The 65,663-nt window shown below is 38.1% G+C and overlaps 2 protein-coding genes and 3 pseudogenes across 2 annotated transcripts; 3 read left to right on the forward strand and 2 right to left on the reverse strand.

Annotated features, from left to right (window-relative positions):
* Positions 1-32,929: 32,929 nt before the first annotated feature.
* On the forward strand, positions 32,930-34,263 carry LOC108942789 (uncharacterized; annotated as a pseudogene).
* A 752-nt stretch (positions 34,264-35,015) lies between these two features.
* On the forward strand, positions 35,016-36,778 carry LOC104094413 (acyltransferase Pun1-like; annotated as a pseudogene).
* A 2,955-nt stretch (positions 36,779-39,733) lies between these two features.
* LOC138906356 (zeatin O-xylosyltransferase-like) lies at positions 39,734-42,361 on the forward strand. The gene is made up of 2 exons (XM_070194916.1): positions 39,734-40,269; positions 40,387-42,361. The coding sequence occupies exons 1-2, from the start codon at positions 39,771-39,773 to the stop codon at positions 41,388-41,390; spliced, it is 1,503 nt and encodes a 500-aa protein (XP_070051017.1). The 5' UTR covers positions 39,734-39,770; the 3' UTR covers positions 41,391-42,361.
* Positions 42,362-42,535: 174 nt separating this feature from the next.
* On the reverse strand, positions 42,536-43,197 carry LOC117273676 (zeatin O-glucosyltransferase-like; annotated as a pseudogene).
* Positions 43,198-44,148: 951 nt separating this feature from the next.
* Positions 44,149-44,778, reverse strand: LOC138904247 (zeatin O-glucosyltransferase-like). The gene has a single exon (XM_070192752.1). The coding sequence runs from the start codon at positions 44,776-44,778 to the stop codon at positions 44,149-44,151; it is 630 nt and encodes a 209-aa protein (XP_070048853.1).
* Between the last annotated feature and the right edge of the window lie 20,885 nt (positions 44,779-65,663).

A 65,663-nucleotide genomic window follows, 5' to 3' on the forward strand; every position in this document is an offset into this window, starting at 1 on the left:
GGAATAGTTCCGTATAGTGATTTAAGACTTGCACGCAAAATTTGGTGTCATTCCGAGTAGTTTAAGTACGATTCGGCGCATTTGGAGTAAATTGGAAGAACTTAAAGTTCATAAGTTGATTCGATTTGGTTTAGGGGTGTGATTCTTAGTTTTGATGTTGTTTTATGCATTCTGAGGGTTTGAGCGAGTTCGTTTTATGATTTCAAACTTGTTGGTATGTTTGGACGGGGACACGGGGGCCTCTTGTGTTAATCCGACGAGGCGCTGAACTCATTTGGACTTGGAAGAGCAGCTGAAGCACCAGGTTTCTGGTGTAATCGCACCTGCGGAGGGCTAGCCGCAGGTGCGACCTCGCAGAAGCGAGCCATGGACCGCAGAAGCGCCGCAACATAGATTTCCCAGAGATCGCAGAACCGGCAAAGGGACCACACCTGCAGAAGCACAGGTGCAAAGAAATCCATCGCAGAAGCGGGACGAGCATGCAGGTGCGACGCACGCACCGCAGAAGCGGTCTCGCAGAAGCGAGCCACTGGTCGCAGAAGTGAAGAAGTCCTCTAAGGTGGAGGACCACATTTGCGATGCCCTTTCCGCATAAATGGAGCTGCAGATGCGGCTAAGGAGCTGCAGGTGCAAAAATCACTGAAGGCAGAACCTTCATTTAAGTTGGGGTTAGAACATTTTGGGGTCATTTATTTCACTCTTTGGGGCGCTTTTGGAGCAGGTTATAGATGGGTATTCACTAGCTATTCGAGGAGAGTAATTTCTATCTAATGTAAGTTAAATACATAGTATATGGGTAGATTTTAATATATAAATTGAGAAACATTGTGGGTTTAGTTGAAAAACCTAAGTTTTGATAAAAATGGGATTTAACCACGAAAATGGTTATGGAATTGAGTGAAAACTACATATTTGAGTTCGTGAGGTTATGGGTAACAACTTTCTTTGAAAATTTCTGGAATCCGGGTACATAGGTGTGAGGGTGAATTTTAGGAATCTTTCAAATTGGAGTTGGGTAATCACTCTAATAGTTTGAATATGAACTTTTGAACATGTATTGATTAGTTTATATAACGTTTGGATAGCTCTAGATTGTTCGACACCGAGTTGGGACTTTAGAGCATAATTTTGACCGGAAAGTGAGCCTTGAGACGAGGTAAGTCTCTTGTCTAGCCTTGTAATAGGGAATTTACCCTATAGGTGGTTTAAATTATTGTTTGCCTCTAATTGTGGGGGCTACATACGTACAAGGTGATGAGAGTCTATGCATGGCTACTATTTATGCCGTGTCCGAGTAGTTTAGGATCCAAATCATGAATTATTTGAATGTCGCACCTAGTTTATTAATTAAAGTGCCTACAATTTATTAAACTTATTAGAGGAAATTGTGAAAGATGGTTAAAGGAATTTGTACTACATTGTGTGCTAGCCTTTAATAACGTTAATTCAAATGCTTACAACGTATACTCTCTTCTTGTAGAGCGGGCCGAATGCCTCAGCAGTAGATAGATGCATCTATAGTTTGTGTCGCTCGACCCTCGGCAGTGTACACATTATTCTAGATTGGGTCGTACGACCTCGGCATAATCGTGCGTGTAAATACTTAGAGTTTAAGTATATATTTGATATCATTTCATGGCTTGAAAGGTTAAAAATATACATGATAGAATTAATCTGGGACTTACCATGTGTGAAAGAAATTCGTTGCTTCTTGCTTGTTATTGAGTTATTATTATTATTTAAATAACCCTTGTTATTTCGAACTTCTGTACTTTTATTGGTAGCCCATAGTAAGTGTCGATGTCGACCCCTCGTCACTACTTCTTCGAGGTTAGACTTGATACTTACTTGGTAAATGTTGTTTATGTACTCACACTATACTTCTGCACTGACCATACAGGATCTGAGGCAGGTGCATCTGGCGATCCTACCGGCACGCATCCCAGATATCTCGAGGCCTAGTGGTGAGCTTCTCCCCGAGCCGTTCTACAGCCCCTAGAGTCTCTCTTTTGTATTTGTATTTTGTCTACTCTATTTCGGACAGTAGTTAGAGTTTTGTATATTCTACTAGTTGCTCAGACACTTGTGACACCAGATCTTGGCACACACACTCTAGTAGACCTTATGGTTTTGGGGTATTTACATATTTGAATTTGCATTCAGATATTTTTATTTTAATCATTTGACTCTCTATTTCTCAAATTTCTAAACCAATGGGATTTAATTACTTGGGAATTGTGTAAAAGGAGTAATCACGTAGTAAATTCATTGTAGGTTTGCCTATCAACGACGTTAAGCGCCATCACGGCCTATAGGAGAAATTGGGTCACTCCAGGAGGCTTTTAGCGTGCGTTCTTCACTTAAGGAATAGGTTAAATCTTTGCTTTTCTATATAATAGAAAAATTCCAATCATATCCTGATCTATGTCGGCCGTCCTGCAAGTCGACACGTGGGGGTGTTTCAGGTACTTTGTGTTTTTTTTGTTTTTGGATGTTGTACTTCGATGATGTTATGCGTAGATTCATATCACCAAATCATAGTTAACTGATAAATAACTTATATGTTGGACAAATATTATGTATTAATATGGTGTAAATACCATGTGTGTAAAAGTTTTTACCTCGAACTAACCATTCATATTTGTCACTCACAGTGTACAGCGTCACATTTGCACTAATATGTACTATTAGAAATTCCAACAAGCGAGGGTGAGCTAGTAGGTTAGCTCAGTAACTTTAGTTCAAGCTTGTGTTTATATTAAAAAATTTATACAAAAATTAACTCCAAAACTCAATTAGTAGCACCTAATATTGCTATTCTAGAATTGAGAACTCAAAAATTCAAATTCTAGCTCCGCTTCTGCATATATTCCACCGTTATTACAAACGTGTTGGCTTACATTAATTCGAGTTCTCTAATGATGGCGGACAAATTAAAAATTAAATATATTAATCATGCATATACTTATAGAAAATAAAGTCAAAATACTAATTAACATAACTTAATTTATGTCAATTTCTCCACTTCAACTGGGACCCACTTTCACCTAGTATTACTCCCTCCGTTTCAATTTATGTGAACCTATTTTCTTTTTAGTCCGTGCCAAAAAGAATGACCCCTTTCCTTATTTGAAAATAATTTACTTTTATGCAATGATTTATAGCCACACAAAATATATGTGCCTCATTTTTCACCGCAAGTTCAAAAGTCTTATCTCTTTTCTCACATAAATCAAAACGGAGGGAGTACCGTACAGAAGATGCTCTAAATGATAGCACTACTTAGCCAAACGAGAAAAAAAGTGTGTGGTACAGTTGCTTAAGGCCTGAAAGCATAATGGTGGCATTATCAGTTGTTTCTTTGATTTCTAAGAAGATAATCAAACCATCCATTCCAACTCCTCTTTCTCTTAAATCTCACAAACTTTCCCTCGTTGATCAGGTGATTCATATATCTATTCCAGCAATTTCTTGTACAATTGGGGGGTTTTGAGCCGTGATATAAGTGCAACACCGTCTCCTCGCTTTGTTGGAGAATCCATCTATCCCCAATGTAATGATCCTTCTGATGTATCAAGTATCAAGTACGAAGAACCAACAGGATATCTACGGAAAAGGCTTATAGTACTATAATACCTAATTGCAGTTTCACTTTCATCAATCTCTTCCACAAATAGGTATGTCCTATATGTTGGTCAAGGACTATAGAAATCAAAGAATTGAAAAGGCATCCCTCTATTGAATTGATTGTCTTCCTCCATAGAATGATAGTACCAACTAATTAGTATTATTAATTTAGGTTGAAAGTTAAATAAATCAAGCATCTTTAAAGCAGATGCCATTAACTAGCAAGCTTCAGAGGAGCTCATAAATACATAATATTTATGAAAACAAAAAATTAGAAAAAAAACTCGGAATTTTCCCGACGATGGATCTTTTGGACAATTTTCTTGAGGGAGTAAAGTTCGATTAAAAACACCAAACGTGCCTAATTAATACAAAAATATTAATTATTTTTCAAATATGTACACGCTCAAAGAGAGTGAAAAACACTTACTTGTCATGTTAACAAAATGTGCCTAATCGATAATTTTAATAAAGTTTAGGTGTTCAATAAATACTAATTTGAATTTAAATATTTAAATAAAATAACAGGATAAGTTTAGGGGGCTATCTAATATATTTGGCAATATACATTTATACAATAGAGACAGTTTGATCATTATTACTAAATGAATCATTTCTAGCCAAGTATTGGCACATGTTGTTTTTGATAGTACCCCACATATGCCTCTAGTAATATTCTGCTAGATATACTATAAGCCCAAAGTTGAGGGCTTGTTTGCCGACAACTGAGGGTATAGATTCAATAATTTATACGCTGTAAATTTATTATACTCAAATGCTCTAGGAGTGAATTAGAAAATTCAAATTTCAATCGTATCTTGATCCATGTTGGTCGTCCTGCAAGTCGACACGTGGGGGTGTTTCGTGTAATTTGTGTTTTGTTTGTTTTTGGATGTTGTACTTCAATGATGTTGTGTGTATATTCATATCACCAAATCATAATTAACTGATAAATAACTTATATGTTAGACAAATATTATGCATTCAGTTGCTTGGTGCATGTAAACTCCGGGTGTGTATAAGTTTTTACCTCTAACTAACCATTCCTATTTGTCACTCACACTCTACAGCATCACGTTTGCACTAATATGTACTATTAGAAATTCTAATAAGCGAGGGTGAGCTAGAAGGTTAGCTAAGAGTTTGGCTTAAACTCAGTAACTTTAGACCATCTCCAATCCAACACCAATTTTGACACCGAATACCATTTTAGTGTAAGTTTTGGTATTTTTCTGCTCCAACTCAACACCATTTTGGTGTGTGAATAGTATTACACCAAATTTGGTGTAACACTATTCATCAACACCATTATTATTTGCCGTTATTTTAATATTATCTTTTATTATATAACATTTTTAATTTAACATATTATAATTTTGTAATTAATTATAGTTTTTATGTAATATATTTATAATATTAATTTTATATTTTAATTTTGGTGTATAATTTTTATAAATTAATTTTCATATGTTTTATTTTTATATAAATTATAAGTTAATTTTATTATAAGTTATAATTGTATAACAATATATAACCATCAAAAAAATGAAAAGTGCAAAACTAAAATATAATATATTGTTAATAAATAACACAATGTTCATTGATTATCATAAAAAGAAATATTTGATACAATAGCGACTGACATAGATTAAATTGAAAATATATTAAATAACATAATGGGATGAGAGAATTACAACAATAATCTAGTATTCTAGAAGGCCGCTTCCAGATCCACCAATATCATTAAAATATTGAGTGTATGGGGCAGAGGATTGTTGTGGTTTTGGCTGTTGAAATTGTTGACTTCTTTTATCCATCATTCGTTTTTGTTCTTGTCGAATAAATTCACGAATATTTGGATCACCAATTGAATCTAAATTCGACAATAAAATTTTATTTTCTTTTTTAAATTCTTTTAGTTTCAAAGCTCTATCTTTTATCTCCATATCACCCTGCCTGCCTGCACTTGACTTTGCCAACAATTCAACAAGTCGATTGTTATTTGATTGGACCATTTTCATAGCTGATGAAACATCTTCATCGATTTGTCTCTTCAATTTTGCTTTCTTCACCCCAATAGGCCGTTGTGATGATGTGGAATCAGCTGCAAAATCCTCATTCACATTTAGTGAAAATAATGATAAGTTAGGAGATGATATTAGAGGTGAATCAGGAGTAGGAGTCTCAGACTCCGATGAAATATTTAACTAACTCTAATACACCCACCCACCCCACCCCACCCCAAGGAATGGTAGTACAAATCATGACCTTTTAAGATTAGAATTTACAAAGTTGGTATGAAATAAAAACATCATCTGTTCGAAATGTACATAAAGAAATTTTTTATAAATCTAAGGCTACCATGAACAAGAGAAAGCTACGACCGGAACACAGGTACATCTTCAAATCAAGCTCCTGTCGATCACAGCAACATCATGATCCAATATCTGTATGCAAGGTGTAGAAGTAGAGTATGAGTAAAACTGACCCCATGTACTCAATAAGTAGCAAACCTAACCTTAGGTTGAAAGTAATGACGAGCTGGAACAAAGGTCGAGTCCAACACTAATAGCCAACAACAGTCCATAACAACGTAAAGGAAGTAATAGAAGAAGTAACTCAGAGATAAAATGCTTATCTTAATCATGATTTCTAAAAAATAGTTCTTCCTTTCAAGTATATCAATGAAAACCCAAGTCGTTTACTGAAATTGTCAAAAACCTGAAAAAGTTTGAAAACAATAATTTTTTCAAAAATCCTTTCAATAATAAATAAGATGTTTCATTTTCTTTCCAGATAGCCAGTGTAAAATGCATCACTACGCCCATATGCCAATATGTGTGAGAAGTCATGAATAATGTGATACCGTACAACATGAGAAAAATACATATCTATGCCTGTATGTCATGGGTGCATGTCAATGCAATGTATCTCAGAGATGAACTCAGGTACTCACACGCTCAGAGTACTCAATCTCACTGTCTCACACTTTCCACTCATCATGCTTAATCACTTAGTACTGTATATGTCAAATCCGGCCCAGAGAAGATCCATCCCGGAATATATACATCAACTGACCATCAGTCACTCAGTACTGAGTATGGCCAATCCAGCTCATGGGGAAGATCCATCCCCAGGTATAAATGCTTCGGACAAGATCCATGTCTAAGGAAGATCTATCCCTTAATATAAATCAATTGCGCTCACTGGGAGTGTGTGCAGACTCCGGAGGGGCTCCTTCAGCCTAAGTGCTATAAATAGCACGGACAGCTCACATGCTGCATGGACAAATCACGTATTGCACGAACAACTCACGTGCTGCACGGATAACTCACATGCTATAGTATCAATATTTGGATTCGCACGGATAACTCATGTGATGGACGGACAATGCACATGCCATAGTATCAATATCCTCACAATCAAGCCCTTGGCCTTATTCAGCCATCAATCTCTCCAGTCTCTTAGGCTCACAATGCCATGAAACTAGCCCAAAAATGATGACATGATGTGTCAATATATAGCAACAGAAACTGAGATATGATATGAAATGAATGAACATGACTGAGTATGAAATTTCAATGTAAGCAAATAACTCAACAGCAGTAACGACCTCAATGGGTCCCAATAAGATAAGCATGCAGCCTAGACATGGTTTCTAACATGGATCACAGCTCAATAACTCTAGTACATAGCGATTTTATGATTACAGATAAGTTCAGGTGACTACACAGTACCACAGAAATAACGGAGTCACAGTTCACATGGTGCACGTCCATACGCCCGTCACCTAGCATGTGCGTCACCTCAGCACCAAGCACATAACACGTATAGTCAGGGTTCATACCCTAAACTCCACGATTAGAAGAGTTACTTACCTCGAACAAGACGAATCCAATGACGGGCAAGCTAAACAATACTCCAAAAATTCCATTCCGCGCGTATCAACCTCTGAACGCCTTCATATCTCCCCAATTCCACGCCAAATGATACGAAATTAGTCAAACAACGTGCAAAGTAAATCAAAATATACTCCAATGCTTGCAATTTAACAATTTATAAAAATTCATAACTCCGCTCTAAAATCGATAGTGGGTACCACGGCTCGGAATCCGACGAAACTCACAAAATTCAACAACCCATCCTATTACGAGTTCAACCATACTAATTTTACTCAAATCTGACTCTGAATCGTTATTCAAAACTCAAAAATTTGTTTTATGAAATTATAGAAATTTCCTTCGATTTCTCTTGAAGATTCGATAATCACACACCAAATATGAAGATTAATTCATGAAATATAATCACAAGAGAGTCAAGAGCACTTACCCCAAGTTGTGTGAAAACATACCTCTCCAAAGTCACCCAAACCGAGCTCCAAAATCCAAAAATGGATAAAATGTTGAACCCTCGAATATAAGGCATTTTGCACAGCGTTTCTGCATTTGCAGACACTAGGTCGCTTCTGCGACCAGCACTTCTACGTAACAAGCTAGCATCTGTGAGACAGCCTTGGCCAGCAGTGATCGCTTCTGCGATGTCCAGGACCGCTTCTGCGCAGGTTCCTTCGCATATGTGCTTCCTTCCGCTTCTACGGTCGCGCTTCTGCACGCAAAATTCCGCATCTACATCTCCTATCCAGCGTGCCCAGTCCGCTTTTGCGAAGGGTTTCTTGCTTATGCGGAGTCTCTTCTTCAACCAAGCTTCCGCAAAAGCGGTTGCATCAGCAACCCAAAAATTTCAAATTTATTTGAATCACGTCCGAAACTCACCCGAGCCACTCGGAACCCCGTCTGAATATACCAACACGTTCCATAACATCACATGGACATACTTGAGGCCACAAATCACATCAAACAACACTAAAACCATGAATCATACCCCAATTTAAGGGTGGCAAGTAGGTCGGTCCCGGGCCTAAACGGGCTAAGTGATCCGGTCCAAACGGTCCCGGTCCCGGGCCAGTCCCAAATTAAACGGGTTAAACGGTCCCGGGCTAAACGGTCTTTTTGCAAGGACCGGCCCGGGACTGGGACCGTTTGGTCCCGGACAAAACGGTCCTGGCCCACGGGCTAAATGGGCTAAGTGGGCCCAACGGATTTTTTAAAAACAATTAAATAGAAATTAGAGATAAAAGGATGTTAAAATTAATATCTAAGTCTAAAGACAAAAATATTATAAAGAGATATGCCTTGTAATTTTATTATAGCATTAAAAAATATGGCAATATCTTTCTTAGTATTTATCCTCCTATGGAATGAGCACAACAAGGTGTTAATACCACCATTGAGAAGAAAAAGAAACTAATCAAGATGTGCCAAAATATAAGTTACATAATACATACTAATTTTTGTTCACACAAGTTACATAGTATCTCTTACAAACTTCATAAATCTATCAAGGTCCGGAGGAATTTCCGTTGGTGGTGGCGGAAAAGTAGCTTGGTCATCGCCACTTTCGGGCTAAGCAAAATCCTCCGCAAGTTCAGCTAGCATTTCTTCGTAAGCTTCGTCTTCATCTGATTGTGATTCAGCAAGTCCAAAATTTCTTCTTTCCGACCGAATCCAATCTCTAAAAAGTACTGATTTTTTCCAAGCTCTCCCCCATAGACGCTCTATAATCACCAAGTTGAAGTCTTGCTTGACTGAAAGCGCTCTCTGATGCCACTGTTGACGCTTGAATAGTTAAAATGTCTCAGGCCATCCTTGAAAGATCCAAAAAGTGTTTTTCTTTGTCCTTCCACCACTCCAAAAGATTAAAGGAGCCGTCGGGATTCACTTCCTCAATTCCCTGCGACAAATAAATTTCAAGCTCATTTAGTTGTGAAAAATCACATCTACTAAAACTTTGAGAACCTCTAAACCCCGCCCAAGCACTAAGTGCTCTTACTCCCGCAGTTCTTTTAGATGATTGAGAATCAGAAGAAGAAGGAGTTGGAACATTTTGTCTAGCATGATTTAATGCAACTTGATAAGTATTAAAAATAGTTTGAGCATTTATTCTAATTGAGGCTTTTGCTTCCGGAAGTTGAGACAATTCCTCATCTTCAAGTGCTAAACCATTATAAACAGTTTCATACCAAAAATAAGGACCTCCTAATTTCATACAAGGATTTAACAAAGCAGAAACATCATAAATAGGGGGAATAGGAAAAAAATATTTTTTATACTTCTTTCTTATAGAATCAATAGCAAGTTTATAAATTTTTCCACCCTCTGAAAAACGAGCAAACAAATTTGCAAGTTCTGCAATATAAACTAAATAGTTAGAAATAGTAGGATAATATTGCCCAGAAAATTTATTTGTAGCAATATGAAATTTTTCTAAAATATCTACAAGTATTTTAACATTAGCCCAATCCCCATTTATAAGGTGCTCATCATTATCACTTACATGTGCATTAAATGTTGAGTTTATGGGGTTTCTATATTCATATGCAACAACCAAACTTTCATACATGTAATTCCATCTAGTTGGACAAGGTTTAGGAACCTTTCTTTCTCTGAGGACAAATTCATCGCATCTTTTAAAATATTCTCTAAGTCTACTTCTACGGTTTGAATAAAAAAGCCAGTTAAGAGCCATTTTAACCTTTTCAATTTCAATATTTAAAATCCTCATACCATCACCCACAATTAAATGGTAGATATGACAAATACATCTAACATGAAAAAATTACTAAATGCAGGATTTAGCGTAGTGGTAAGCAAGGCTATAGCATTTGTGTTATGTGATGACCCAAAATGTCATCTTTGAATTTAATAATTAATTTTATATTCTAAGACCTTAAAAAGTACTATTTAACATTCCTCAACTTGCGTGCACAGTCCGTAAAATTTTCCGAAAAGTTTTCAGGTGAAAAATGAATTAAAATGTGAATTAGAGCTTTAAAACTCAACTAAGTTGACTTTGGTCAATATTTTGAGCAAACGGACTCGGATAAGTGTTTTGACAGTTCCGATAGGTCCGTATCGTTATTTGGGACTTAGGCGTATACCCGGAATCAAATTCTGAGGTCCCTAGCCCGAGATATGGAATTTTGATAAAAAATTAAAAGTTAAGTTCAAATAGTGACCGAATGTCAAATTATGTGCAAACGGCCCCAAAATAGAATTTTGATGATTCCAACAGCTCCGTATGGTAATTTTGGACTTAGGAGCATGATCAGAATTTTATTTGAAAGTCCGTAGTGGAATTAGGCTTGAAATGCCAAAAGTTGAATTTTTGGAAAGTTTGACCGAGAGGTTGACTTTTTGATATCGGGGTCGAAATCCGATTCTAAAAATTTTCATAAATTCATTATGTCATTTATGACTTGTGTGAAAAATTTGAGGTCAATAGGAATTGATTTGATATGTTTCGGCGCAAAATATAGAAGTTGGAAGCTTTGAAAACTCATAATTCGATTCGATGCGCGATTCGTAATTTCGGCGTTGTTTGGCATGGTTTGAAGCCTCAACAAAGTTCATATTGTATTTTGGGATATGTTGGTATATTTGGTTAAGGTCTCGAGGGCCTCGGGTGGATTTCGGAAGGTTAACGGAATGGATTTCGGACAAAAAGGAACTGCTGGAATATTTCTGCTGCAGAAGCTATTTTTTGACAGCAACCGGTGCAATCGCAGAGCTGACTTTGGAAGCTTATATCTCGAAATCTATAAGGAATCTGAACATTATCAAAACATGAAAGTTGTAGCCCTTTGATTCTAGTTTCCAGAATAATAAACCATTTATCATTCAGACATTTATACAAAATATTATGATCGATTGACTGAAGCTGGTACTGCAGATTTTGGCTACAGCAGTGTGCATCGCCAGAAATTTCTGCTGCACAGGGCTGATTTTAGGAGCTTATATCTCGCAATCTATAAGGAGCTGGGCAATGAGAAAAACATGAAAGTTGTAGTACTTTATATCTAGTTTGCAGAACTTTAAACCGTTTGGCAGTTGGAGTTGAGTACAAGAAGTTATGATTGATACACTACAGGCTGTCGAGGAAGAGTTTGATGTTTTCAACAAAAGCATGTAATGATCCAAAAGTCCATTTTTAGTTCTAGAGATCGAAATTTGATTTTGAGACTTTCGACATTTTTATAATGAATTATAGGAGTGATCTGGAAAGTTTGGTCTAATTTCATCAAGTCGCGATTGAGTTTTAAGCGCGAAATATGAGTTAATTGTTTAATGATCGAAATTGGTATCACATTGAGCAAATAAGCTCCGAATTGAGTTTCGATTGAACGAATGTGTTCGTAGTTTTATTTGTGACTCATAGGAATAAGAATCGTCGAATTCCGAGTTGGTATGATGGAGTTAGAGCCTTTTTAGTGAAATAAAACTGCTGGTGTAAATAGTCTTGGTGTGCACCTTTAGCGACCAGATGTGACACTTTTAGCGATGGGATTGGACTTCTAGCGACCGGAATAGTGTTTTTGGGGCAGAAACTTAAGGACCAAAAATGGTCATTTCCTACATTTCGTTTTGGAGTTTTGGAGCACGGTTCTTGGGCGATTTTGAGGATTTCTTCAAGACTTCAACTTGGGTAAGTGTCCTATATCCAAATGTGATTATATTTCATAAATCCATGGTCATATTCATCATTAATTTCGGATTTAAATGGAAGAAATCAAGATTTTTGCAAAATCTTCCAAAAACAAAAATTTAAGATTTGGAGGTCGAGTTGTTATCGGATGTTAGTAAAATCAGTATTGGTGGACTCATAATTGAAAGGGTTGTCAGATTTTGTAAGTTTCTCCGGATTTCGAGATGTGGGCCCCACGGGAAAATTTTAAGCTAATTTCGGATTTTAATGAAAATATAATATTTTCTTATGAAATTGATTACTATAATTTTTGTTGACTGTATCGAATTAATTATGACTAGATACGAGTCGATCGGAGTCGGAAATTCGAGGAAAAAGCATAATACTTGGTTAAATTGGAGCAAGTCGAGGTAAGTGACTTGTCTAACCTTGTGTGGGAGAAATTTTCCCTAGGATTGGTATTGATGTAATTATTGAAATGTGTTGAAAGGCGTGTGCACGGGGTCACGAGTGTGTACACGGTCTAAATTGCGAAAGATTATATTTTTAAATTGTGTAGATCAATGTTGCGCATTTATTAAATTATTTTATCTTGTTATATTCTTCATCATTGATCTGAGATATATACTTCAAATTTGTTTGATCTTTTCTTACTAATTGTTTTACCTGTTTAGTTGAAACTTGGTTTCTTTTATTCTGTGCATTATTTGAAGGTTGATTTTCTTTAAATTAAATATTATTAATATGAAGTATTTGACATTTTTAAACTTGATATTGAAGCAACGTAGTAAAGATTTTGAAATATTATTTTCCTAAATTATTTACTCCTGAATATTTTTATACTCATTGTGAGGGAGCCGTGAGCTCTTTATTGTGGAAAACTATTATTGATGATTTATTTTGGCATGAGCCATGAGCTCTTTATTGTGAAAAAATATTGTTGTTGAATTATTTTGACAAGTTAAATTATTTGAGCACTTGAGGTGCAAATTGTGATATATTGTGATATTGATACGCATGCGGTGGTATAAGGTCTGGGTGTTGAAACGCATGCGCTGAGATAAGGGTGGCTTGATACGCGTGGCTAGTAGGGAAACTACTAGAAGTCATGCGGTGTGATAAGGGTGGCTAAAACGCGGGATGCTATTTCGGGAAAAAAATGTTTTCTTTAAATAAATTGTGAAGGCTCCCGCGGTGATATAAGGAAATGAGATATTGTGAATTTATTTATGATTTGGTACTACGAGGCGGTACCTCGGGAGTGCCCTTGTTGATATTGATTTATGGCCATAGTTGCTTTCGATTAATTGTTGTGATTTTCATAAAGTTGAAGGAAATTCTGTTTTGATTTCACGAGATATTATTTATAATTATTTGATGTCATTAAATATGACATACTATTTGATTCATTTCCAATGTCATTTTATTTTACTACATTGATAAACATTTTACCATGCCATTATTATATTCCAGTAGGGCCTCACCTGACCTCGTCACTACTCTACTGAGGTTAGGCTTGGCACTTACTGGGTACCGCTGTGGTGTACTCATACTACGCTTTTGCACATCTTTTTTTGCAGATCCAGGCACATTTTACCAGCCTAGATGTCAGTGAGTTACCTGCGCACAGAGACTTCGAGGTATATCTGCCAGCGTCCGCAGACTCCGGAGTCCCCTTCTATCATTTTATGTTACTTCCTTATATTTTATTTAGACTTTGATATATAGAGACATTGAGAATAAATTCTTAGAAGCTTGTGACTTATTTCTACTGGGTTTTGGGAGTTGAAATTGTTTGAATTGTAGTTTATTTATTTCAGATATTTATTATTATTTCGCATTGATAGGATTACCTAGTCTTAGAGACTAGGTGCCATCACGACATCCTACGGAGGGAATTTGGGGTCGTGACATGTTGGTATCAGAGCACTAGGTTCATAGGTGTTATGAGTCACAAGCAGATTTAGTAGAGTCTTGTCGATCGGTACGGAGACGTCTGTACTTATCTTCGGGAGGATATGGAACTGTTAGGAAAATATTCACTTCCTTGATTCCCTATCGTGCGGCATTGATTTAGCGTGAAACATATATCTCATATTCCTTTGTATCCACTCGTGTATGACATTGCGCACTCAATATCAGTTGTGTGTCGACGGTTCGTGATGCCGCAGATGGACTACGAGGGAGCCAGAGATGCTCAAACATTTCCTTAACGTGTGGTTCCGACTGAAGATGTGGGCGTATTGAGAGATCACCTAGTGAATCATGTGCGGGGTGCAACGGACATTGGCGTCTGGTTGATTTATACAAGCTCTGAAGATTATTATTGTGGATTATCAGACGTTGTGACCTATGACTTCGCGCTGAGTAGGGGAGTCCACTACCAATGGGTGGATTGCGGGGTCATGTATTATATCAGTTTTGGCCTGAAATGTATATATGTGGTACTGAAAGGTTCCCTAAAATTTACACATGTTTAAGACCTAAGATTTTGTAGAGGATAAGGTTGGGACTTGCGGTATGTCCGCCTCCTTAATAATCCTATACTTTAATAGCAAAGGAGTTATAGAAACAACTCTAAATTTGTAGAAGGTCTACTCAGCGTGGACGTCACTGTTGCGAATTTTGGAGTGCTTCGGAGTAAGTATAGTTGTTGACGAGATTCTGGACTATGTGGTTCGTGCCAAGATTTGTCTGTATGGAGCTCTACTTTTGTGATCGTTGTGTATAAATAGGGGTAAGGGTTACCCCAAAGAAGAATCAAAGAGTATGTTAAAAAATAGGTCAGCTCAACAGTGTTGAGTCAGCATAACAAAAGAAGAAATTTGCCTTGGGAGAGATAATTCTCCACCAGTGTTCGTGGTAAGCCTATGAAGAGGGCAGACCAGCCAATGCAACACTGCCCACTTGGCTCAGGCAGTCGTCCAGCCCAGTCCACACATCGGATTACTCGAGGTGCTCTAGTAAGTTCTTTTAATGCACCACCGACATGAGTTCCTACAATGGTTATTCCAGTTATCTGGCACAAACTCAATATGAGCAGCCTAACCCACAAAGGGGTTATTATGAATATGATGATGCTGGAACATCAGGAGAAAAATTTCCCAAACTTGGGAGAGACTTATTTTATCAAAGCACTCAGGCTACGTGCCCCATTGCAGTTACTACACCACCCACATGACCAGTTAAGGGTGGAGGACAGACGGGTAAAAGGTGTCCTAGAGGTGAAGACCCAGCCATTGATATATTTATTTTACGGTATGGCAGAGGTCGCTACATTAGATGGTGTCGTTACAGGTACGACCTCGATTTAATATAAAGGAATAATTTCCTTAAGTTGATTCGGTTCTCAATATCGAAACGAGTCTTCCTATTATGCTCCACTTATGAGTGAGCTTCATAATTCTATAATTTACTTATGTGTTTACCCCTGTTGGGAGATTTTATGGAGATAACTACGCCTATCATTTCGTGTTGGTCACTAATAAGAGCTGCGAGGCTAAATGTGGCTTTCTGTTACTCATTTCGGTAAATTTGATGTAAATTCCAAATAATTAATTGCAAATTATGAATTATATGCCCTACCTGTGTGGGGTTCATTATGGGTTGTGATTTGGTGTAACCGAAATTATTTAAAAGGAGAAAATAGAAATTTTCAATTGGCACGATGTGCATATTACTTGTGATTCAGAACTGAGGACGAGATCATCACATTTTTATATAAATTGATATGTTTAAACCGGGCTACGAGTTGCGGTGGAAGTTATATAAGGACGAGATCCTTGTGAGAAAAATTCTTGTGTTTAAGTTCTCCCTTGTGAAATTAAATTTGTACTATATTACTAATAAAGAGTCATGCCTGTTAGGCTTATTTGAAAATTCTTATATGAAATTCTCTGTGCATAGTTGTCAAATTCGTGTTGTAATTATTAATTTTTAACCTACGAGGTAGGTGCCCGCCTAGGTGGCGTTAAATGTGACTCGTTAATTCAGGTAAATAATTATGAAGTCTTCATGCCTCGCATCTAGTTATCAGTATTGTGAAGGTTTGCGACGAGAGTTTTGTTAACATGAGGTTAAATGACGATTCTGTAATTGATTATGAATAACTATTAAGACCAAATTGATCCAAGAGGGTGCCCCATTTGCAGGGTCAGACGAGTGTGAGTTAAGCTTTCAGAAGCTCAAGATCACTTTGACTCCGACACAAGCGTTGGTATTACTTACATATTCAAGGTCTTATACTGTGTATTGTGACGCATCGCGTATTGGTCTCGGTGCGATATTGATGCAAGACGGTAGGGTGATTGCCTACGGTCCACGACCTTGAGTTAGCAGCTATTGTTCGTGCCTTGAAGGATTTGGCTGCTTTTTTTGTACGGTGTCCATTGTGAGGTCTACACTGATCACCGAAATCTACAATATCTGTTTAAATAGAAGGATCTTAATTTGCGGTAGCGGAGATGGTTGGAGTTACTTAAGGATTATTATATCACCATTCTCTATCATCTTGGGAAGGCCAATGTAGTGGCCGATGCCTTGAGTCATAAGGCGGAGAGTTTGGGCAGCTTAGTATATTACCGGTAGTAGAGAGGCCTTTAGCCTTGGATGTTCAGGCCTTGGCCAACCAGTTTGTTAGACTGGATGTTTCCGAGCCGAGCTGAGTTTTGGCTTGTGTGGTTTCTCAGTCTTCTATTTATGACCGTATCAGGGAGTGTCAGTATGATGACCCCCATTTACTTGTCCTTAAGGACATAATTCAGCACGGCGATGCCAAGGAAGTCACTATTGGAGATGAAAATGTATTATGGATGCAGGGAAGGCTATGTGTGCCAAATGTAGATGGTTTGCGCCACTTGATTTTTCAGGAGGCTCATAGTTTGCGGTACTCCATTCATCTAGGTGCTGCAAAGATGTATCAAGACTTGAGACAACACTATTGGTGGAGGCGGATGAAAAAAGACATAGTGGAATATGTATCTCGATGCCTAAATTGTCAGCAGGTGAAATATGAGCATCAACGACCGGGTGGATTGCTTCAGAAGTTGGAAATTCCAGAATGGAAATGGGAGCAGATCACTACGGATTTTGTTGTTGGGCTCTTACGGACTCGGAGGAAGTTCAATGCAGTTTGGGTGATTGTGGATAGATTGACTAAGTCAGCTCATTTTATTCCTGTGATTACTACTTACTCTTCAGAGCAGCTGGCTCAGGTATATATTCGCGAGATTGTCAGACTTCACGGTGTACCGGTATCCATCATCTCTGACCGGGGTACACAATTTACCTCACGATTTTGGAGGGCTTTACATAGAGGGTTAGGTACTCGTGTGGAGTTGAGTACAACATTGCACCCTCAGACGGACGGGTAGTCCGAACGCACTATACAAATACTAGAGGATATGCTTCGTGCATGTGTGATAGATTTTGGGGGTGCTTGGGATCAGTTCTTACCACTTGTGTAGCTTGCTTACAACAACAGTTGTCAGTAAAGCATTCAGATGGCTCCGTATAAGGCCTTGTATGGTAGGTGGTGCCAGTCCCCAGTGGGTTGGTTAGAACCGGGCGAGGCTAGGCTATTGGGTACAAACTTGGTTCAGGATGCCTTGGAAAAGGTTAAGTTGATTCAGGATTGACTTCGTACAGCCCAATCTAGACAGAAGAGTTATGCGGATCGGAAGGTTTGCGATATTGCATTCATGGTTGGTGAGCGGGTATTGCTCCGGGTTTCACCTATGAAGGTTGTGATGAGGTTCGGGAAGAAGGACAAGTTGAGCCCTAGGTATATTGGGCCTTTTGAGATTCTTGAGAGAGTTGGAGAAGTGGCTTACAAGCTTGCACTACCACCTAGTCTCTCTGGGGTTCATCCGGTATTCCATGTTTCCATGCTTCGGAAATATCACGGCGATCCGTCTCATGTGTTAGACTTCAGTTCGGTTCAGTTGGACAAGGATCTATCTTATATTGAGGAACCAGTGTCTATTTTGGATAGGCAGGATTGAAAGCTGAGGTCAAAGAACATTGATTCCGTGAAGATTCAGTGGACGGGTCGTCCAGTCGAAGAGGCAACTTGGGAGACTGAGCATGATATGCGCAACGGTTATCCACACTTATTCACCAGCTTAGGTACTTTTTCTAACTTCGTTCGAGGACGAACGTTTGTTTTAGAGGTGGAGAATGTGATGACCCAAAATGTCATCTTTAAATTTAATAATTAATTTTGTATTCTAAGACCTTAAAAAGCACTATTTATCATTCCTCGACTTGCGTGCATAGTCCGTAAAATTTTCCGGAAAGTTTTCAGGTGAAAAATGAATTAAAATGTGAATTAGAGCTTTAAAACTCAACTGAGTTGACTTTGGTCAACATTTTGAGCAAACGGACTCGGATAAATGTTTTGACAGTTTCGGTAGGTCCGTATCGTTATTTGGGACTTAGGCGTATGCCCGGAATCAAATTCCGAGGTCCCTAGCCCGAGATATGAAATTTTGATGAAAAATTAAAAGTTAAGTTCAAATAGTGACCGGATATCAAATTATGTGCAAACGGCCCCGGAATAGAATTTTGAAGATTCCAACAGCTCCGTATGGTGATTTTGGACTTAGGAGCGTGATCGGAATTTTATTTGGAAGTCCGTAGTGGAATTAGGCTTGAAATGCCGAAAGTTGAATTTTTGGGAAGTTTGACCGAGAGGTTAACTTTTTGATATCGGGGTCGAAATCCGATTCTGAAAATTTTCGTAAATCCATTATGTCATTTATGACTTGTGTGCAAAATTTGAGGTCAATCGGAATTGATTTGATATGTTTCGGCGCAAAATATAGAAGTTGGAAGATTTGAAAACTCATAATTCGATTCGATGCGCGATTCGTAATTTCGGTGTTGTTTGGCATGGTTTGAAGCCTCAACAAAGTTCATATTGTATTTTGGGACATGTTGGTATATTTGGTTAAGGTCCCGAGGGCCTCGGGTGGATTTCAGAAGGTTAACGGAATGGATTTCAGACAAAAAGGAACTGCTGGAATATTTCTGCTGCAGAAGCTATTTTTGGACAGCAACCGGTACAATCGCAGAGCTGACTTTGGAAGCTTATATCTCGAAATCTATAAGGAATCTGAGCATTATCAAAACATGAAAGTTGTAGCCCTTTGATTCTAGTTTCCATAATGATAAACCATTTATCATTCAGACATTTATACAAAATGTTATGATCGATTGACTGAAGCTGGTACTGCAGATTTTGGCTACAGCAGTGTGCATCGCTAGAAATTTCTGCTGCACAGGGCTGACTTTGGGAGCTTATATCTCACAATCTATAAGGAGTTGGGCAATGAGAAAAAAATGAAAGTTGTAGTACTTTGTATCTAGTTTGCAGAACTTTAAACCGTTTGGCAATTGGAGTTGAGTACAAGAAGTTAGTATTGATACACTACAGGCTGTCGAGGAAGAGTTTGATGTTTTCAACATAAGCATGTAATGATCCAAAAGTCCATTTTTAGTTCTAGAGATCGAAATTCGATTTTGAGACTTTCGACATTTTGATAATGAAGTCGCGATTGAGTTTTAAGCGCGAAATATGAGTTAATTGTTTAACGAGCGAAATTGGTATCACATTGAGCAAATGTGCTCTGAATTAAGTTTCGATTGAACGAATGGGTTCGTAGTTTTATTTGTGACTCATAGGAATAAGAATCGTCGAATTCCGAGTTGGTATGATGGAGTTAGAGCCTTTTTAGTGAAATAAAACTGCTGGTGTAAATAGTCCTGGTGTGCACCTTTAGCGACCAGATGTGACACTTTTAGTGACGGGATTGGACTTTTAGCGACCGGAATAGTGTTTTTGGGGCAAAAACTTATGGACCAAAAATGGTCATTTCCTTCATTTCGTTTTGGAGTTTTGGAGCATGGTTCTTGGGTGATTTTGAGGATTTCTTCAAGACTTCAACTTGGGTAAGTATCCTATATCCAAATGTGATTATATTTCATAAATCCATGGTCATATTCATCATTAATTTCGGATTTAAATGGAAGAAATCAAGTTTTTTGCAAAATCTTCTAAAAACGAAAATTTAAGATTTGGAGGTTGACTTGTTATCGGATTTTGGTAAAATTGGTATGGGTGGGCTCGTAATTGAATGGGTTATCGGATTTTATAAGTTTTTCCGGATTCCGAGATGTGGGCCCCACAGGCAAATTTTGAGCTAATTTCGGATTTTAATGAAAATGTAATATTTTCTTATGAAATTGATTACTATAATTTTTGTTGACTGTATCGAATTAATTATGACTAGATACGAGTCGATTGGAGTCAAAAATTCGAGGAAAAAGCATAATACTTGGTTAAATTGGAGCAAGTCGAGGTAAGTGACTTGTCTAACCTTGTGTGGGGGAAATGTCCCCTAGGATTGGTATTGATGTGATTGTTGAAATGTGTTAAAAGTCGTGTGCACGAGGTGACGAGTGTGTACACGGTCTAAATTGCGAAAGATTATATTTTTAAATTGTGTAGATCAATGTTGCGCATTTATTAAATTATTTTATCTTGTTATATTCTTCATCATTGATCTAAGATATATACTTCAAATTTATTTGATCTTTTCTTACTAATTGTTTTACCTGTTTAGTTGAAACTTGGTTTCTTTTATTCTGTGCATTATTTGAAGGTTGATTTTTTTTAAATTAAATATTATTAATATAAAGTATTTGACATTTTTAAACTTGATATTGAAGCAACGTAGTAAAGATTTTGAAATATTATTTTCCTAAATTATTTACTCCTGAATATTTTTATACTCATTGTGAGGGAGCCGTGAGCTCTTTATTGTGGAAAACTATTATTGATGATTTATTTTGGCATGAGCCGTGAGCTCTTTATTGTGAAAAAATATTGTTGTTGAATTATTTTGGCAAGTTAAATTATTTGAGCACTTGAGGTGCAAATTGTGATATATTGTGATATTGATACGCATGCGGTGGTATAAGGTCTGGGTGTTGAAACGCATGCGGTGAGATAAGGGTGGCTTGATACGCGTGGCTAATAGGGGAACTACTAGAAGTCATGCGGTGTGATAAGGGTGGCTAAAACGCGGGATGCTATTTCGGAAAAAAAATGTTTTCTTTAAATAAATTGTGAAGGCTCCCGCGGTGATATAAGAAAATGAGATATTGTGAATTTATTTATGATTTGGTACTACGAGGCGGTACCTCGGGAGTGCCCTTGTTGATATTGATTTATGGCCATAGTTGCTTTCGATTAATTGTTGTGATTTTCATAAAGTTGAAGGAAATTCTGTTTTGATTCCACGATATATTATTTGTAATTATTTGATGTCATTAAATATGACATACTATTTGATTCATTTCCAATGTCATTTTATTTTACTACATTGATAAACATTTTACCATGCCATTATTATATTCCAGTAGGGCCTCACCTGACCTCGTCACTACTCTACCGAGGTTAGGCTTGTCACTTACTGGGTACCGCTGTGGTGTACTCATACTATGCTTCTGCACATTTTTTTGTGCAGATCCAGGTACATTTTACCAGCCTATACGTTAGTGAGTTACCTGCGCACGGAGACTTCGAGGTATATCTGCCAGCGCCCGCAGACTCCGGAGTCCCCTTCTATCATTTTATGTTGCTTCCTTATATTTTATTTAGACCTTGACATATAGAGACATTGAGAATAAATTCTTAGAAGCTTGTGACTTATTTCTACCGGGTTTTGAGAGTTGAAATTGTTTGAATTATAGTTTATTTATTTCAGATATTTATTATTATTCCGCATTGATAGGCTTACCTAGTCTTAGAGACTAGGTGCCATCACGACATCCTACGGAGGGAATTTGGGGTCGTGACATGTTACTAGTAGCATTATCCATTGAAATTGATATTATTTTATCACTGATGCAAAAATATCTACAAATATCTGTAACTGTGCTAGCAATAAACTGCCATGTGTGACGTGAATTAATTATTCTATAAGAAATAATGCGCTTTTGCATTATCCAATCCTCATCAATCCAATGACTGGTAATAGTAAGGTAATCACAGTCGTTACCACTTCTACCAATATCAGTTGTAATAGCAACACGACAATTTATATGAGTAAATAAATAGCGCAAATATTATTCAAATTCATGTTTATATTTATAAATATCGATCTTTACGGTTGTGCGAGGAAAACCTTTATAAGTAGGATTAAAAATATTTCTAATATAATGCACAAAGTTAGGGTCAGAAGGAAAACTATAGGGTAAACGCATAACAGTTACCATTTTTTGCCAATTCTTCCCGATCAATTTTTGGATCATAATATAAAATACCACTGGTAACAGTATTAATTCCCGGTTGAAATTGATTTGAACCGGTACTAGGGTCAACCTGACTAGGAGTAGGTAGACTTTTCCCCTCGGCCAAAGCTTTCAGACGAAGATATTTCACTCTATCTTGAGGGTGTTTCATTATGTGTCTAGACAAAGTTCCCCCGTCCCTCCCCCTCCCCCCGCGATCCAAAATATTTAAAAACTAACTTCGTGCCACAAGTTTTACACTTAGCCTTATTTTCTCGAATTAGTTGAGTAAAAAATGGCCAAACGGGAGATGTTTCCATCCGTTTGCTAGGTTGTCTAGAAAAAGTAGGTGTAGTAATAGGAGTATCAGATGGGGCATCATTTGGATTAGCAGGGTTATCACTAGTTGGGTTAGTATCAGGAGTAGGACTAGTTGGTGTATCATCATCCGGTTGAGTTTCATCAAAATCTATTTCCTCGTCATCATTTTCATCAATAGTTGGATTAGAATAAAGAGCATTCATTAATTCATGGTCTAATTGTTCACCAGCTATAATATTATGGCAAAATTGACTTTCAGTAAATTATAATAAACTACTATCGCTATCAAGAATAGCAGGTGTAGGACGGATATGGAGTTTGATTCGGGGTGCCCGGGGCAGTGGAGGAGGAACAGATTGAGCACTAGATTCGTCACACTAGGATTTTCCCTTATTTTTACCAAAAAGTTTTTTTAAGGAAGCCATCTTAATTAATAAAGTAATATAAAATAAATAAAATAAACAAAATTATAATATTAAAACTTAAGAGTTGGAACGAGTATACCGAATTGACGAACAACTTGTTGAAAATTGATTATCGTTGAAGACTTCAATTCACCAACTTCACAATTGTTTCACAAATTGTAACAATAAAGTAAGCAATAGTAGCAATTATAGAAGAAAATTAGAGAGAGATTGTGATAGACTGATGATTTTGTAAGAAAAAATAAAAGAATGAGGGGGTATTTATAGTTGAAAATAGGGAAAAAAGTGTAATTATAAAAAGTTTGGGATTAAAACAAAGTTGGGGGGTTAAATGGCTATTTTATAAATAGCCTGCGGCTATTTTAACAGCCCAACGGCTATATTTTTTATAGCCGTTGGGACCGTTTGGCCTGCTAAGGGACGGTATGGTCCCGGTCCCTTGCGGGCTAAATTGTCCCGGGTCTGGCGGGCCCAAATCACAGGACTGGCCCACGAGATCGGCCCATGTCCACTAAAATCGGGCCAAACGGTCTTGGCCCGTTTAGCCCGTTTGCCCCGCGGTCCCGGGCCTGGACCGGCCCACTTGCCGCCCTTACCCCAATTCAAGGTTAATGAAACTAAGAAATCTCAACTTCTACATTCGATGCCGAAACCTATCCAATCAATTCCGATTGACCTCAAATTTTGCACACAAGTCATAAATGACATAACATATGCATTCTAACTTCCAGAATCAGATTCCAACCCCGATATCAAAAAGTCAAACTTCCAAACTTACATTTTCATTTTAGCCAATTCAAACTTAATTTAACTACAGACTTCCAAATAATTTTCCGGACATGCTCATAAGTCCAAAATCACCATACAGAGCTATTGAAATCATCAAAACTCTATTCAGGGGTCGTTTACACATAAGTCGATATCTGCTCACTATTTTAACTTAATCTTTAAACCTTGGAACTAAGTGTTCCAATTCATTTCAAAGGCTCGCCGGACCCGAACCAATTACCCTGACAAGTCATACAATAACTGTAAAACATAAATTGAGCAGTAAATGGGAAAATAGGGCTATAATACTCAAAACGACCGGCCTGGTCGTTACACTACTAGGATGCAAATTTTCAACTTGATGTACACATCCATTTAATATTTTTACATCCTTCTCAATAAGTTGAATTTGAGTTGCACCGATCTTTTGTTGCGATACTCCCAACACTCATATTTTGCATTATTGTATGCCTCTTCCACTCGACCCTAAAAATAATCTTTAAATTGTTATACACTTGTTATTGGATCTTGAGAAACATCTAAATAAACTTGGCATAATATCATATCTTCATTGGTAGAGTATGATGTACATTGGGTAGACATTATTTGTAAGTATGTAGAGGAAAAATGAATTATATGGTTAAAGAAAAATAAAAGCCAACTTCATATGGATTGTACGACCAAAAATTCAACTAATCATGAGCGAACCTAACCCAACCCGCTAGGTAAGCCAGTTACCAACTATCCAATTCCAATAAAATTAATAAGGCAATTAATTAAAATAAAATATCTAAAACCAATACATTTTCCCAAGAACTGGTAGTACAAATCATGAGCTTCTAAGAATAGATTTACAAAGCTGGTATAAAATAATACATCATCTATTTGAAAAGTACATAAACAGAGATTCATGAATCTAAGTCTACCATAAACAAGAGGCAGCTACAACCGGAACGCAGGTACATCTTTAGATCCAGCTCCCAGCGAGCGTAGCAACATCAACAACCAACATCTGCACGCAAGGGGCATAAGTGTAGTATGAGTACAACCGACCCCATATATTCAATAAGTAACAAACCTAACCTTAGGTTGAAAGTAGTGACGAGCTTGTACCAAGGTCGGGTCCCAACTTCAATAACCAACAATAGTTCATAACAACTTAAGCAAGTAATACCAGAAGTAACTCAACAATCAAATGCTCAGCAAAAACATGATTTCTGAAAATAGTTCTGCCTTTCAAGTACATCAATGAAAACCCAAATCGTTTACCGATGTTGCCAAAAATATGAATAAGTTTGAAAACAATAATTTTCCCAAAATCCTTTCAATAATAATAAGATGCTTCATTTTTCTTTTCAGATAACTAGTGTAAAACAAATGCATCACTATGCCCATCTGCCAACATGTGTGAGAAATCGTGAATGATGTAATATCGTATAGCATGAGAAAAAATAGATCTCTATGCCTATATGTCATGTGTGCATGTCAATGCAATGTATCTAAGAGATGAACTCATATGCATACTCTCAGAGTATCAATTCACTCAATCCTCCCCATCACTCAGTCCTCACAGTCACTCAATCCTCTGAATCGCTCGGCAAGTCATATCGAACCAAACCTCATCCCAAAACGTTCGTACACTGTTTATAATAAAAGAACACGCAAAATGTCGTAACCCCTTATCAGATCCACAAGTCATGGAGCTCTCTCTCCCCAACCAGAACCATAATCACTTTCTAAGCCGACTTTCAATATTATCCTCCCAAATATACCGTAATCGAACCCGATAGTACCCATTCTAGGTCCAATGACCTTATATTATTAAACCCAACTACCTCACAGACATGCCACACTAATATAACTCCGAGCCACAAACCGTATCGTCCGTGCGCCAATACGTAACAATTAAAATGTACTCAGTCATGGAAAATGACTCAAATGAGAGAACTGTCTACCAGATTAACAAGCACCGTCATAACGAAATGCTTAACATAACTCCGCTGCAATGCATGACCCTATCCAAACGCTGGCCCATATTATATACCTCGAGCCACCCTGCTCAAAATCAATAACCAAGGAAAAGCAAATGACACAATGCCACACAAAACCTGAAAGAACATAACCAATACGCAGTCAATCATGCAATACCCAAATACTCAATAAAATCATAACTCCTCGTAGTATAAAAGAGTAACTCACAGATCATTTCAGAACATGAATAATCTCAACATCAACCGAATGGCACATCCCTCAACAATAGCAGTATGGAGCCAACCAATCCGACTCGGTGTAGAATACGCATCCTAATTGGGCCTACCAATGGACCCTCAAATCAGCTCTGGTTACACATAAATAGATAAATAACCCTGCAAAACTCCACAATAACTGAAATCATAATACATACTATCATTTGGCTGGCTTCGGCCACTACTTCACAGTCCACAACCATGAAACAATATGCTCCTGAAAACTCCTAGTCTTCAGATCCCTAGAACACATAAATCACCATTTCTGATCCAATCTCCACCGCCCGAATGACTATCACATCCTTAATGCACGATCATCCCACTCGGAATATTTCCATAATTCTTCTGTTCCGCATAACAATAATTTGAATATCAGCAGTCTATCAACCAGGAGTGTACCGCAATACCAATGACATCGAAACACAATATGTTTTTTGAAATGCGCACCCTTCTTAGGGATTACCGAACAGTTATAACATTCGTCTAAATATCTGAAGTTGACCATGTTGTCCAAAATTCGGGACCTTCCCTTCAAGACTGAATTGCTACCTCGTATATGTAGATTTTAATCTTGCACAACACACCGCATCTATCATGCCATCATATGACAAGCACAAGAATCTCATTATCAACTTTGAGTCACCAACAATTTACATACCCTATTAGTTAGAAACCTTTCTCTTGCTTCTTTCCAGGAGGAAGTTACGATACACAACATGTTCCCCACACTAGTAGAAAAGTATCCGGCTCAAACTATAGTAGAAATCATCAAAAATACTTTGGAATCCATTTGCACATAATCAAGCCATCAGAACTGAGTCTCTCTAACTCAACAAAACCACGCAAGTCACCAAACCCAAGAATATTTCCACCAAAACATCTGTAAAGTCTTACCACATCGTAATTACCCAAAGGACCGATCCTACCATTACCATACTGGTCCAATCTATTACCTAGTTGCCCTATTTCTCCGATTCCCGACCGAATTTGTCTTCAAATTGATACTTCTCCTTGCTAAAACACCACAATCTTTAACCGCAACTCATTATAAGATACCCTAACATAAAACCACACCGCCCTAAGTCCCATAAGTCAATGTATTCTTCTTAAGTACCCCAAAAGCACCACAAATGATACATCCACTCCGAAAGACCTTATATAAATTTAAAATTGTCCCCCTTTCCTTTCTTATACTGAAATGTAGAGTCCCTAGTCATACAAAATTTTCGCAAGTCCAGGCGCCATTAAATACAAATCTCAGATTTTATCCATACACAAGTCCGGAGAAATTCTCAATTGCTATATATAAACCTCGAACCTATTGGAACTTTCTCGAGAGTCCCCCCCCCCCCCCCCTTTGTTCAAATCTAAATTACACCGCCCAAATGGGCTAAGAGACACGTGCCCCATTAGCACAACTACACTCAAAGAAGTAACTTTACTTTAATACCACCGATCAAATTCATACTCTGTGGGTACTACTTCATTTACAAATAATAATTCACTCATCCCACAATTTTCATATACTCATAAAGCGCAATATAACCTGTATCGAAAAATTTCCTTACTCCAGTTATTCTCGAACTCACCTCTGCAAGTCATCACTGATTCCCAAGTAAAACCTCAAACCAAAACAAAAATTTGACACATAGTCATGAATTAAATTGTCAATAGCAGACTCCCCCACTTGGCTCAAAGCCATAAATCAAAACATTCGATAACTCACAATACACATATTCTATTACTGCCATAATACTGCAGTCAGCTCAATGAAAATTCTTCTAAAGCTCATGTAACACCAACCATAAAATACATCGATTATCCTCTAAGCTCGCATTTATTCTCTTGACAATCAAGTCAACTTTCTCAGCCAGATTCAAATTCAAATCTTAACACATACGCCTCACTGGCAGAAAAGAAACTCTCCACTCATATTATAAGGAACATACCTACGTAGATTACTCCGCAGGGGATAACTCACTTGCTTAGCCTCAAATTGGCATCTTATTATACCTTTTCGCAGTCACAATTACTATGCAATTACTTAATCTTTTCGAGTCCAAACTCATTAACAAGACATGAGAATTTAATTTGTCCCAAAATTTATCAACATGAAAGATCCTTCAAAACATTCACACTCGAAATTGTACGTCACATCAAAAACAAAATAAAGCACCCAATGGCCTTTCCTTTACATTTCAAGGAAAAACTTCTCATCATATTCAAATCGTCCTAACACATCACGTAGTTACATCATACTCATCACAAAGCCATTCCACCACTTATCGAGCTACAAATTTCACTCGTAGGGACATTACCGGACATATGAGTCCAAATATACAAGTTACAACTAAAGTTACCGAGCTTAAGCTACGGTCTAACTATGGCCTCAAGTCCTACAGACTGGCCCATCACCAAAACACATAATACACATCTCGAACCTCATTCATAGATTCACAAGCCGGTTATGCACAGCTGATACCGAGCGCTCATGTGCGCATACGAATACGTGGAAGGAATTCAAAGAGTTATGTCTCAAGCTGAATCAATTATGCACGATAAGGAATGAAAGATGGGAAGTATATATCCTAAATTCCCTGTAGCCTCTCGAAAATAGGTATGGACGTCATCATACTGATCTGCAAGATTCTACTAGACACTTGCTCATGACTTGTAGAACCTATGAGCCTAGAGCTCTGATACCACATTGTCATGATCCAAAATCCAACTAGTCGTGAGGGCACCTAACCCAACCCGCTAGGTAAGCCAGTTACCAACTATGCAATTCCAATGAAATTAATAAGGCAATTAATTAAAAGAAAATATCTAAAACTAATATATTTTTCCAAGAACTTGTAGTACAAATCATGAGCTTCCAAGAATAGAGTTTACAAAGCTGGTATGAAATAATACATCATCTGTTTGAAAAGTACATAAACAGAGTTTCATGAATCTAAGGCTACCAAGAACAAGAGGCAGCTACAACCGGAACACAAGTACATCTTCAGATCCAGTGAACGCAGCAACATCAACAACCAACATCTGCATGCAAGGGGCATAAGTGTAGTATGAGTACAACCGACCCCATGTATTCAATAAGTAGCAAACCTAATCTTAGGTTAAAAGTAGTGACGAGCTTGTACCAAGGTCGGGTCCCAACTTCAATAACCAACAATAGTTCATGACAACATAAACAAGTAATACCAGAAGTAACTCAACAATCAAATGCTCAGCAAAAACATGATTTCTAAAAATAGTTCTGTCTTTCAAGTACATCAATGAAAACTCAAATCGTATACTGGTGTTGCCAAAAATATGAATAAGTTTGAAAATAATAATTTTCCTAAAATCCTTTCAATAATAATAGGATGCTTCATTTTTCTTTTCAGATAACCTATGTAAAACAAATGCATCACTATGCCCATCTGCCAACATGTGTGAGAAATCGTGAATGATGTAATATCGTACATCATGAGTAAAAATACATCTCTATGCATGTATGTCATGTGTGCATGTCAATGCAATGTATCTTAGAGATGAACTCATATGCATACTCTCAGAGTATCAATTCACTCAATCCTCCCCATCACTCAGTCCTCACAGTCACTCAGTCCTCACATTCACTCAATCCTCCCAATCGCTCGGCACTCGCACTCGGCACTTGGCACTCGCACTCAGTAGGTACCTGCGCTCACTGGGGGTGTGTACAGACTCCAGAGGGGCTCCTTCAACCCAAGCGCTATAATTTGCATGGACAACTCACGTGCTGCACGGACAGTTCAAGTGCTATAGTATCAATATATGTATCCGCACGGACAACTCACGTGCTATAATAAGACAATATGGCCAGCTGCCGCATGCAGCCCGATCCCATAATAATAAAGTATATAAAGCCAATATGGCCTGTTGCGGCGTGCAACCCGATCCCATAATTGTCCTTCCAATCAGGCCCTCGGCCTCACTCAGTCATCAATCTCTCTTGTCTCTCTCTCTCTCTCTCTCATGGGCTCACAATGTCATGAAAATAGCCCGAAATTGATGATATGATATATCAATAAATAATAACAGAGACTGATATATGATATGTAATGACATGAAGATGACTCAGTATGAATTTTCAATTTAAAATAAATAATTCACAATAATATGACCTCTGTGGGTCCCAATAATACTAGAACATTGCCTCAACATAATTTTTAATATTATTCTCAGCTCAATTTCTTTAGCACATAAAACTACATAGAAAATGCCAAGATTATTTGACTACAAAATTCCACGAAAATAATTATGTTATAATTTCCATAGTGCACGTCCACACGCTCATCACCTAGTATGTGCGTCACCTCCCAATAATTCACATAATACATATATTCAGGGTTCATACCCTCAGCTCCAAGATTAGAAGAGTTACTTACCTCGAACAAGCCGAATCCAATGTCGAGCAAGCTAAACAATGCTCAAAAAGTTCCATTCTGTGCGTATCAACTTCTGAATGGCTCGAATCTAGACACAACAAATTTGATTCAGTCCACACAATTTATAGGAATTAATTCCATATCAAAATACCAATATTTTTCCACAAAATCCGAAATTACACTCCAAAATTGCTCGTGGGGCCCACGTCTCGGAATCCAACGAAACTCACAAAATCCGACAACCCATCCAATTACAAGTTCAACCATACTAATTTCACTCAAAATTCAACTCCGAATCGGTGTTCAAATCTCGAAAATACATTTTATGAAATTGTAGAAAATTCCTCCTATTTCTCTCAAAAAATCAATATTCTAACGCCGAAAATGAATATTAATTCATGGAATATAATCACAGGGGAGTCAAGAATACTTACCCAAAGTTGTTTGGAAAAATTCCTCTCCAAAATCGCTAAACCGGAATCCAAAATCCAAAAATGGTGAAAAATACCGATACCCCGAACTTAAAGGGTTCTGCCCAGGCTTTTCGCACTTGCGGAGCCTGGGCTCGCTCTTGCGCAACCGCTTCTGTGGGAACAATGTCGCACCTGCGAAAAAACTTGCTTCTGTGGGAACAATGTCGCACCTGCGCAAAAACTCGCTTCTGCGGGGCTGCAGATGCGCCCCAATTTCATGCTTCTACGATCAATTCCAGCCCATCCTTCCTTCTCTTCTGCAACCAAATGTCCACATCTGCGGACTCGCATCTGCATTCATTCTTCCGCAGATGCGGAAACACCAGAGCCAGAAGCCTTCAACAATGCAATATGGAATGAAATTGATCTGAACCTCGTCCGAAACTCACCCGAGGCCCTTGAGACCTCAATCAAATACACTAACAAGTCCTAAAACATACCATAGACCTACTCGAGGCCTAAAATCACATCAAACAACATTAAAATGACAAATCGCGCCTCAAATCAAAATCTATGAACTTTGAACTTTTAAATTCTATATCTTATCCCGAAACATATCAAATCAATCCGGAATGACTTCAAATTTTGCAATTTCCAATTTCAAATCACATTACGGACCTATTCCAATTTCCAGAATCGGATTTCGACCCCGATATTAAAACGTCAACCCCTCGGTCAAACTTCTTAAAATTTAACTTTCGCCATTTCAAGCGTAATTCCACTACGGACCTCCAAATAATTTTTCGGACACACTGCTAAGTACAAAATCACCATACAGAGCTACTGGAATCATCAGAATACAAATCTGGGGTCGTTTACACATAAGTCGACATCCAGTCGACTTTTCCAACTTAAGCTTTCTATTATGAGACTAAGTGTCTCAATTTATTCTGAAATCTCTCCGAACCCGAACTAACTAATCCGATAGGTCATAATACAATTTTAAATCACAAATAGAGCAGTAAATGAGGGAACAGGGTTGTAATACTCAAAATAACCGATCGGGTCATTACATGGATGGGTAAGTTGGCACCAATATATATAGATATAACTAGAGCCAAAAACTGAGTTAATACATACTACCTCTATTCCAGTTTATGTGAATTTGTTTTCTTTTTGCTCCGTTCCGAAAAGAATGACCCATTTCTAAATTTGGAAATAATTTTGCTTGAACTTACAATTCTACCCTTAATGAGAAGCTTTTATAACCACACAAATACTCTGGTCCCCCTTTTTGAATTGTTTAGTACCACAAATTTTAAAAGTCTTCATTTTTTCTTAAACTTCGTGCCCAGTCAAACAGGTTCACAGAAATTTGAACGGAGGGAGTACTTAGATTTCATCCTTATCTCAACCGTTGGATGGATTTCATCTTAATCTCCACCGTCAGATGGATTTCATCCTTATCTTATCTAGATAAAATATCTCTACACGTTCTTCAATGTGTAGAGATAAAATAGACATAATTATTGACCGAATAATATTAGGATATATTTCATCCCAATCTCAACCATTGGATGTATTTCATCTTAATCTTAACTGTCAAATGAATTTCATCCTTTTCTTATCTAGATAAAATAGACATAATTATTGACCGGATAATATTAGGATAGATTTCATCCCTATCTCAACCGTTGGATGTATTTCATCTTAATCTCAACCGTCGGATGAATTTTATCCTAATCTCAACCGTCAGATGGATTTCATCCTAATCTCTACACAATCTTCAATCTATAAAAATGAACATCATTTAGGAAAATAACTCAGGATTTCCAATTCATTTCAAAATCAAATCCAACCATATTTGTCTTTTGAAAATGAATTTCTATACTGAAGGTTCATCTAATAATAATGATGAAAATTGCTCATCATCATCATCATCATCTTTAGATTTAGATGATACTATTGCCGAAGAGCATCAAGTAATCTTGCAAAATATTTACAGGGATAACTATATGTTGCAGCATTTGCAAGAATATCAAAATAATAAAGTTTTCAGAGTTGGCTCCGTTCCAGGTCATTTGGTAATCAATCGAGATCGTGAAGCTGCCGATAATAATTTATTTCTCGATTATTTTTCAGATGATCCACGCTTTAATGATGGTGTGTTTCGTCGTCGATATCGAATGTCCCAAGATTCGTTCCTTCGTATTGTTGATGCAATTAAAGCTCATGATACGTACTTCGAACAACGCGTTGATGCGCTGGGTAGATTTGGATTATCTTGTTTACAAAAAGTTATAGTTGTCTTTAGAATGTTGACATACGGTTTGCCAACAGATGCCACTGATGAATATGTGAAAATTGGAGAGTCAACTTAATTGAAAGTATGAAGAGATTTTTTCGAGCTACCGTAGAGGTTTTTGGCGAGCAGTATTTGAGATCACCAACAACTAACGATGTTGCAAGGCTTCTTCACATCGGTGAGCAGCGTGATTGTCCAGGAATGCTAGGTAGTCTAGATTGCATGCATTGAAAATGGAAAAATTATCCAACAGCATGGGTTGGACAATATGCAGGGCGTAGTGGATCCCTAACAATTATTCTTGAAGCTGTAGCTGATTATGACCTTTGGATATGGCATGCATATTTTGGTATGCCCGACACCAATAATGACATTAATGTTTTAGACTCATCACATTTATTTTCTAATCTTGTTAAAGGTATTGCTTCTCCCGCCCATTATGTTATTCAAGGAAAAGAATATGATTTGGGTTACTATTTAGCCAACGGTATATATCCAAAATGGTCTACTATTGTGCAAACTATCTGTGAGCCACGTTCTCAAAAGAAAAAATATTTCGCGATGAAACAAGAATCATGTCGAAAAGCATTCGGAGTTTTGCAATCTCGTTTTGCAATTATTGCAGGGCCGTCATATTTTTGGAGGAAAGAAGTGCTCCATGATATATTAACTACATGTATTATACTGCACAACATGATAATCGAGGATGAACATGATCTTAATGCACCAATTCAAGATGCTTGGGAAGGTCCAACTCCAACAGTAGAAATAGTAGTAGATGAAAATTACCAATTTGAACAATTTTTAGCTCGGCACAAAAATATTAAGGACAAAGATGCGCATTTTGCACTTCGCAGTGCATTAATAGAGCATTTATGGGAGCAACATACTAATCTTGTAAGTTGAATATTTATGTAAAAATTAAACAAAATTTTACATAATATAATATTTATTTAATTATATATTATCAATGATTTTATTTTTATTTTAATTATACATTAATATGTATAATGTATAATATTTTCTTATAATTTATATTTATTTAAAAATTAAAGGTATAAAATAATTTTATATTAAATGATTATATAAGAAAGAAATATGAATTATATGGGATAAATATGTAAAAAAGAAAAAAGAAAGTATATATTTTATAAAGAAAATAATATAATATAGAAGAGAGAGAAGAATATAAAAAGAATATTCTTTTTTGGTGTAAAAAATAGTATAATGGGTTGGAGTTACTTTGCACCATTTTGGTGTAAAAACTAAACACCAAAATGGTGTAAAAAATGATGCAAGGGTTGGAGATGCCCTTAGTTCAAGCTCTGTGTTTATATTAAAAAATTTATTAATTAAATTTATACAAAAATTAACTCCAAAACTTAATTAGTAACACATTATGTTGCTATTCTAGAAAGAGGCGGAGCCAGAATTTGAAACTTATGGGTTCGAGATTCTAAATCTTTTAAGTTACTAGGTTCTAAATTAATAATTTATAAATATTCAATGAATTTCTTAAGACAAATACATGATTTGAACGAAAGCTACTGTGTTCGACCAAACCCGTAAGTTATACTCTCCATCCGCCCCTCATTCTAAAATTCAGAACTTAGAAGTTAAAATTCTAGCTCCACATGCATTCCACCGTTATTACAAACATGTTGGCTAACATTAATTCGAGTTCTCTAATGATGGTAGACAAATTAAAAATTAAATTTCTTAATCATGCATATACTTATATAAAATAAAGTCCAAATGCTAATTAACATAACTTAATTTATGTCAATTTCTCCACTTCAACTGGGACCCACTTTCACCTAGTATTACTATATAGAAGATGCTCTAGATGATAACACTACTTAGCCAAACGAGAAAACAAAGTGTGTGGTACAGTGGCTTAAGGCCTGAAAGCATAATGGTGGTACAGTTGTTTCTTTGAATTCTAAGAAGATAATCAAACCTTCCATTCCAACTCCTCTTTCTCTTAAATCCCACAAACTTTCCTTCGTTGATCAGGTGATTCATATATCTATTCCTATTGCATTATTTTACCCAAAAGTTGGCAATTATGCTGCGTACAAGTCATATGAACCTACCCTAGTATCTCAAGAGAAATCTCTTTCTAAAACACTTTCATTCTATTATCCTTATGCTGGACGACTAAAGAATGATTCCTCTGTTGATTGTAACGACACGGGAGTTGAGCTCTCCAACGTTCGTGTCCATTGTTCCATGTCCGAAATTTTCAAACACCCTTACACTGAAGCAGAACATGTAGTTTTTCCACAAGCTAAACCTCACGACCACAATAAAGGAAATTTAGCTATAGCTCAGGTAAGCTATTTTGATTGCGGAGGAATAGCAATTGGTGCATGCTTATCACACAAGATTGGAGACGGCTGCACCGCCAGCAATTTCTTGTACAATTGGGGGGTTTTGAGCCGTGATATAAGTGCAACACCGTCTCCTCGCTTTGTTGGAGAATCCATCTATCCCCAATGTAATGATCCTTCTGTTGTATCAAGTATCAAGTACGAAGAACCAACAGGATATCTACGGAAAAGGCTTATTTTCCCTGCTACTAAAGTAAACGCTCTCAAAGCAAAAATTTCTCTTGAATCAGGAGTCCAGAATCCAACCCGAACTGAAGTTGTGAGCGCGCTTCTTTATAAATGTGCTGTAGCTGCAAGAAGAGAGAATAATGTTGGTTCATTTAAACCATCTACCTTGTTTCAAGTTGCAAATATGCGTCAAAGGCTCAACCCACCTTTGTCTTACGATGCATGTGGAAATGTAATCTCTGGCTTTTTTGTGACAACAACTAATGAAAGGGAACTAAATTGTCCAAGATTGATACGAGAAATGAGGAAGGAGAAAGAGAAACTTCATGACCAACAAAAGAATGCTACGAAAAATGCAATTATCTCAGAAGTAGTTGATTCACTTGAAAAAAGGAAGGACGCCATTCCGTAGCAGTGAAGTTGATTATTATGTTTGTTCCAGTGTCCTAGTATTTCCTTTTTATAACATGGACTTTGGATGGGGACGGCCAGCTAGAGTGAGCATGGCAACTGGTCCTTTTAATAAGTATTTTTTTCTAATGGATAATCAAAGTGGAGGCGGAGTCGAAGCCATAGTCATGCTGGGCGAACAAGACATGGCTATATTTGAAAGAGATCCAGAGCTTCTGGAATTTGCTATACCAATTCCAAATCATTAAACCATCTTTTGGTCATCCTAAATCTTTTTATGTTTATAGTTTGAAGTCCCGTAAGCTTGTAACATGTGCTAAAGCATTTAATTTTGTGACTTTCGTTTTGGCTGCTTCATGTATCTGTAGCTGGTAATGGTGCAGATTAATGCATTTTTTAAACTGCTATTTGTGTTTTTCAAAGATGTGAAAAGAGTACGGACTTTGGTACAGAGCATAGATCATTTTAAGGACAACGACAAATCTAATACTATAATACCTAATTGCAGTTGCACTTTCATCAATCTCTTCCACAAATAGGTATGTCCTATTTGTTGGTTACAAGGACTATAGAAATCAAATAATTGAAAAGGCATCCCTCTATTGAATTGATTGTCCCAATTAATTAGTATTATTAATTTAGGTTGAAAGTCAAATAAATCAAGCATCTTTAAATGCAGATGCCACGCTACTAGAAACACATGGGTTTTTCACGGCAAAATCAGTGGGAAATTAGTGAGAAAATTGAGTTTTCACACCGCATTCCCACCGAAACGGATCACCGGAAAAAGTCCTGGTGGGAGAAAACTTCCCAGAGAAGTAGTGGGAAGTTTCCCACGATTTTCCCAACGAAGATTTAATAGGAAAAATAATGAAGTTTCCCACCAGCAATCCGTGGAAAGTATTATTAGTAATTTTTATTATTTTAATATATTAGCTAGGGAAATGGTAGGAAAAATGCATGTAATGAAAACAAAAGTATGAACTTTCCTACCGATATTAGTGGGAATCATGCAAGATCTGTAACTAAAAGGATGAACATTCCCACGGATTCAGTTGGGAAGTCTGGAAAATATTTTTGTGCATTGTGCTGCTTTTTATACTGCACCACCTACCAAACAAAAAATACAACCACCACCAACAAGCCTAAATACAATTAAACTTTCACATACAAAATTCAGCATTGATTCTGATCCATTTCATAAACATCCAATCAAAACATAAATATAATAAACCAATAATGCAACTAAACACTCAAATAAAAAATTCAGCATTCAATCTTATCCAATTGAATGGACTCCTCCAATGATTGTTTGAAATTTCGCAAGTCGATATAACTTTCCTGGGATGGTTGGATTGGCTTTCCTTGATCATCGGTTGGTTGGCTTTCAATGAACTCCTCCAACGATTGTTTGAAAGTATTCTGCAAAAAAGTTACAACTATTATATGAAAGAAAAAGCTTTCAGGCTTCATAAAGCTAAATCGAGTTCAAAATCTAATAATAATCCTCTAACCTTTGATTTTACATGAGTGAATATGATATTACCTTTGATTTTACAGGAGTGAAAGCTCCTTGGACAAGAATGGAGGATTTGCAAAGAAGAGAATGGGAGAGAATGAGAGTGAAAATGAAAAAAAAAAAAAGAAGGGATGTACTATAATAGGAAAGATATTCTCACTGATTCACTGGGAATATTTGTGGAATTGACTTATTAAATTCATTTTTTTGTGAAATGTTTTTAACCTCGCGGGTTTTTTGGACCAAAATTTAAATTTCAAAATTTTGAATTTTTTACTATATCTGCGGGAACATTAAAATAATTGTTTATCTTTAGATTCCCACCGTTTCACTAGGAAGAGTTTAATAATTTTATGTAGTAATTTCCTAATGTATTTTCCACTGATTCGGTGGGAAACAAATTGCACGCTTTTTTGCGCCAAATAATTCCTACCTATAGTGTGTGGGAATGTTTTAAAAACAAAAGATAAAAGAAAACCCTTCCATTTTCCACTGCATTTGTGGGAATATTAAAATAATTTTTTATCTTTAGATTCTCACCGTTTCATTGAAAAAAGTTTAACAATTTTATATAATAATTTTGCTAATGTATTTCCCACTGATTCGGTGGGAAACAAATTGTACTCTTTTTTGCACCAAATAATTCCCACCTATAGTCTGTGGGAACGTTTTTTAAAAAAAGGCAAAAGAAAACCCTTCCATTTCGCACTGAATTTTTCTAAATTGCAGTGAAAACTGCCACTGATAATATATGTGTGGAAATTTTTCCTGAAAACGTTGCATTTTTCTAGTAGTGCCATGAACTAGAGGAGCTCATATATTTATCAAAGAAAATGCGAATATTGTAGGGTCCTCACTAATTGTTCGGGGTATTTGCATCTATACCACTATTAAAGTTATACCACTTTGTATAAAAATTTGCAAGTCTACCCACTTTATGATTAATCTATGACTTATCGGGTTTGAAGTTGAAGGGAAAAAAATTGGTCTTAATAGCAATGTACTTGAGGCCAATTAAGTCTAAAGTACAAAAATTGCATTTAAGATGCACTTAAGGTCTGAGGTGCAATCAATATTTTCACACACTCAAGGCCAAATAGGTCTGAAGTGTAAATTTCTCATAAACACAAACTTGTTCTTCGAATTTCAACAATTCAACACACGATTCAATACCTAAATCTACTTCAAATGAGAAATTGAAAGAAACCTCCAAATATCTTAAAAAACAAACCCCGATCATCAATTTGTCAAAATAATAACAAATCTAACAAACCCATTTTGCAATTAAGAAGAAGAAAAAGAAAAAGAAAAAGAAACCCTAAGCAGTAACAAAAAAAAGAAAGAAAGCTACGATAATCCACTACTGTAAAATACCATAAACCAACTTACTCATAAACAGCTAAATCCACCCTCACCTTTGTTTTCGTAGAAGAAGGAGGAGGAAGAGGAAGAAAATACCAAAAGTTATCTGTACTTCGAGTACTAGTTAAACTATTTTTAAAAAAAATGTACAAATCAAATGGGAGAGAACAATTAAGACACCAAGTGAAATTTTTATAATTATTTTGATGATACAACACCACCAATAATGTTTAGTTTGTTAATTGATAATGTCTAAAGGTCAATTGGCCCAGTTTACCTAAAATAAGCACAATTGTCTCTCCTTCCTTTTTCTTTTTAGTTTTGAATGACATCATGTAACTTCTGCACAAAAGGAATTATTACAATAAAAACCTTTGAACTATGCATTATTTAGCAAGAACTTACAAAATCTCATTTGGTGGGCACTCCAAATTTAGCAGTTTGACATGTCATACGTTTGAAGATTTAAGTAATACAACCAAGGAAAAAATATTCTTCAGTATATGAGAATGATTAATATTGGGATAAGAACTTATTCTAATAAAAAATACTAAGCTAACATGTCCTTTGCTTATACAATTGTAAAATTTCCTTCATGTTTGACCACTCCACATTACAGAGACTACAGAAAACATCAAACCTCTTCAATGGCCAACCCTTTAGATCTGCAAAAACATGGCCAAATTTGCAATGAAGCATCTCAAATAGCAGTAGTAATAGTGCCATATTTAGAACAAGGACATCTCAATCCCCTCCTCAATCTCTCTCGTCTCCTCTCATCTTACAACATTCCCATATATTTCCTAGGCACTAGCACTAGTAATCGACAAGCAAAGTTTCGAGTATGTGGTTGGGACATTCTTGATTTTCCGACCATCCAATTTCATGACCTTGTACCTTCTAGTTCTTCCTCTACTCTTACGAACTCCTCTGGTGAGTCAATAATGGAGAAAAAAGGTTCATTTTTCACATCCATTTTGCTACTTCGTGAGCCTATTCGTGATTTTTTGCGAGAAATCTCAAGCACATATAGAAGGACAGTGGTCATTAATGACTCAGGTATAAAGAGACGGGTGCAGAATTTAAATCTGATGAATACAACTTTTAATCATAGGAATATATATATTTATGCTTTGTTACACGAATTTAGTTAAATTCGTTGAACCCATATTGCAGGTATGTCATGGGTTGTTCAAGATGCAGTTTCATTGCCCAAAACAGAATGTTACTGTTTTCACTCAATTTCTGTTTTCACTGCTCTGTCATTCGCCTGGGAAACAACAAGAAAGCCAGTTCCATCTCCAGAGGCTGAAATAATAGCAGAGCTTCCTCCGAGGGAAAACACGTTTGATTCAGAAACTTTGGAATACATAAAGCTGCAGCGTGAGGCAAGAGATTTTTATTCTATTGGTCTTCATAATTCTTGCAAAGAAATAGAAGGTGTTTTTATTGATTTGCTAGAAAAACAAAGAGAAAACAAGCAATGGGCAATTGGTCCACTAAATCCAGTGGAAATATCCAAGAAAAAAGCTGGATTGGATAAAAAAGATGACTTATTTTCATGGCTTGATAAACAAGATTTGAATTCAGTGATTTATGTTTCATTTGGGTCCACAACTACACTATCAAATGAACAAATCAAAGAGCTGGCACTTGGATTAGAACAAAGTGGACAAAAGTTCATATGGGTTCTAAGAGAAGCAGATAAAAAAGGGGGTGACAATGTCAAAAAAGGAAGTAACTTTGAGTTACCAAAAGGGTATGAAGAGAGAATAAAAGGAAAAGGGTATATAGAAAAAGATTGGGCACCCCAATTGGAAATCTTGGCACATCAATCAATTGGCGGATTTATGAGTCATTGCGGGTGGAATTCTTGTATTGAGAGCATTTCAATGGGAGTTCCAATAGCTGCTTGGCCGATACATTCGGATCAGCCAAGAAACACTGTGCTGATGACAGAAGTGCTGAAAATTGGCATCGTTGTGAGAGATTGGGAAAATCGACATGAATTAGTGAGTGCTGTGAAAATAGAAAATGCAGTGAGGAATTTGATGGATTCGGCAGAAGGAGAGGAGCTGAGGCGCAGAGTGGCAGAGTTGAGTGGCGCAGTGAAGAAATCAGTTAAGAATGGCGCCAGCCGCAAGGAGGTTGATTCCTTTGTTGCTCATATTACCAGATAAATTTACCTTTAGTTTCAGAATGTTGCAGTCAAAAAATAACAAGTACCGTAGTAACTCTATATATTAGGTCAAAACACAATAACTTAAAAAATAAAATATTAATTTATTATAACCAGTTAAATTGCACGACAATATAAAAATATCTACCGGTGCATACAATCTCAACTCGTTCTAAGTTACCATAAAAATAGAAATTAAATTTATTTTAATATTGAGATGCACCAACTTGTTTATGAGAGATCTAATTGATAGCCTTTACCCATGTTCTAAGTCATTGGGAAGCTAAATTGGCTTCAATTGTTTGTCTCCTTATGTGAGGTTGTTTAATGTATGTCTGCCAACGAAAGGCCTGGGTTTTATAGAATGTGCCAATAAATATATTGAGATAAGTTCAGAGGACAATAATTGTATACGTAAGGGACAGAAAAGATATTAAGTTGAAATTAATAAGAGAGTGAAAGCTAAAGGTTTGATCAAATGCTACATGTTTAGCATTGTCGTTTTCCTGAGCTTCATTATTATGGAGAAAATCAAATAATGTAGAGGTCATAATTTGCTTTAAGAATTTAGCATATAAATCAAAAATTATTTTAGAATTAACATTATAAGTGCGATTTTAACTTGTTGTAGCAATAAATAACTTAAATTATTTTTCAGATTGTTGATTCACTTTTACTATAGCTAGTTCTTGATAGTTGGCATTTAAGCGATTTGACAGTCTTAAGAATTCTTTACGCCGTATTGAAAAATTTTGGAAACTATATAGATAGAAGGAGAGTTTTGGCACAACTAGTAAAATAGTTGTTTAAGATGACTAGAAGGTCACATGTTTGAGCCGTGAAAACAGTATTGGAACCAAAACTTTGTAAACTCATTCTCCCTCACTCATATGTATCTACTTAGTATATGTTCTCAAATATATTTCTCTCTATTCATGGCCTGTATATCACTTTTACTGACTTTGGTTCAGATATATTTTTCTGTCCACCAAATAAAAGACTGTAAGAAACAAAAAGCATACGATTATATATCTAGAAAATCTGATATCTTAATTTTTTATTATTTGGACAATTTAACGCAATCGTTCAAAAATGCATGTATGTGAATATGTGAGACTTCTTTCAATTACTCGACGGCCGCCCAACTAATAAAGAAAGCGAAAATATTGACATTGACGCTTGTGCTTTGTTCATTTAACCTTGACAAAGTAAAAGTAAAACAAAATTCTACACTCTTTGTGGCAGAACATGAAACAGGTTCAAAGTAATTAATTTTATCATCAAGTTATATTTACTGTATAAATAAATAACTACAGTAATGTTTTATCTTGTGATGTGTGCGATGAAAGAGTTCATCTCCTTGCGACTGCCATCACCATCTACCACAGATTTGCTCATTTTATCTCCTACTGAATCCATCAATCTTTTAACACATTCTTTTACTATAACTGAAGTCACCAACTCACTTCTGAGTGCCCAATCCTTCAACACTATGCCAATTTTCAACACATCCGTCACCAAAAACGCATTTCTTGGCTGATCCGAATGCATTGGCCAAGCTGCTATTGGCACTCCCATTGAAATACTTTCCATACAAGAATTCCATCCGCAATGACTCATGAATCTGCCTGTCGATAAATGCCCCAAAATTTCCAATTTCGGAGCCCAATCTCTCACTATATGCCCTCTTCCTTCCAATATTTCATCGTACCCTTTTGGTAACTACCTTTTCTAACATCCCCAGCATCTCGCAATAACTATATGAACTTTTGCTGGCTTTGTTCCAAACCCATTGCTAGCTCTTTGTTAGAGATAAAGGTCAATCTCTATAAGTTAGGATAGTAATCTCTATTAGTTAGGATAACTAAGTTCCGTTAGCTATATTTTAGGATATATGATTGTTCTGTTAGTTACCTTATCTCCTTAGTCTTCTATAGTGTGTTGTAGACTGTTGTATATATATTCAACAATGTACTCAATAGAAAACCATCTAATTCTCTCAACATCCTATCTCATAACACTCTTTGATTTCATGATCTTAAAGTGAAGTCGTTGTTCCAAACGACACAAATATGACAGAATTTCGATCTTGAATGTTGAGCCACTTGAGGCATTTATGACGTTTATTTGAACCTTTTTTATGAGATATTAGTATCACCGGGTTTAATGGATCAACAACCCATTGTTTATGACTTACAGGTTATTCTTTTGCTAGCAAATCAAGATACAATCCTTCAATTTCATGGCAAGTGTTAGGATCGGGAATCCGGGTAGTGCGAAATTTAGCCAAACAACGGTATAATGACAATAACAAAGATAATTGAGGTTGATAATAACGGCAATTAAAGAATATAAAGAAGACACAAATTTAACGTGGTTCGGTCAAGATGACCTGCGTCCACAAGCGGAGATGAGCAATTTTACAATACCAACAAGAGTACAAAAGAGAGTACAAAATTAGAGTAAATACTCTAATTAATCCCAAATACCCCAAGAGAATAACCTCACAAGATCACTCCAAAGAAAGAGTTCACACAAGTGTTTTCCAACACTCACTCTCTTACATAATACTCTATAATGAAATAAAAGGAGGAGAAAGAAAGATAAGAGTGAAAAGCTCTTGAATTGGTTTGTTTGCAAATGAGGAGAAACTCCTCTATTTATAGCAAGAAATCCTTGGCCTAATAATGGATATTATGTCATGGCAAATGTCATGATCCATAATTTTTGTTATAATGGATATTATGCCATGAAAAATGTCATGAAAATTTGGCCATATTACAGCAATAATGGTATAAATCAATAACTTCCCTGAACTCTGTTTGTACTCGGGAAAATTCTAAGAATTCTTGGGTAAAGCAGCCTTCTATTGATGGAAGGTTTGCGTCAATAGATTTTCCAGCAAAATCCAGGGCGAGTGAGTGAATATTAAGAGCTGAGATGCTACGAAAGCAATAGCACTCAACATTTGCTATAGAAGGTGCATCTTGGAGTAGCCAAGCTATTAAAGAATCATAAATAACAATCACTCGTTTGTTGCACCTCGCGAGTTCACGTAAAAGAGAAGTGATTGGGTCGCGGAGATGACACGTGGCATGAAAAGATGGCATAAGTTGGGAAGGAAATTTGGTTGAGGATTGTGGATTAGGAGGTGGAATTTCGTAAGATGGGGTGGAAAATTTGTGAAAATGGATGTTAGATATGGAATGTGGGTCCCACCCTTGAACTCGAATTTTCGCTTGGCGGGTGTGCGTGGTGGTTCCGACGTAATGGAGTGGGAGGTGATAGGCGGAGATGAGGCGCGAGAGGTGGAGGAGTTGGTTCAGATGACCTTGTGCCGGAAGTGGCACCATTACTAAAACCAAGTCAAGATTGCTAGTTTTGGCCATTGAACAGATGTTGGCAATTACTTCAACAAAGTAGTTGTTGTATATGTAGTAACAAGTTATGAATTAAAATTGTTTAAATAGGAATAGATTAGAGAACTTTTTTATTGAGAGATTGACAAAGTTAGCCGCTCGGCAAAAATTATAAACAATCGCTAGCCCACAATTGCACATTACAACTTGTAGCCAAAAACAAATAAATTATGTTAATCAACATTCTTTTTTCCCGTTTTTACTATTTATAAGAGGTTAAATTCTCATAATACTTTTTTCCCCATAAATCCTCATAATACTCGGTTATGTTTTGGTAACTACTAACTATATCTGGATGAAAATAGAGATATGATCAATTTAACTACTTCAAATTAAATTTATCAAGTCAACTGTCATAGAAACAATCTTACCATCTTTTCTCTTCTTTCTTTTTTTGCTTTTGAAAAGGATTATGATCCAGAATCTATTCCAATATTTATTAATCTATTATATTATTTAATCGTGTCTTGTTGAAAATGGTTAATAAACAGCACATTAACAATGATATCTATTATATTATATCAATCTTGTCTTCTTTCTTGGAAACAAATCATTCACCCAAAAAAATAATTGTAATAAAAATCAATAATACAAACTCTCGGCACTTCTTTTCGGGCCAAAACTCCAAAATTGTCTTTATTCCATTACTTCCATTCTTATTTTATACAAAATTTCATCTTGCCTTACAAAATTCTCATGGTTCAATATATATATATTTTCACGGATTCTATAATCTTCACAACTCAATTCTTTTGTTTAATTCACATTGCTTCTCCTTCTTCATAACAACAATCAGAATGGATGGTGACACTGTATAATTCATGGTATACTAACTAAGTATACTGTATAATAAGTGTATACTTAATGTAAACTCACTGAATATATACTTCTTATACATTATATATTAAGTATACATAAATGATACCATTTGTATACAATAATTTTACATGATACACTTTTTGAATTATAGAAGTTTTATGATTGTTCTTTCTGAGATAGCTATACATAATGTTGAAATATATACTAAATAGACTGTCACTATATAATTTATATACAATAGACTGTCACTATATAAAATAAACTGTCATTATACAAAAAATATACTAAATAGACTGTCACTATACAAAATATATATGAAATAAACTGTCACTATACAAAATATCTACAAAATAGACTGTCACTATATAATTTATATATAATAGACTGTTACTATACGATTTATATATGAAATAGTCTTCGCACCTGCGCATGAGGGACCGCATGTGGGTGCTCGCGGAAGCGTGAAGCTGGTCGCAGAAGCGACCTCGGAAAGGCTGGCTGGGGAGGCTTCGCAGAAGCAGTTTGTCACGACCCAAAACTAACCCCCTGTCGTGATGGTGCCTATCGTGGAACTACGCAAGCCGACTCATTTCCAAAACAAAATGATATTTTCATTTCAAAGATAATTTTAAGGTTATTTAATTTCAAGGTTATTTAACATAAAAACCTCCATTTAAAGAGTTCAAATCAAAGAAAAACAGAAGTGCAGAAAAGAAAAGCCCGACATCGGGGTGTCACTAGTCATGAGCATCTACTATAATCTGTCTAACAATATCAAGGCTAACTCAGCCTGAAAAATAGCTAAATACTACTAGAGGAAGATAAGAGGGAGAAGAGCAGGGGCTGCGATTGCCAAACAGCTACCTTGCTATCTCCAAGAAAAATCTGCAACCAGAACACTCAATAACCGCTACCGTATCCAGCCACACCTAGATCTGCACACAAGGTGCAGGGAGTAACGTGAGTACGCCAACTCAGTAAGTAACAACAATAAATAAAGACTGAGCAGTAGTGACGAGCAATAAAGCATATAATGTTCATATCAGGAAATCTCAGTAAAATACCACATGCTCTTAAAAATCAGGATTTGAATCAAATATTTCGTTTAAACCCAATTCCAGTAAAAATCATTTAAAGACATTTTTCCAACAGTTTTTCAAACAAAGGCTCAATGCAAAGGTGAGCAAATTGATGAAATCATAAACAGCCCATCAGGCAAACCTCACAGTCACTCTTGCCACTCGGGCATACCTCACAATCACTCTTGCCACTCGGGCATACCTCACAGTCACTCATGCCTCCCAGTCACTCAGCACTCGGCACTCGCCACTCGCACTCAGTAGGTACCTGCGCTCACTGGGGGTGTGTACAGACTCCGGAGGGGCTCCTTCAGCCCAAGCACTATAATCTGCACGGACAACTCACGTGCGATAATAATAAAGTATGTTGCAGGCGGGCAGCCCCGATCCACACTCATCCTCACAAATCAGGCCCTCGGGCATTTCAGTAAAACAGGGCATTCGGCCCAAAATATTTATATGCATCAAAATAGAGTCATAAAACGGAGTTATGCGGTAAACAAGTATAACCATGACTGAGTATAGATTTTCAATCGAAAATAATGAGAGGATGGTAAGAGACAGCCCCTAAGGGTCCAAACAACATTGGCGCAAGGCCCAAACATGGCATTCAGCCCAATTTACATAAAATCTTTCTAAATCATATAAGTATCAATGGTTTCAACAAAGTATGCAACTTTACAGTTGCTACGGGGTGGACCAAGTCACAAATCCCCAACAGTGCACGCCCACACGCCCGTCACCTAGCATGTGCGTCACCTCAAAATAATAGAATGATACGAAATCCGGGGTTTCATACCCTCAGTACTAGATTTACAATCGTTACTTACCTCAAACCGATCAAATCTCTACCCCTCAATGCTCTTGCCTCTGGACTCGGCCTCCAAATGCTCCAAATCTATTCACAATTAGTAGAATACCATCAATATACGCTAATGGAATGAATTCCACAAGAAAAGCTTCAAAATTAGACCAAAACCTGAAATTGGCTCAAAAAATCACCTGTGGGGCCCACGTCTCGGAATCCGAAAAAAGTTATAAAATCCGAAAGCCCTTTCAATCACGAGTCTACCCATACCTATTTTACCAAAATCCGACCTCAACTCGACCCTCAAATGTATAAATTTTATTTCCAAATTTCTAAGTTCCAATCTCCGATTTACACTTCAAAATCATGTAATCTAGCCGGATTATTCGATGATAATTCAATATTTTGGAGTAGAAATGATAACAAGGGACTTACCTCAAGTTTTTCCTTGAAAATATACCAAAACCCGGCTCTCCTCAAGCTCCAATTTGCCAAAAATGGCGAATGGGACGAAGTCCCTGTTTTTATAATTCTGCCCAGACATCCTCGATCTTCGATCGAGGTCCTCGATCCTGCCCCTCGATCTTGGCCTTCGATCTTGGCCCTCGATCCTAGGCCTCGATCCTGACCCTCGACCCTGGGCTCGATCATATCTTCGATCGTGGCCCTCGATTCTGGGCTCGATCATGTCTTCGATCGTGCCCCTCGATTCTGGGCTCGATCGTGTCTCCGATCGTGTCCCTCGATTCCAGGATCGATCGCTGGGAGATTGCTAGGCTCGATCGCTGGGTTCGATAGCTGGGCAGAAGCAATTTCCAACAGAAGGAAATTGCAACAGCTGTTCTAGTTCAATTTTTGATCCGTTAACCATCTGAAACTCACCCGAGGCCCTCGGGACCTCAACCAAATATACCAACAAGTCCTAAAACATCATACGAACTTAGTCGAATCCTTAAATCACCTCAAACAACGCTAAAACCATGAATTACACCCCAATTCAAGCCTAATGAACTTTGAAATTTCTAATTTCTACAAACAACTCCGGAACCTATCAAATCACGTCCGATTGACCTCAAATTTTGCACACAAGTCCTAAATGACATAACAGGGGTATTCCAATTTTTAGAATCAGATTCCGACCCCGATATCAAAAAGTCAACCCCCCGGTCAAACTTCTCAAAATAAAACTTTCGGCATTTCAAGCCTAATTCCTCTACGGACTTCCAAATAATATTTCGGACACGCTCCTAAGCCCAAAATCACCATACGGAGCTATTGAAATCATCAAAATTCAAATCCGAGGTCGTTTACATATAGGTCCATATCCGATCCATTTTTCTAACTTAAAATTTTTAATTATGAGACTAAGTGTCTCATTTCACCCCGAGTCCCTTCCGGACTCGAATCAACTAACCCGATATAACATAATATAGTTGAATAACACAAAAAGAAGTAGGAATGGGGAAAACAGGGTTATAAGTCTCGAAATGACTGGCCGGGTCGTTACATCCTCCCCCTCTTAAACATCCTTTCGTCCTCGAACGGGTCTAGAAACATACCTGGAGTCTCGAATAGGCGTTGATATCTGCTCCGCATCTCCCGCTCGGTCTCCCAAGTGGCCTCCTCCACAGGTTGACCTCTCCATTGCACCTTCACTGAAGCTATATCCTTTGACCTCAACCTTCGAAGCTGCCGATCCAAAATAGCCACTTGCCTTGCATCATAAGTCATATCACCCTCTAACTGAACCGTGCTGAAATCCAAAACATGCGAGGATCTCCAATATACTTCCAGAGCATGGAAACATGAAACACTGGATGCACACTCGACAAGTTGGGTGGCAAGGCAAGCTTATAAGCCACCTCTCCTATCCTCTGAAGCACCTCAAAAGGCCCAATGAACCGGGGGCTCAACTTGCCCCTCTTACCAAACCTCATAACACCCTTCATGGGTGATACCTTCAGCAAAACCTTCTCCCCAACCATAAAAGACACATCACAGACCTTCCTATCCGCGTAGCTCTTCTGCCTAGACTGCGCCGTGCGAAGCCGCTCTTGAATCAATTTCACCTTATCTAATGCGTCCTGGACCAAGTCTGTACCTAGGAGCCTAGCCTCACCCGGCTCAAACCATCCAACCGGATATCTACACCTCCTCCCATACAAAGCCTCGTACGGAGCCATCTGAATGCTCGACTGATAACTGTTGTTATATGCAAACTCTGCGAGTGGCAGAAACTGGTCCCATGAACCCCCAAAATCAATGACACAAACACACAACATGTCCTCCAATATCTGAATAGTGCGTTCGGACTGCCCGTCCTTCTGAGGGTGAAAAGCTGTGCTTAACTTAACCTGAGTACCCAACTCTCGCTGCACGACCCTCCAAAACTGCGATGTGAACTGAGTACCCCTATCTGAAATGATGGAAACTGGGACACCATGCAGGCGAACGATCTCTTGGATGTAAATTTCAGCCAACCGCTCTGAAGAGTAAGTAGTACCAATTGAAATGAAGTGCGCGGACTTGGTCAGCCGATCCACAATAACCCAAATAGCGTCGAACTTCCTCGAAGTCCGTGGGAGCCCAACTACAAAGTCCATAGTGATCCGCTCCCATTTCCACTCTGGGATCTCTAACCTCTGAAGCAAGCCACCTGGTCTCTGATGCTCATACTTAACCTGCTGACAGTTTAGACACCGAGCCACAAACCCAACTATATCCTTCTTCATCCGCCTCCACCAATAGTGCTGCCTCAAATCCTGGTACATCTTCGCGGCACCCGGATGGATGGAATACCGTGAGCTGTGGGCCTCTTCAAGAATCAGCTCTCGAAGCCCATCTACATTAGGCACACACATCCGGCCCTGCATTCTCAGCACCCTGTCATCATCAATAGTCACATCCCTAGCATCACCTCTCCGAACCTTGTCCTGAAGAACGAGCAAGTGAGGGTCATCATACTGACGCTCCCTGATACGGTCTTAAAGAGAAGACCTGGAGGCCACACAAGCCAATACCCGACTAGGCTCCGAAATATCCAATCTGACAAGCTGGCCTACCAAGGTCTGAACATCTAATGCCAAAGGTCTCTCTGCTGCTGGAAGATAGGCTAAACTCCCCAAACTCTCTGCCCGGTGACTTAAAGCATCGGCCACCACATTGGCCTTCCCCGGATGGTACAAGATAGTGATATCATAGTCCTTAAGAAGCTCCAACCATCTCCGCTGACGCAAATTAAGATCCTTCTGCTTTAACAGATACTGCAGACACCGGTGATCAGTATAGATCTCACAATGAACCCCATACAAATAATGACGCCAAATCTTCAAGGCGTGAACAATGGCTGCTAACTCAAGATCATGGATAGGATAGTTCTTCTCATGGGTCTTCAAGTGGCGCGAGGCATAGGCAATCACCCTACCCTCCTGCATCAAAACACAACCAATGCCTATCCTTGAGGCATCACAATACACGGTGTAAGAACGTGAAGCTGATGGCAACACTAACACTGGAGCTGTGGTCAAAGCAGTCTTGAGCTTCTGAAAGCTCTCCTCACATTCATCCGACCACCTGAATGGAGCACCCTTTTGGGTCAATTTGGTCAAGGGCGATGCAATAGATGAAAATCCCTCCACAAAGCGACGGTAGTAACCCGCCAAACCAAGAAAGCTCCTAATCTCCGTGGCTGAGGACGGTCTAGGCCAACTCTGCACCGCCTCTATCTTCTTCGGATCCACCTGAATACCCTCACTGGACACCACGTGCCCCAAGAATGCTACTGAACTGAGCCAAAACTCACATTTAGAGAACTTTGCATAAAGTTTCTCCTCCTTCAATCTCTGCAATACAGCCCTCAAATGCTGAGAGTGCTCTTCCTAGCTACGAGAGTACACCAGGATGTCCTCAATGAATACAACGATGAATGAGTCCAAATAGGGCTGGAATACAATGTTCATCAGATGCATGAACGCTGCTGGGGCATTGGTCAGCCCAAAAGACATCACCATAAACTCATAATGGCCATATCGGGTTCTGAAAGCTGTCTTGAGAATATCTGAATCCCAAATCTTCAGCTGGTGGTAACCGGACCTCAAATCAATCTTGGAGAACACCCTCGCTCCCTGAAGCTGGTCGAATAAGTCATCAATGCGAGGCAAAGGATACTTGTTCTTGACTGTGACCTTGTTCAACTGCCTGTAATCAATACACATTCTCATGGAACCATCCCTCTTTTTCACAAATAGAACCGGTACACCCCAAGGTGACACACTAGGCCGAATAAACTCCTTATCAAGGAGTTCCTGAAGCTATTCTTTCAATTCCTTTAACTCCGCCGGTGCCATACGATACGGCGGAATAGAAATGGGCTGAGTGCCCGGCACCAAATTGATACCAAAGTCAATATCCATGTTAGGCGGCATGCCCGGTAGGTCTGAAGGAAACACATCCGAAAAATCATGTACCACCGGAACAGAATAAATGATAGGAGTCTCTACACTAAAATCCCTCACAAAATCCAAATAAGATAGGCAACCCTTCTCAACCATGCGCTGAACCTTCAAATATGAAATCACCCTACTTGGTACATAATCTATAGAACCGCTCCACTCAACCCTCGGATTCCCAGCATAGCCAACGTCACCGTCTTAGCGTGACAATCTAGAACAGCATGACATGGAGATAACCAATCCATACCCAATATCACATCAAAGTCAACCATATTGAGCAACAATAGATCTACTCGGGTCTCCAGACCCCCAATAATCACCACACATGACCGATATACGCGGTCCACAATAATAGTATTGCCCACAGGAGTAGATATATGTACAGATGAAACTAAGAACTCATGGGGAATATCCAGAAAATGGGCGAAATACGAGGAAACATATGAATACGTGGAACCAGGGTCAAATAATACTGAGGCATCTCTGTGGCAAACTGAGACAATACCTGTAATCACAGCGCCTGATGCAATAGCATCTGGTCTGGCAGGGAGAGCATAGAAACGAGCCTGACCACCCCCTCATCTGCCTCCTCCTCTAGGGCGACCCCTAGCTGACTGACCTCCACTCCGAGCTGACTGGGCGGGTGGTGAGGTAGCTGGTGCTGTAGTCGGAGGCTGACTCCTCTGCTGAGATAGACCTCCATGATGACGAGTACACTGCCTCCACATATGCCCAAGATCCCCACACTCAAAATAACTCCCTGGTGCTGGCAGCGGAAACTGAAGGGAACCCCTAGCACCGGGATGACTGGTAGGAGAACCTGGCATGGAAGAGCCCTGAACAGGTGGAGCACGGGACGAACTCTGAACTGGAAGGGCACTAAGTGATGAGTGGCCTTATGAAAACTGTGAGAACCCTGGCCAGATGATGCACCCCGATGAAATGGCCGAGCTGACTGAGCCTGTCTGAAAGGACGACCTCTACCGTGCTGGAATTGACCCCCAAAAGGAGCACCGCTGAATCCACCCTGACCACGAGGCCTCTTGGCCTCCCGCTCAACCCTCTCCTGACCGCGAACTATCTCAATCTGCCGAGCAATATTGACAACCTCATCAAAGGTAGCACCCGAAACTCGCTCCCTGGTCATGAGCAACTGTAGCTGATAAGTGAGGCCATCAATAAACCTCATGATCCTCTCTCTGTCCGTGGGAACCAACCAGATAGCATGACGGGCCAACTCGGAGAATCGCATCTCATATTGCGTCACAAACATATCACCCTGGTGTAGCCGCTCAAACTGTCTACGCAGCTCCTCTCTACGGGATCAAGGCACGAACTTCTCCAAAAAGACCATAGAGAACTGCTGCCAAGTAAGGGGTGTTGCGCCAACAGGCCTACGCCTCTCGTAAGTCTCCCACCATCTGAGTGCAGCCCCGGAAAACTGAAAGGTAGTGAACAAGACCCCATAAGTCTCCAAAATACCAGCAGTACGGAGTATCCTCTGACACCTGTCCAAAAGGTCCTGAGCATCCTCTCTCTCTGTGCCACTGAAAGGTGGTGGCTGAAGTCTCCCAAACCTCTCCAACCTACGCTGATCATCCTCAGGCATAGCAGGAAACACATAATCCTGAGTAACAGCAACCGGATGGGCTGGTGGTGCCTCTGGTGTCTAAAGTCCCTGAATAACCTGCTCGGGTGTGCGAGCGATGGGAGTCTGAGTGCCTCCCCTGGCCTGAGAAGTGGTTGCGGCCGTCAAAATAGAGACCGCCTGAGCAAGGCCAGTACACGCTGTCAGAATCTGAGCTAGGTCCTCTTGAAGGCCTGGAATCACAATAGGTACATGTGGTGCCTGAGCTGGTGCATCAACAACTGGAACTTGGTCCTGATCTGGGATAACCGGTGGATCTGTAGGTACTGCCCCAACTGCTGTACGGGCTACACCTATGCCCCTACCACGGCCTCTACTACGGACTCGGCCTCTCGCGGCCCTGGCTGGTGGTACTGGTGGCGGGCCCTCCTGACCGGTAGCACGAGTCCTCACCATCTGTGAGAGAATGAAACAACAGATGTTCAGTTACTAGAATCAACAGATTCGCATGACAAGAATTCAAGAATGTGGAGTTTACTAAAGGTTCTGCAGCCTCCTGAAGATAAGTACAGACGTCTCTGTACCGATCTGCAAGACTCTTCTAAACCCGCTCATGACTCGTGATACCTATGTAACCTAGGCTCTGATACCAATCTGTCACGACCCAAAACTAACCCCCTGTCGTGATGGCGCATGGAACTAGGCAAGCCGACTCATTTCCAAAACAAAACAATATTTTCATTTCAAAGATAATTTCAAGGTTATTTAACATAACATAAAAAACCTCCATTTAAAGAGTTCAAATCAAAGAAAAATAGAAGTGCGAAAAAGAAAAGCCCGACATCGGGGTGTCACTGATCATGAGCATCTACTATAATCTGTCTAACAATATCAAGGCTAACTCAGCCTGAAAAATAGCTAAATACTACTAAAGGAAGATAAGAGGGAGAAGAGCAGGGGTTGCGATCGCCAAACAGCTACCTTGCTATCTCCAAGAAAAATCTGCAACCAGAACACTAAATAACCGCTACCGTGTCCAGCCACACCTGGATCTGCACACAAGGTGCAGGGAGTAATGTGAGTACGCCAACTCAGTAAGTAACAACAATAAATAAAGACGGAGCAGTAGTGACGAGAAATAAAGCATATAATGTTCATATCAGGAAATCTCAGTAAAATACCACATGCTCTTAAAAATCAGGATTTGAACCAAACATCTCGTTTAAACCCAATTCCAGTAAAAATCATTTAAAGACATTTTTCCAACAGTTTTTCAAACAAAGGCTCAATGCAAAGGTGAGCAAAATGATGAAATCATAAACAGCCCCTCGGGCAAACCTCACAGTCACTCTTGCCACTCGGGCATACCTCACAATCACTCTTGCCACTCGGGCATACCTCACAGTCACTCATGCCTCCCAGTCACTCAGCACTCGGCACTCACACTCAGTAGGTACCTGCGCTCACTGGGGGTGTGTACAGACTCCGAAGGGGCTCCTTCAGCCCAAGCGCTATAATCTGCACGGACAACTCACGTGCGATAATAATAAAGTATGCTGCAGGCGGGCAGCCCCGATCCACACTCATCCTCACAAATCAGGCCCTCGAGCATTTCAGTAAAACAGGGCATTCGGCCTAAAACATTTATATGCATCAAAATAGAGTCATAAAACGGAGTTATGCGGTAAACAAGTGTAACCATGACTGAGTATAGATTTTTAATCAAAAATAATGAGAGGATGGTAAGAGACAGCCCCTAAGGGTCCAAACAGCATTGGCGCAAGGCCCAAACATGGCATTCAACCCAATTTACATAAAATCTTTCTAAATCATATAAGTATCAATGGTTTCAACAAAGTATGCAACTTTACAGTTGCTACGGGGCGGACCAAGTCACAAATCCCCAACAGTGCACGCCCACACGCCCGTCACCTAGCATGTGCGTCACTAAAAATAGTAGAATGATACAAAATCCGGGGTTTCATACACTCAGGACTAGATTTACAATCGTTACTTACCTCAAACCGGTCAAATCTCTACCCCGCAATGCTCTTGTCTCTGGACTCGGCCTCCAAATGCTCCAAATCTATTCACAATTAGTAGAATACCATCAATATACCCTAATGGAATGAATTCCACAAGAAAAGCTTCAAAATTAGACTAAAACCCAAAATTGGCTCAAAAAAATTGCCTGTGGGGCCCATGTCTCGGAACCCGACAAAAGTTATAAAATCCGAAAGCCCTTTCAATCACGAGTCTACCCATACCAATTTTACCAAAATCCGACCTCAACTCGACCCTCAAATGTATAAATCTTATTTCCAAATTTCTAAGTTCCAATCTCCGATTTACACTTTAAAACCATGTAATCTAGCCGGATTATTCGATGATAATTTAATATTTTGGAGTAGAAATGATAACAAGGGACTTACCTCAAGTTTTTCCTTGAAAATATACCAAAAACTGGCTCTCCTCAAGCTCCAATTTGCCAAAAATGGTGAATGGGACGAAGTCCCTATTTTTATAATTCTGCCTAGACATCCTCGGTCTTCGATCGAGGTCCTCGATCCTGCCCCTCGATCTTGGCCCTCGATCCTAGGCCTTGATCCTGGCCTTCGACCGTGACCCTCAACCCTGGGCTCGATCATATCTTCGATCGTGGCCCTCGATTCTGGGCTCGATCATGTCTTCAATCGTGCCCCTCGATTCTGGGCTCGATCGTGTCTACGATCGTGGCCCTCGATTCCAGGCTCAATCGCTGGGAGATTGCTGGGCTTGATCGCTGGGTTCGATCGTTGGGCAGAAGTAATTTCCAACAGAAGGAAATTGCAATAGCTGTTCTAGTTCAATTTTTGATCCGTTAACCATCCGAAACTCACCCGAGGCCCTCGGGACCTCAACCAAATATACCAACAAGTCCTAAAACATCATACGAACTTAGTCGAATCCTCAAATCACCTCAAACAACGCTAAACCCATGAATTACACCCCAATTCAAGCCTAATGAACTTTGAAATTTCTAATTTCTACAAACAACTCCGGAACCTATCAAATCATGTCCGATTGACCTCAAATTTTGCACACAAGTCCTAAATGACATAACAGGGGTATTCCAATTTTTAGAATCAGATTCCGACCCCGATATCAAAAAGTCAACCCCCCGGTCAAACTTCTCAAAATAAAACTTTCGGCATTTCAAGTCTAATTCCTCTACGGACTTCCAAATAATATTCCGGACACGCTCCTAAGCCTAAAATCACCATACGGAGCTATTGGAATCATCAAAATTCAAATCTGAGGTCGTTTACATATAGGTCCATATCCGGTCCATTTTTCTAACTTAAAATTTTCAATTATGAGACTAAGTGTCTCATTTCACCCCGAGTCCCTTCCGAACTCGAACCAACTAACCCGATATAACATAATATAGCTGAATAACATAAAAAGAAGTAGGAATGGGGAAAACAGGATTATAACTCTCAAAACGACTGACCGGGTCATTACACGGTTCGAAGCGGCCGCTGCTGGCCAAGGCTGTCTCGCAGATGCGCGACCTTGTCCGCAAGTTCGGAAACGCTGGGCAGAATGCTTTAAGTTCGAGGGTTGGCCATTTTTATCACAAATTGAGCTATAGACTTCGGAATTGGGCAGAATTTGAAGCAATTTTTCACCACATCAATTTTGGTAAGTGTTTTCTACTCGCTTTTGCTATATTTCATGAATCTATTTTTGATTTTGGCATTTGGATTATGAATTTGTAAAGAGAAATTGGAAGTTTTAGCATAAAGATTTATAGAGTGAGTTTTTGAGTTTTGAACATCGATTTGGAGTCGGAATTAGGTAAAACTAGTATGGTTGGACTCATAATTGAATATTTTGTCGGATTTTATAAGTTTCATCGGGTTCTATGGCGCGGACTCGGGTTTGACTTTTTGGTGAATTTTGGGCTTTTGATTAAGGATTCGACCTTTATCATTTGGAATTGTTTCCTTAGGAGATATTTGATATATTTGAGTTACTTTTGGCTAGTTTCGAGCCGTTCGGAGGTTGGAGCGTCATTTGGCTTGCTCGGTATTGAATTTGGCTTGTTCGAGGTAAGTAACACTTCTAGACTTTGTGTTGAGGGTATGAAACCCCAAATTATGTATTATGTGATTGATGTTGAGGTGACGCACATGCTAGGTGACGGGCGTGTGGGCGTGCACCGTAGAATTTGTGATCTAGTTGATTCCATGAAATTGTGTAGCTATCTGATCTGAATACTTGTATTATACACTATGTGTTAGAGCACTTGAGCTGTGATTCATGCTAGAAAATATATTTATGCTATATGCTGGTCCTATTGGGACCCACAGTGGTTGTTCATTGTTGTTGAGTTATTTTCTTAAGTGCAAATATGTACTTAGTCGCATTCATCGCTACATACCATATTTCAGTCTCTGTTATTGTATATTGTCATATCTCATATCATCGATTTGGGCAGCTTAGCATGAGTGTTGTGAGCCCGAGAGACTGGAGAGCTTGATGACTGAGTGAGGCCGAGGGCCTGTTGTGAGTGATATTTAAGGGATCGGGCTGCACGCTGCATCAAGCTTTATTGAGTCATGCCAGGATTTGGCTTATTACAGCGCTTAGGCTGGATCATCCCCTTCGGAGTCTGCACATCCACAGTGGGCGCAATTGCTAGCAATCATTTATATTTGGGCTGGATCTGCCCTAGTTCATTTGCATTGGGCTGGATCTGCCCTGGTTTATTTGCATTTTGGTTCATTCGCATTGGGGTGGATCTGCCCTGGTTTATTTGCATTTTGGTTCATTCGCTTTGGGCTGGATCTTCATTGGTTTATTTGCATTTGGGCTGGATCTGCCCTGTATAGTACTGAGTGACTGAGTGTGTTGAGTATTGAGCATGAAGAGTGAGAATACGAGACAGTGAGATTGAGTACTCTAAGAGTGTGAGTACATGAGTTCATCACTAGGATACATTGCATTTGACATGCGTACTTGAGATACATGCAAAGAGATGTATTTCCTTCTGCTACCTGGTTTTGGTGACATTCATGATCTTACCTACATATTGACATTGTGATGACCCAAAATGTCATCTTTAAATTTAATAAATAATTCTGCGCTCTAAGACCTCAAAAGGCATCATTTATCATTTCTCGACTTGCGTGCGCAGTCCGTACGATTTTCAAAAAAGTATTTTTGTGAAAAATAAATTAAAATATGAAATAGAGCTTTAAAAACTCAACTGAGTTGACTTTAATCAATATTTTGAGTAAATGGGACCGGATCAGTGTTTTGACAATTTCGATAGGTCCGTATCATGATTTGGGACTTGGGCGTATGCTCGGAATCGAATTCCGAGGTCCCTAGCTCGAGATATGAAATTTTGATGAAAAATTAAAAGCTTGAAAGCTTAATGATTTCTAAGAAATTACTGATGTTGGATTTATTGATCTCGGGTCCATATTTTGATTCCGGAGCCTGGTATAGGTCCACTATAATATTTATGAATTGTCTGCCGAATTTAATGAGAATCGGAGTTGATTTGATGTGATTCGGACGTCCGGTTGTAAAAATATAAGTTTCAAAATTTTCTTGAAAATTTCCTTTGATTTGGTGTCCGATTCGTAGTTCTAGGTGTTATTTTGGCGATTTGATCGTGCGAGCAAGTTCGTATGATGTTTTAGGACTTGGGTGCATGTTTGGCTTGGAGCCCCGAGAGCTCGGGTGAGTTTCGGAACGGGATGATTTTGAACTTAGAAAATTTGGTTTTTGCGCTTCTGCTATCATCTGGTGCATTGTGCTTCGCAATCGCGAAGTCATTCCTGCGATCGCGAAGAGAAAATTGTAAGTAGTGAGTTTTACTCTTCGCGTTCGCGAAGATAGGCACGCGATCGCGGAAGGCAAACTCCTAGTGCACTGCAAACGCAAGGGACCAGCTGCGATCACGTAGAAGGAAGGAAGGCAAAAGCTAGGTACGTCAATTGTGCTACGCGATCGCACAAGTAACTACGCGATCGCATAAGGCTGGAAAAATGTACTCCACGATCGCATGAGCATTTACGCGATCGCGTAGAGTTAAAAGTCTGGGCAGCCAAAATATGCTTTGCGATCGTGAAGCCATTCCCGCGATCGCGAAGAGTAAAATGAACCTGAGCGAAAGTTGTTCTACGCGATCGTACGGACTACGCACGCAAGTCGAGGAATGATAAATGGTACTCTTTGAGGTCTTAGAACATAGAATTATTTATTAAATTTAAAGATGACATTTTGGGTCATCACAGACATGTAGGCATAGAGATGTACTTTCCTCATGTCGCATCCTCTTGCTGCTTTCTGAGGAGATACTGAAGAAGCTAGGTAGAGAATACCTAGTGGCGCGAGATAACTCTCTCCTTTGAACTCGACTATTCTTCCTGGCCGAAAAAAAATGAAACCTCTTATTTATTATTGAAAGGTTTTTGGAAAAATCACGGTTTTCAAACCTACTTATATATTTTTGGGGATATTCAGTGAAGGATTTGGGATTTACTGTTATACTTGAAAAGCATGCCTATTTTCTGTAACTGTGAACGAGCTGAGTTATTTCTTGCACTATATTTATTATATTATTATGAACTGTTGCTGGTTATTGAAATTGGACTCTAACCCTTGTCCCAGCTCGTCACTACTTTCAACCTAAGGTTAGGTTTGTTACTTATTGAGTACATGGGGTCGGTTGTACTCATACTACACTTATACACCTTGCGTGCAGATGTTGGATGCTGATGTTGCTGTGTACAGTGGAAGCTAGATTAGAAGACGTACCTGCATTCCGGTTATGGCTATCACTAGTCCCTGATAGCATTGGATTCGAATTCTGTTCATTTGCGTTCAAAAACATATGTAATTATTTCAATTCAGTTTAGTAAAGAAATCTAAATCTTAGACACTCATGATTTGTACTACCAGTTCTTGGAAAATTCTTGTATAGAAGCAGTTGTATTATCTTTTCCTCTCTTTATTTTATAGAAGCAGTTGGATTTTGAGTCGTGACACTAAACTCATTAGCTAGGGTTGTGAATCCGGAGTGGTGTTATGACTATGGGTTATTAATATAGATTCGCCTTTGATTAAATATTGTGTTATCTAGTTGCTCCATGCTTTCTTGTATGATTTGGTAGTTGCAAACACTAGATTAACGCCTATCACACTTAGTTCTAACTTGGAAAGGTGGAACCGAGTTGAGGTATAAAGCAATTAGTAAGGAATTGGGTAGATTAAGGAATTAATCTCCTCTCAATTAATGGAATTAAACTAGAAATTTGGAGATTCTTACTTGGGCATTAACAATTGTATGCATAGAGCTCTAAATAGCTTGGAAAGGCATTTGTGAGCAAAAACTTCTAGTGTTGGAAAATACTAAGTTGGTATTATTGATATTGTTGTCATAACACATATTTGATCTATTGAAATCGAATACATTTATACCCATAGCATAGCATACACGAAGGATGAGCAGCCCTAGTACTTTCTCTCATTGATTACTACTCTCTAATTATTTTCTCATTCCAAGTGTTTGATTAAATTTCGTAGTCATAATTTTAGAAGTACTTGCAGAAAATCTATCTTTTATTTGAAGATTACTTTAAGTTCATTGAATTCACACACTCTTGAATTCACACACTCTTGACATTCTAGCACACACCATACTCCTCGTGGGATCGACCCTAACCTTGTTGGGTTTATTATTGCAATCGACCGTACTACTTTCAATTTGAGAGTAGGATTGGACGTGACCAATGAGATTAATTAGTTGATATATTTTAATTGAAAAATATTTTAGTTCAATGAACTAAAAATGAGATATATAGGATATAATAGTAGTAGAATTTGTTAGTTACCAAAAAGAAAATATTTAATAATTTAAAGGTTTAAGATATAGCTTTTGAAGTAAATTTCACTTATGGTAAAATCACAAAATTATTTTCTTTCTTAGAAATTGAAGTGGCTTTTTGATAAAGCTCTAAAAGAAATTTAGGATTTTTTTGTTTCTATATCATATTTTAAACTTATTTATCAAATTTCTCTATATCTTAAATTTATCCGATATAACTAAATTTTTCTTACAATTTATATACAATTGAATCAATAAGCATCCTTATCTCTTTCATCATCCTTTCTCTTTCCTCTCTTCTTTTCCTGTTCTCTACCACCTATCATCGCCGGAAAACGATCGATTATATTTCTGAATCAACCTCAGTACAACTCAAAAGACCTAGTCATCTTCTTCGCTTGATTTTGAAATTTACCCAAGTCCTAGCAAATCAGATTCAATCGCCTCCAAATTTCGGATTCAGCTTTGTATTAGTATTTCAAACAAAAATCTATGCTACCCAGTTAATTTCTCACACAAAATTTAAATTTCAGATGAAACTCAGTTTCTCCGCAGTGTGATGATGGCGCTTTTAATGGTGAACCTCGAAATTTCTCCACCCAAATCATTCAGTTCCCGTCAATATTCAAGTTTTTTAGTTCAAACATCAATGCACCTACGTCGATTTGGAATTCATTCTCTACTTTTTTTTCTTTAACAAATCAGTTAAGAAAAGAATAATGTATGGTACAATAACATACAAATTAAAAATAAAGTTCGTACAAATTTGATACAAAGTTGATACATCTACCATGACATACAAACTAAAAATAAATTTCATACAACTAATTGTACAGTATATAAATTATCTATAATTTCAATACATCATTCTTACAAAGTTAAATACAACTACAATATCATACAACTTAAATACAAAATTTATACAATATGCCTTTTATATATATGTTTTGTATATATTTTGTTATGTGTTGTGTTCTTCTTCCTCTGTGAAATTCCAATTAAAAATTCCTCTCTTAATACAATTTTGATACATATCAACAACTTTATGTAAAAATAGAGTACTTATAACTTAAATACAAATTTCATACATTTTAATACAGTATACAACTTATTCCCAACTTTCATACATTCTAAGAAAAAAATGAACTACAGCAGAATAAACTTAAATACAATTTACATATATATATATATATATATTTACTACAATTTTGTATGTATATTGTATATCATGTGTTCTTCTTCTTCTTCTTCTTCTTCTTCTTCTTCTTCTTCTTCTTCTTCGAGTTTCACTATGAAAATTTAGCCAAATTCAAATCTAATCTTCACTAAACTCTCTTAAAACTGAAATATAAACTCTAAAGAATATTCTCAATCGTTTGCAACAATACCCAATTCAAACAAATAATATTTTTTAAAAACCTGAATTCGAATTCAAATCTTCAAACCTTTTTAATGGCTGTCAATGATGAAGAGTCAAACATCTTCATATTTTTTTGATTGAAAATTTTAATTTGGACACCAAAGTTACTATCACTCTACTATGACTCAAGATTGATTGGGCAACAACAAATGGTGATTGGATTACAATACTGCCACAAATAGAAGCTACTACATTGGATCCTCACTTCTCAAATCATTCCCCAATTGGCCATTGAATTTGAAGAGAGCCACAGGATAGGTACAAGACCATTCAGATTTTTCATCATTTTCCGCAACACCCTGGGTTTCTAGAACTGGTAGCTAATGAATGGAACAAGACTCTAAACTTGAGAGAAATAGCAGGTGTTTGACAGAAACTTAAGAGAGTAAAAGGTGTTGTGATAAAGCTAATCTCTAAAGAGTTTCATGGAGTGGATGACAAGGTTAAGAGTACCAAAAGGAAATTACCACTGATACAAGCAGAAATGGTGAATCTTAACCACCAAGCAGACCTATTTGATCAGGAAAAAAAAGTTGAAAGTGCACCTGGAGAAGTTCGGTATTAATAAAGGAAAGCATTTTCAAGTAGAAATTTAGGGTCCAATGGCTGAAACCAGGTGATTCTAAATGATCTCTTCATTGCGAGCATGAAGAGAAGGCTAGCCCAAAACTAGATCAGAAGGTTGACGACACTAGCTGAGAATACTATATAGGATGGAAAAGAAATTGAAGCTGAAATAACAGGTTTCTATCAGAGTTTGCTTGGTTCAGCAGTTGTCACCCTTGCCTATAGTCAAAGAAAATATAATAGAGGAGGGAAATAGACTAAGCAGAACCCAACAACTTCAACTAATTTCTCCTGTGAGTAAGGAGGAAATTTACTTAGCACTACAAGGCCATAAATGATCAGAAATTGCCTGGTTGTGATGGTTTCACTTCCCACTTCTTCAAGAAATGTTGGTCTGTGGTGGGTGGGGAGATCAGGGATGATGTACAAGAGTTATTTTCTATGTTTGAGCCAATCAACTACACTGCAGTAACCTTGATCCCCAAGGTAAAAAACTCCAACACTGTTAAAGAGTTCCGACCTATCTCCTGTTGTATTATCTTATACAAGACTATTTCAAAAATAATCATCAAGAGATTGCAACTGATTATGGATGACTTAGTCGACAAGAGCCAAGCAGGCTTTGTCCCAGGAAGGGTAATCGGATATAATATTATTTTGGGCCATGAATTGATCAAAGGGTATGGAACGAAGGGCCCGTCACCAAGATATATGCTCAAAGTTGATATGCAAAAAGCATATTACTCAGTCAAATGGATCTTCATTGAACAGATACTAAATGTGTTGAACTTCCTTGCCAAATTTATTACCTGGATTATCGCATGTCTAAAAACAACCACATATTTAGTAACCATTAATGGGTAACCTGGGAGACCTTTTGTAACTACCCGAACGGTTATTTTGAGTATTTTAGTCCGTATTCCCCTATTTATTGCCTCCTCAATATTCAATTATAGTTATGTGACATTCTGGGGTGGTTGGTTTGGTTTCAGGTGAGTTTCGGAGTGAATTGGGACACTTAGTCCCAAGGTTGGAAGCTTAAGTTGAAAGGGTTGATCGGAGTTTGATTTTTGTGTAGACGAATCCGGAATAGAATTTTTATGGTTCTGGTAGCTTCGTATGGTAATTTTGAACTTAGACGTATGTCCGGATATTGATTTGGATGTCCGTAGGTTGGTTTAAGGCTTTTTGGCGAAAGTTGGAAAGTTGAAGGTTTGGAAGGTTGATAGGTTTGACCGAGGATTGCCTTTATTGATACCGGGCTTGGATTGTGATTTCGGGAGTTGGTATAGGTCCTTTGTGTCATTTGGGACTTGCATGCAAAATTTGAGCTCATTCAGAGTTGGTTTAATATGATTCGGCATTAGTTTTAGTAGTTGAATGTTCATTGATTCAATGGGCTTGAATTGGGGTGCGATTCGTAGATTTGATGTTGTTTGTTTTGATTTAAGGCCTCGAGTAGGTTCGTGTTGTATTTTAGGACTGGATGGTATATTTGGACGGGGTCCCGGGGGCTCCGGGTATGATTCGAATTAAAACCGGGTTCATTTTGGACTTAGGTTGATTGCTGAAGAACAATTGAGTTCTGGTGCAACCCCACCTGCGAAAGCATGGCCGCAGGTGCGACACTGTAGAAGCAATCTAACGGCAGCAGATGCGAAATGGGGCTGGGTGATCTAGGTCCGCAGGTGCGGAGGTCCTTGCGTAGGTGCGCATCCGCAGATGCGAATATCTTCCGCAGGAGTAGATTTTAGTGAGTTGCCTCAGGATCGCATGTGCGGTGATGTTCCGCAGAAGCGGACGCGCAGAGGCGCACTTTGGTCCATAGAAGCGGAAGCACATGTGCGCGTTTTGTCCGCATGAGCGAAATTCCCTAAGCCTTAGTTGAAGCCGCATCGACAATGCATTTTTCGCAGATGCCTGAGTCGAAGAAGCGACCAGTTGTCTGCAAGTGCAAAGCCTAGGTAGAAAAAAGGTGAAATCGAGGGTTTATTTAATTTTCCACATTTTGAGTTAGAGAGCTCGATTTTGTGTAATTTTGGAGGGGATTTTCAAGGATTAGATCAGAGTAAGTATTTTTGACTAGGATTTGCTTATTATTCATGATTACATCAATATTTTTATCATTTAATTAGTGTTTGGAGTTGGAGAAATTGGAGTTTTTGTGAAAACTTTCATAAAGTATAAATTGAGGATTTGAAGGTCTATTTGAGGTCGAAATTGGATAATTTTTGTATG

This window comes from Nicotiana tomentosiformis, chromosome 2, assembly GCF_000390325.3.
Source record: "Nicotiana tomentosiformis chromosome 2, ASM39032v3, whole genome shotgun sequence".
Lineage (NCBI taxonomy): Eukaryota > Viridiplantae > Streptophyta > Magnoliopsida > Solanales > Solanaceae > Nicotiana > Nicotiana tomentosiformis.

Excerpts from the sequence above, each read along its gene's own strand:
- LOC138906356 (XM_070194916.1), top strand. The coding sequence starts at position 39,771 with ATGTCCTTTGCTTATACAATTGTAAAATTTCCTTCATGTTTGACCACT. Across the intron at positions 40,270-40,386 it reads AGTGGTCATTAATGACTCAG|GTATGTCATGGGTTGTTCAA; the intron begins GTATAAAGAGAC and ends CCCATATTGCAG.
- LOC138904247 (XM_070192752.1), bottom strand. The coding sequence starts at position 44,778 with ATGGCCAAAACTAGCAATCTTGACTTGGTTTTAGTAATGGTGCCACTT.